This window comes from Lycium barbarum, chromosome 12, assembly GCF_019175385.1.
Source record: "Lycium barbarum isolate Lr01 chromosome 12, ASM1917538v2, whole genome shotgun sequence".
NCBI lineage: Eukaryota > Viridiplantae > Streptophyta > Magnoliopsida > Solanales > Solanaceae > Lycium > Lycium barbarum.
Genome location: NC_083348.1, coordinates 60,841,823 through 60,913,911, shown reverse-complemented (window position 1 = coordinate 60,913,911; position 72,089 = coordinate 60,841,823). Strand labels below are relative to the sequence as shown.

The window sequence follows — 72,089 nt, the reverse complement described above, 5'->3', positions numbered from 1 at the left end:
GGATTTTAGGAAGGGAAACAAATCAACAAGAAAACAGATCGAAAAAAAGAAGGGTATTTTTGGGGAAATCGTTTTAAGGGGGCAGGATTGTTTTAGAAAGGGGGATTTGGTCTTAGAAAAGAGGGGATCATTTTTTTTTAAAGGGAGATTATTCAGTTTTAGGGGGGGAATCGATTTTCAGATTTTTTAGGAATTGATTAAGTGTTTAGGGACAACTGACCATCTTCCGACCATGATTTTTCACTTTTCCGGTGAACTTTAGCCCGATATTACTCCAAATCACTATATTTTCATACAATCGGAATTTCGGGTTTAATCGGAGCACCCTCTGTTCGTCATCTTCGAACGTAGATCCGAGACCCGAGCCTAGTTCATTGCACCCATAAAAGGTCAGTATGTTCTTTTTCTTTCAAATCTGAAGTTTCGAATATGTTCGCATGTTTGTTTCGTTTTGGTTGAATCTTAGTTTATGACTTGTAGTATCGAGCATGTTCAGGATTGATTAGTTTGATTTTGGTTTTAATGATTCTTGTATGTTCGTGTCTTAGTCTAGTTCGGGTTTTTGCAGTCTAGAAGTTGATAGAATCCATTTGTTTATGTCTTAACTTTAGTTTAGTTCAATTTCAGTTTTGTTGGTGTTTAGATGTTCGTACGAGTTCACGAAGGGATGATTATGATGATGGTGTTTGGTCTCTAATTTGGCATAATCATGTTTATTTGGACCTGTTTAGATTAGTTTAGTCATTTGCTGTTTGTCGTTTAAGGCGATTTTGGGTGTTTAAAGTCAGTGTATTCTTCAATCAAATTCATGTTAATCCAATTCATATGGCTTGACAGTTATGTGTGTTAACCGCTTTGTAGTTCACCCAGCTCTGTTACATCCCTACCTCTTTGAATCTGTGTACATTGGTCTTCCCTGCAAAATTTGGATAATCTGAGATCTGTTTGCACTGTAAATCTGTTAAACATGCTTTGCCTGATTAGCTATGACTGCTAGTGTGAAATGTTAGGTCTGAGTAACTGCTTAACTACACATATGCTATCCTAGATCTGAAATGGAGGTTGTTTGTTTGAATCCTTTTTTCTGGCAAATGCTTAGCTACATGTTCAGATCATTTATTTGTAAATGTTATCTCTATTTATGGTTATTCGAGTCCATAGTAGCTGGTGAGGGTCTCTCGTGATTGAATATACATCTAGGCTGCTTAAGGGTAAAATGTATGTTGTATGTGTGTAATGTCTAACCGGACCTATTTAAAGACCACAACTAGGTTAGTTATGTGGATTATTCATTCTCGGAGTAATATATGAACTGTCTACTTATGCTGTTTGAGAAGGATTGGAGTTTGTCACAGAAGGATATCATATTAGTGTGGTTTCTGTCCCATCTCACTTTCCTTAAAACTGTTTGTTTCTATGCTTGTGTTATTAGCAGTATGGTTTTTTTTTTTTTTTTTGTGATTTGGTAATATTATGCATGCTCTCACATGTTTGCTGTGGGTAAGGTCCCTTGTTGAAGTGGTTTAGCAATATCATATATACTCTGTTTGAAGTGCTGTTGTGAATAAGAACTTAAGATGTGCTTTACCTGCCACCTGAACTATGTTAAGAATGATATCTGATCATATTATTTGACTAAGAGCATGTTAGTTCATGGGCTCTAGGCTATGTAAATAAGGACTGCTGAGGTAAAAGGGCTTAATCACTTGTTGGTCTGCTGTAAAAGAATACTTATAAACACCAATAAGGCCCAGGTCAACCTGCATTCTTAACATGAACTTGGCTTTGTGTTATTTTTAGTTTGGGCTGTCACTGGATTTTATTCTTTGTTCAGTTACAGAGTGAGCTTTTTGTGTTCTATATCTATTTTAACTACTTAATAGCTTTCTTCTTCGTAAACTGTAAATCTTTGTTTAACTCCTGTGTTGGGATTGTCTACTTTAAGGTTGAAATTCATTTAAATATGATCTTGTTTGATTGGCTAGGTTTGAGTTCACATTGAGCCTGAAAAATGATCATTGAAATTTGATAAATACTTAAGACCACATAAATGTGTGTAAGAACAATTAAATGGGCAAAGTTTTAACCCTGATTGGTGTATGCATTTTCCTGATGGAATGGCTGCGCACTTGAGTTACCATACTCAATGGGCAACTGCTGCCTTATGAAAAGATACTGCTACTGCATTTTCAGATAAGCTGTCACTGCACTTTGAGGCAAACAGTTGATGCATTAAAATGGGGCATTTTGGTGAGAATAGGTGCAGTTCCTTGGGCTGAATCCTGTCACGTTTTGATTCTACATGATAGCATTAATAAAATGCCTCAGTTTAAGATTTAATTGCCTACTGATGCCTTGATGAAACTCCTTATGTTTGGCTGCCATAATATGACATCAATACTATACTAAGTGAACCACTGGTTTTAAAAGGAAGCAGATGTTTTCATTTGATGAGAATGCAATGTTAAGCCCAGCTGTTACTGTTTGAAACACCTATAAATTGAGTTTTTCTGTGTTTAGCATAATTAGCTGGTTAGAATATTTTCAATGCACCTACAATTGCTTCAATTTTGTTAAAGTAGTGAGGCTGTATACCAATGCATACATGAGGTATACCTCAAATATACATAAAATATATACGCTCTGTTGATTTTGTTTGAGTTTATATCTTATATGTTTAACGTTATCCATTGATCGTATACTAATCCTTTTCTTTTCATTTTATGCATGACATCTTGCACACGAGTCCAAGCGACACGTTATCTTCTTCCGCATTCGGTGTTGGGCTAAAGCCCAATAAATCTTCCTCTCGAGTCAGTCCATCCGCAGCGAAAAATAAAATTCTGGGCCGAGGCCCATAGCAGTGGCAGCGAACAGCAGCAGTCCAAAATGGGTTGAGCCCATTTGAATCATTTTACTCCCCTATTTTATTTTATTTTGTGCATTTAATTTGTGTTGTATGACTAACACTTTTGTTTTGTTAATTTAGATGAACTTTAGCAAATTAGTGGAGTTTAGTTTAATAATGAGTAGTTAATTTAAAAGAGAGCTAACAATTAATTCATAGGTGTTATTATTTATTTATTTATAGTATCTATACTATTTTTTTTAGAACGATTGATTTTAAAATATCATGACCACATATTTTGAGAATCAAGATTGACTCTTACTATCTTAGAAGTTTAAATCGTCACAAATTTTACACTAACGTTAGCTTATTTCTGGGGAAATAAAAGGGCAAATTAAATTAACGGATAACTCTTTCACTTTAGTTCCTTTCCAACACTTGAAATACATATTTATTAGAACAATCTTCGCACAATTTACATTGAGCTAATAGTCTTTTTATAAAACCTTTTGAATCTTATTAATATTAATCTTACCATAACTCTCTTTTAATTTGTTAGTCGGCATAATTCATTTTCTCCAAATACATATAAATATTACACATCTCGTTTCTTTTAGTAGATAAACTCTTTTATACAATTATTACTTTTCTACAAGTATTATTTTGAACAACACTATTACACTTCCGTTTAAAAAAACCTTAACGACATTGATAAGTCGTGTTTTCAAAACAACATTGGAAATACTTTTTCATACAAATTATTATTTTTCTACAAGTTCTATTTTAAATAGCATTCTTACATGTCTATCTATAACTTTAGCCATACTTACAAAGCTACTTTTTTTTTATAATACTATATTTACACTTAGCTTAATTAATTATAAGTCCGGTCGGTTAACCATTGTTAATGGGTCTTAAAGGATGCCTAAAACCTTCCCTTTAGACTAATTGAACCCTTACCTAGAATCTTAAGTTTCGCAGATCTTAAACAGAGCTAACTTTAAACATAACTTTAATAAACTTTAGGTGTCCTAATTCACCATAAATAATTAGGTGGCGACTCCTTAAAACAAACCAACAAAAAACAGGAATCTCCAATATGTCGTACTTCTAATTTAACCCGGGGTTAAAATGGGGTATGACAGCTTGGCGACTCTGCTGGGGATCACTTAGGTTCTAATCATAACGGACTTAGTTCAAACAGGCTTTGTGTGCTTATTTTAATTACTTTATTTATTTGTTAACTGTTTTTACATGCTATTAATTGTGTGTTTGATATAAACTGTTTGTTTGATATAACTGTTTATGTGTTACTTGCTTTGATAAAACTGTCATTCCGTTCATACTTCCTCCACTCCTGAAAAATTCACACAAATTCACACACTTAAAGCGGTTTCGCGATTCGCGGCCGTACACACTACAAAATCACCCTTTAGTTGGATCGATCTTGTGGATTTAGTCGATCGGTGGTGCAGTCGACGGCCACAGACTTTCCACTCCCAAGTTGTCCGCTTGGGGGAACCTTGCGTCATAGGAAACCAACTCTTAGTCAGCCTAAGATAGAGCTAAACCAACACCTTTATTAGGAGCATACATCTCATGACCTTGGAGGTTTAATACCCTTGGTGTATTAAACCCATTATACGACTTTACCCAAACGTCCAAGCGGGTTCACGACCCCGAGTGGCACTAATCATACTTTATGTGCATGTTTGAAGGATAACTGTGCCTAAATATTGACTATTTGCTCTAATTAATTAAACTTTAGGAGGGAGGGAATGACTAACGTTTCTATGACAGGTATGGATTTGCATTGGAGTACAATCAATGACATCGCAAAACGGAGCTGATATTTAGACATAGGAAATTGTATTTACTTTACTTAGATTAGGAAACACTTTATGTTATATTCATTTGACATGTAATAAATATTACACTACCGTTGTACTTTATTTTGGGGAAATAGAATTTGTTTAATTAATCAAAGCAACGGGATGACGTATTATGGCACACTTTACCCTTCAAACAAACGTTAGGCCTACCTCTGGCACGAAGAGGTCACCTGGATATTAGGACGCGTTATTATTGTTTGATATAATCGTTTACATTTGTTTGACAACTTGTTTGACTTTATTTGATGAATTATTTGCTACATGACTTACTTGACTTTACATGATCATGACTTTACCTGGATATGTTCATGAGACTAACATCATTTACACTTTATGTTTCTTTTATTTTATTCCCAACAAAAGTTGATTCGTGTTGACACTCGAGTTGGCTGACCATCCTTACCTCACAAGGTCAAAGACATCATCATTACCGCGACGTAGTTGGGCTATTCAAGGAAAAGAAATTATTATGTCTGATCCAGCCGCATCTATTTCAACTGGTTTGGAAAACATCGTGATCTCTAGTGATCCCCCCGAGACTTCCGAACACGGAACTACTATTCAACGTGATGAACATATCGCCCGCCTGACTCAAGAAATTGAGGATCTACGTGGAGAAATGAATCGGGTTAGGGATTTGACCAATTTATCCATCACACTCCAAAGTCCGCCTCCTGAACCTAGAAATACTGCACCAAACCCGCCTCGTTTCCCATCACTCGAATCTCCAGTTCATGAGCATTTTCCTCTACAAAACAATGCACCTACCAACAACAACTTACCTCCGATCACCCCCGCAAATCCACCAAATCCATCATCCGCCTATACTCCCCCACAAAGTCAACCACCCACTTACACTAACTATACTCCTCCACAAAATCAACCACCCATTTACACTAACTATACTCCTCCATAAAATCAACCACCCACCTACACTACCTATGCTACTCCTAATCCACCACCCGTCAACCCACCAAGTCAATCGCTAGTTCACACTCCCTATGTTCCTTTGCCCACCAACACTAATCCACCACCTACAATTACTCCTCTAAACCCACCAAATCAACTACCTTCAAATATCACTTATAACACACCACCTCCAGTCCAAAACACTCCCACCGTCCAAACTTATCCAACCCAGCATCTACAAGGGGCACATTTTGTCACTCCAAATACACAGTATGTGCCTCCGGTATATGCAGCGGAAACACAAGCCTTTACCAACCCAGTAACGGTCAGGTTCCAACCCGAGGTAGATCAATACGAGGAAATGGAAAAGGATGCAAAAGCAGGGGCAGATAACATATTGCTAAAAGAGATCCACAGTCTCAAAGAAGCGATGAGAAACCTTCAAGTCGCCAGGGGAAGCAAAAGTGTAGAATACGAAGATCTGTGTGTTCAGCCTGACGTCGATTTGCCCGTAGGCTACAAGCCGCCGAAATTTCATACATTCAATGGAACAGGCGACCCCCATACACACTTAAGGGCATATTGCGATAAACTGGTTGGAGTAGGTAGAGACCAGAACATAAGGATGCAGCTCTTCATAAGAAGCTTGTCTGGTGAGGCTCTTACTTGGTATACACAACAGGACGTCCGTAAATGGCGTGGTTGGAGTGACATGGCGCAAGACTTTATGGACAGATTCAGTTTTAACACTGATATCACGCCAGATAAAGTCTACATGACTAAGTTAACCAAGAAGTCCACTGAGACGTTCCGCAAGTATGCGTTACGCAGGAGGTCAGAAGCGGCCAGGGTCAACCTCCGATGAATGATAGAGAAATGACTGCTACCTTCATTGAATGCCAGGCTGGCGTATTTTATGAGAAAATGATAGGTATGATGGGACAGAAATTCACAGAAGTTGTCCGAATGGGAGAAGCCTTAGAAGAAGGAATCAAATCGGGGAAAATTCAGGATCTTATTGCTTTACAAGCAATAAACAAAGCTATTCAATCTGGTTCTATCGGCGGGGTTAAAAAGAAGAAAGAAGATGTCGCTGCAGTCATGAATATCCAAGGGCATAAGCCGAGCCAAACTATTACAAACTTTAACCACCCACAACAACCTTTCTACCCTTACCACTACCCTAAACCCTACCAAGCTCCACCATCTCCTTACCCTGTCTACAACGCCCAAGCAAATTACTACCAACCCCGAGCACCTCCATATCAAAACCCACGTCCACATCAATCCGTTCAAGCTCCAACTTACCAAAATCGACCACACACTACACCTAAAGCCCGTCCAAACCATGACATAAAAAATACCCGTAAGTACACTCAGATCGCTGAACCCTTGGCTCAGTTATTCGAAAGACTGAAAGCTGCAGGTCTGATACGACCGGTTGAAGGGAAAATTCCCGATCCTATTCCAAGATGGTTTGATGGTTCCAAGCGTTGTGCATACCATTCTGGAGTTGCTGGGCACGACACTGAGGATTGCTTTGGTCTTAAAAACAAAATCGAAGCCTTGATCAAGGAAGGAGCGATCCAGCTCGCTGAAGCTAAGCCCAATGTGGTCCACAATCCTTTACCTACTCACGAAGAGGCCAAGATTTGAAAGAATCCAGTGTGTCAATTGGAAAGGTGGGAAGGGGACATGTCATCAACTTTTGTCGCTCCCGTAGGAACAATCCAAAGACAAACACACATGAAGATTACTACTACAACTACTCACAATACCGAGACATCGACCATATGGGGTGCCGAACTATGAGAGACTCTGAAGAATTGGACTTGTATTCCGTCTCTGATTAGCCGCGAGTCTTGGTAATGTGAACATGTAGTGAACTCGTTTTTTTAAATTGAGGCTTGAATCGTACCCAAAACTTTTGTTTGTTTTGCTTCATCTTTTGGAAGCTTAAATTGCAAAAACTATGAATGCATTTCTGATTTTCCTTAATCATCCATTATTGTTATTTTCTACTTTATTTATCAAAACTGCCAACTCTACGATTGTGACATAAAATGAACGATGAATAACATAGTCTCGAGAAAATAATAAAGAATTTAGAGGATAAAACAAGATTCCAGATGAAAGAGATCGAAATAGCCGATAGACAATGACACAAGCATCAAGGCTATCAGTCAAGAAGAAATCAAGGACGACATTAGGTTAGACAACCTAGTTTGCAACCTTTCCTTTAATCGAGTACGAATTACGTTCCGACCTGATTCCCGAGGTGGGATACGTAGGCAGCCCATATAGGGTTCGGTTGTATTATAATAGAAAATCCAAAAAATCCTTATACAAGGAGAACTACATATAGCCTGATTCCCTAGGCGGGATTCGTAGACTATCAACATACAGGTCCATCACACCTAGATAAAAATCCAACAAATCTTTTACCATTTGTATAATAGAACTACACTGACCTGATTCCTTTGGTGGGATACGTAGGCAATCCATATCGGGTTCGGTCCCTTTATTAGAAAATTTCAAACCATTTTTATGAACCTTACGAACTACGTTCTGACCTGATTCCTTGGCGGATACGTAGGCAACCTATACAAGGTTCGGTCACACCACAACATAGGTTTAGTACACATTTCTGAATCAAAACTGGGGCATATTTTGAAAGATTATACAAGAGAAGTTGGACATCGACAATATTAAGGCTACTAGACAGGAAATAGCATAGAAAAATGACTTTTCAATTGTTTCGGAAGTTGGCAGAAATATTTTACAACTTACATACATATGTTTACATATATATTTTTCCTTACATACATATATTTTCATATATATTTTTCCTTACATAGATATATTTACATATATATTTTCCTCACATACATATATTTACATATATATCTTTCCTTACATACATATACTCACGTATATATCTTTCCTTATACATATACTCGCATACATACCTTTCAAATGAAACACTTTCTTTCAATTGTTTCACTATTGTTCATCTACGAGGCTTAAACGGAGATCACGAGATCCAAACAAATAGGACGAATGGACCGCCAACAGTGTCAAGCTTCGGGTTAACACGAATCAACTTCCCCCTCCCAAACTAAGAAGTTTTCTTTGAGTGCAGGAACCAAAAGGCTGCGAGATCAACAGTCAAGTCTATCGATCACGGCGAAAAGCATCCTTTGGCCCATTATAGCCTCGCCTTAAAAGCCAAGCGGCTTTATTTCTACTTTATCTTTAATTTTATTCTATCACAATAACTTTATGACTTTATTAACAAATACACTTGTTTTGCAGGTTGCCGAGATTAAAGGCGAATTAAATCGGGATTACACCAAAGACGTCATAAATTTGGCTTGTCACAGTCTTATCAACATCATTAGCTAACTGGCTACGCTTACTTTACTCCATACTTTATCATCCACTTTACTTATTTCATTTACCTTTATCCTGAACTTTACAGGGTTTGCATTAAATCTCCAAAAACAACTGGAGACATCATCCTGAACTTTACAGGATTTAGATCAAGTTTCCGAAAACAACCGGAAACATTATCCTGAACTTTACAGGGTTTGCATTAAATCTCCGAAAACAACCGGAGATATCATTTACATTTTATCCTGAACTTTACAGGATTGCATCGAGTTTCCGAAAACAACCGGAAACATTATCTTAAACTTTACAGGGTTTGCATTAAATCTCCAAAAACAACCGGAGATATCATTTACATTTTATCCTGAACTTTACAGGATTGCATCAAGTTTTCGAAAACAACCGGAAACATTATCCTGAACTTTACAGGGTTTGCATTAAATCTCCGAAAACAACCGGAGATATCATTTACAATTTATCCTGAACTTTATAGGATTGCATCAAGTTTCCGAAAACAACCGGAAACATTATCCTGAACTATATAGGGTTTGCATCATTAAATCTCCGAAAACAACCGGAGACATCATTTACATTTTATCCTGAACTTTATGGGATTGCATCAAGCCTCCAAGGACAACTGGAGACATCATTTACAAACTGTAATGACTTTATCCGAAACTTTGCAGAGATTATTATTAAGTCTCCGAAGACAACCGGGGGCATCATTCGGCTATACAGCCTCTATGCATAAGCCAGACGGCTACACTATCACTCTACTCTACCAATTACTTTATCATTTACTTTAACAACTTTATCCTGAACTTTGCAGGGATTATCATCAAGTCTCCGAAGACAACCGGGGGCATCATTCGGCTATGCAGCCTCACAAGCATAAGCCAGACGACTGCACTATGACTTTACTCTCTACTTTATCATTCACCTTACCAACTCTAATGACTTTACCCTGAACTTCACAGGAATTATCATTGAAGCCTCCGAAGACAACTGGAGACATCATCCACTTTACGACTTTACCCCGTACTTTACGGGAATCTTCATCAAATCTCCGAAGACAACTGGAGATATCATATCATTGAGTCCCGACAACAACCGGAAACATTACATGACTACACGGCCTCATCTGCATGAGCCAAACGGCTACACTTTTACTTTACTCTTTACTTTATCACTTTACTTCATCATCTACTTTATCTACTTTAACGACTTTACCTTAAATTCCGCAGACATCATTTATCATCGAGTCCCGGAAGACAATTGGAGGCCTTATTACTGTCATTAAAATTTCCAAATACAACTGGAGATATTATTACATCCTCGACATATGCATCACACATTCATTCAAGTCCCTGAAGACAACCAGAGACAACATTGGCCACACGACCTCATTATAAGCCATACGGCTTCATTTTCAATCCCACACTCATATTTACTATCATTTTACACTCCTTATAATTTTACACTTTCAACTTTATTACTAATTTTGACATGAATTTCAGTTTTGGCAGAAAGTACAACCTGCAGAGACGCAACACAACGTGGAACTTTATCTTACGCAGTGAACTGGGGCAAACATGCTGAAGAGGAATATCAAACTCACAAGCAAAGGTCACGGATCTACTCTCGAACTCGACTCCGCCTACGTCCACAAACAGGTGATACGTAGGTTATCCAAAAATTTCTTTCATATACACCGCTAAGACTCTACTTAATCAACTCCTCTCACAATCTTGTAAGTTTGTCTATATCCCAGTGTCTCCATAATTCAACACTGGGGCATTTTTTGAGAATTTACATCGTGTCTAGTAGAGTCCTACTTAAAAGTGTGTTGCGCGCCACATTTATAATTAGGAGGATATAAGCATATGTTCCATTCTCGTCACCTGTCCACAGAGTTACAAATCCATAAATAACGTTCTCTCAACAGGTTCGACCATAATTCCTTCTGTCCTCATAATATTTTTCATCAATTCTCCTAACCCATATTTTCTCAAGTTCGTATTGGTTGGCCGGAATAAAATTGGCTACTACGTCAACTTCTTCGCCCGAAGACTCTTACATCATCTCCGGTCGAAGAGGGGCATTTGTTGACACCCAATTTTGTCCCTCCTTTATTTAATTTTATTCACTCGGGCGTCTAAATTTACTGACGAGCTAAATACTTTATTTTCACTACTTTATTTTTGCTACTTTTATTTTCAACATTACGAGCATTACTTTATCACAAATTTTAAATGGTTCGTCATCGTTTCATTTTCGGGTGGACTCGTTAAATTAATTACAAGACAACATTTTGTTAAATCCTTATTTACATATTAATTATTAATTATCTTCACATAGTATATATTGTACTAGTTATTAAATTAGAAGCCCAAAAATAATTAAATAGAGGATCAACATTTTCAGCTAAATTATTAGCCCATATTCTAATTAATTCAACCAGTCCATTATCCACAATACCAGCACAAGTAATCAGCCCACATTATTCCCCTACCCAAAAATAATTCAGCCCAATTCTAACATCAACTACCCGACCCGGTCCAGCCCACTCATATCACCCGACCCGACCGGCCCATCCTTTTAAACAAAAAATCATCATCTACCCTAATACCTCTCTTCAGCTCCCTCTCTCTTCTTTCTTCATCTCCTCAGCCGCATATCCCTCCCATTTCTCTTTCTTCTTCCTCTCTCCTCCATCATCTCTCCCACGCTCTCTCCACTTCCCTTTGTCCCCCGCTCCTTCACGCTCCTCTCCACTCACTGCTGTCCCCCCACGCCTCACGCTCCTTCCACTTCTCTTTGTCTCCCACTCTCCTTTATAAAAAATAGACAAGAGGAGGAAAGAAGGGGGGATGAGAGAAAAGATCGAAAAAAAGAAGAAGGGATTTTAGGAAGGGAAACAAATCAACAAGAAAACAGATCGAAAAAAAGAAGGGTATTTTTGGGGAAATCGTTTTAAGGGGGCAGAATTGTTTTAGAAAGGGGGATTTGGTCTTAGAACAGAGGGGATCATTTTTTTTTAAAGGGAGATTATTCAGTTTTAGGGGGGGAATCGATTTTCAGATTTTTTAGGAATTGATTAAGTGTTTAGGGACACTGACCATCTTCCGACCATGATTTTTCACTTTTCCGGTGAACTTTAGCGGGATATTACTCCAAATCACTATATTTTCATACAATCGGAATTTCGGGTTTAATCGGAGCACCCTCTGTTCGTCGTCTTCGAATGTAGATCCGAGACCCGAGCCTAGTTCATTGCACCCATAAAAGGTCAGTATGTTCTTTTTCTTTCAAATCTGAAGTTTCGAATATGTTCGCATGATTGTTTCGTTTTGGTTGAATCTTAGTTTATGACTTGTAGTATCGAGCATGTTCAGGATTGATTAGTTTGATTTTGGTTTTAATGATTCTTGTATGTTCGTGTCTTAGTCTAGTTCGGGTTTTTGCAGTCTAGAAGTTGATAGAATCCATTTGTTTATGTCTTAACTTTAGTTTAGTTCAATTTCAGTTTTGTTGGTGTTTAGATGTTCGTACGAGTTCACGAAGGGATGATTATGATGATGGTGTTTGGTCTCTAATTTGGCATAGTCGTGTTTATTTGGACTTGTTTGGATTAGTTTAGTCATTTGCTGTTTGTCGTTTAAGGCGATTTTGGGTGTTTAAAGTCAGTGTATTCTTCAATCAAATTCATGTTAATCCAATTCATATGGCTTGACAGTTATGTGTGTTAACCGCTTTGTAGTTCACCCAGCTCTGTTACATCCCTACCTCTTTGAATCTGTGTACATTGGTCTTCCCTGCAAAATTTGGATAATCTGAGATCTGTCTGCACTGTAAATCTGTTAAACATGCTTTGCCTGATTAGCTATGACTGCTAGTGTGAAATGTTAGGTCTGAGTAACTGCTTAACTACACATATGCTATCCTAGATCTGAAATGGAGGTTGTTTGTTTGAATCCTTTTTTCTGGCAAATGCTTAGCTACATGTTCAGATCATTTATTTGTAAATGTTATCTCTATTTATGGTTATTCGAGTCCATAGTAGCTGGTGAGGGTCTCTCGTGATTGAATATACATCTAGGCTGCTTAAGGGTAAAATGTATGTTGTATGTGTGTAATGTCTAACCGGACCTATTTAAAGACCACAACTAGGTTAGTTATGTGGATTATTCATTCTCGGAGTAATATATGAACTGTCTACTTATGCTGTTTGAGAAGGATTGGAGTTTGTCACAGAAGGATATCATATTAGTGTGGTTTCTGTCCCATCTCACTTTCCTTAAAACTGTTTGTTTCTATGCTTGTGTTATTAGCAGTATGTTTTTTTTTTTTTTTTTTTTTTTTTTGTGATTTGGTAATATTATGCATGCTCTCACATGTCTGCTGTGGGTAAGGTCCCTTGTTGAAGTGGTTTAGCAATATCATATATACTCTGTTTGAAGTGCTGTTGTGAATAAGAACTTAAGATGTGCTTTACCTGCCACCTGGACTATGTTAAGAATGATATCTGATCATATTATTTGACTAAGAGCATGTTAGTTCATGGGCTCTAGGCTATGTAAATAAGGACTGCTGAGGTAAAAGGGCTTAATCACTTGTTGGTCTGCTGTAAAAGAATACTTATAAACACCAATAAGGCCCGGGTCAACCTGCATTCTTAACATGAACTTGGCTTTGTGTTATTTTTAGTTTGGGCTGTCACTGGATTTTATTCTTTGTTCAGTTACAGAGTGAGCTTTTTGTGTTCTATATCTATTTTAACTACTTAATAGCTTTCTTCTTCGTAAACTGTAAATCTTTGTTTAACTCCTGTGTTGGGATTGTCTACTTTAAGGTTGAAATTCATTTAAATATGATCTTGTTTGATTGGCTAGGTTTGAGTTCACATTGAGCCTGAAAAATGATCATTGAAATTTGATAAATACTTAAGACCACATAAATGTGTGTAAGAACAATTAAATGGGCAAAGTTTTAACCCTGATTGGTGTATGCATTTTCCTGATGGAATGGCTGCGCACTTGAGTTACCATACTCAATGGGCAACTGCTGCCTTATGAAAAGATACTGCTACTGCATTTTCAGATAAGCTGTCACTGCACTTTGAGGCAAACAGTTGATGCATTAAAATGGGGCATTTTGGTGAGAATAGGTGCAGTTGCTTGGGCTGAATCCTGTCACGTTTTGATTCTACATGATAGCATTAATAAAATGCCGCAGTTTAAGATTTAATTGCCTAATGATGCCTTGATGAAACTCCTTATGTTTGGCTGCCATAATATGACATCAATACTATACTAAGTGAACCACTGGTTTTAAAAGGAAGCAGATGTTTTCATTTGATGAGAATGCAATGTTAAGCCCAGCTGTTACTGTTTGAAACACCTATAAATTGAGTTTTTCTGTGTTTAGCATAATTAGCTGGTTAGAATATTTTCAATGCACCTACAATTGCTTCAATTTTGTTAAAGTAGTGAGGCTGTATACCAATGCATACACGAGGTATACTTCAAATATACATAAAACATATACGCTCTGTTGATTTTGTTTGAGTTTATATCTTATATGTTTAACGTTATCCATTGATCGTATACTAATACTTTCTTTTCATTTTATGCATGACATCTCGAACACGAGTCCAAGCGACTCGTTATCTTCTTCCGCATTCGGTGTTGGGCTAAAGCCCAATAAATCTTCCTCTCGAGTCAGCCCATCCGCAGCGAAAAATAAAATTCTGGGCCGAGGCCCATAGCAGTGACAGCGAACAGCAGCAGTCCAAAATGGGCTGAGCCCATTTGAATCATTTTACTCCCCTATTTTATTTTATTTTGTGCATTTAATTTGTGTTGTATGACTAACACTTTTGTTTTGTTAATTTAGATGAACTTTAGCAAATTAGTGGAGTTTAGTTTAATAATGAGTAGTTAATTTAAAAGAGAGCTAACAATTAATTCATAGGTGTTATTATTATTTTTTTATTTATTTATAGTATCTATACTATTTATTTTTTTTAGAACGATTGATTTTAAAATATCATGACCACATATTTTGAGAATCAAGATTGACTCTTACTATCTTAGAAGTTTAAATCGTCACAAATTTTACACTAACGTTAGCTTATTTCTGGGGAAATAAAAGGGCAAATTAAATTAACGGATAACTCTTTCACTTTAGTTCCTTTCCAACACTTGAAATACATATTTATTAGAACAATCTTCGCACAATTTACATTGAGCTAATAGTCTTTTTATAAAACCTTTTGAATCTTATTAATATTAACCTTACCATAACTCTCTTTTAATTTGTTAGTCGGCATAATTCATTTTCTCCAAATACATATAAATATTACACATCTCGTTTCTTTTAGTAGATAAACTCTTTTATACAATTATTACTTTTCTACAAGTATTATTTTGAACAACACTATTACACTTCCGTTTAAAAAAACCTTAACGACATTGATAAGTCGTGTTTTCAAAACAACATTGGAAATACTTTTTCATACAAATTATTATTTTTCTACAAGTTCTATTTTAAATAGCATTCTTACATGTCTATCTATAACTTTAGCCATACTTACAAAGCTACTTTTTTTTTATAATACTATATTTACACTTAGCTTAATTAATTATAAGTCCGGTCGGTTAACCATTGTTAATGGGTCTTAAAGGATGCCTAAAACCTTCCCTTTAGACTAATTGAACCCTTACCTAGAATCTTAAGTTTCGCAGATCTTAAACAGAGCTAACTTTAAACATAACTTTAATAAACTTTAGGTGTCCTAATTCACCATAAATAATTAGGTGGCGACTCCTTAAAACAAACCAACAAAAAACAGGAATCTCCAATATGTCGTACTTCTAATTTAACCCGGGGTTAAAATGGGGTATGACAGCTTGGCGACTCTGCTGGGGATCACTTAGGTTCTAATCATAACGGACTTAGTTCAAACAGGCTTTGTGTGCTTATTTTAATTACTTTATTTATTTGTTAACTGTTTTTACATGCTATTAATTGTGTGTTTGATATAAACTGTTTGTTTGATATAACTGTTTATGTGTTACTTGCTTTGATAAAACTGTCATTCCGTTCATACTTCCTCCACTCCTGAAAAATTCACACAAATTCACACACTTAAAGCGGTTTCGCAGTTCGCGGCCGTACACTACAAAATCACCCTTTAGTTGGATCGATCTTGTGGATTTAGTCGATCGGCGGTGCAGTCGACGGCCACGGACTTTCCACTCCCAAGTTGTCCGCTTGGGGGAACCTTGCGTCATAGGAAACCAACTCTTAGTCAGCCTAAGATAGAGCTAAACCAACACCTTTATTAGGAGCATACATCTCATGACCTAGGAGGTTTAATACCCTTGGTGTATTAAACCCATTAGACGACTTTACGCAAACGTCCAAGCGGGTTCACGACCCCGAGTGACACTAATCATACTTTATGTGCATGTTTGAAGGATAACTGTGCCTAAATATTGACTATTTGCTCTAATTAATTAAACTTTAGAAGGGAGGGAATGACTAACGTTTCTATGACATGTATGGATTTGCATTGGAGTACAATGAATGACGAAGATCAATGACATCGCAAAACGGAGCTGATATTTAGACATAGGAAATTGTATTTACTTTACTTAGATTAGGAAACACTTTATGTTATATTCATTTGACATGTAATAAATATTACACTACCGTTGTACTTTATTTTGGGGAAATAGAATTTGTTTAATTAATCAAAACAACGGGATGACGTATTATGACACACTTTACCATAAATAATTAGGTGGCGACTCCTTAAAACAAACCAACAAAAAACAGGAATCTCCAATATGTCGTACTTCTAATTTAACCCGGGGTTAAAATGGGGTGTGACGTTCACCAATATGCAAAACATTTCTATTTCGAGATTTAGCACCTGTAATTTTAGAAAGTAGCAAAATTAAGAATGAAATATGAAACAAGTAGTAACAATAATATAGCTGAGTATCTGCAGAAACCTTTACCTTTAATTGTTTGAGATGGTATATTATGTTGGTCATTAGAAGTACGCGATGTTGAGCCTAAAAGGGAAAAATATTTATTATCTATATATGAATATCTATATATTATTAAAAAGAGGATAGTTTTAGGACAAAAAGTAGTTAATTAGTTAATAATTAGTTATTAGTTATTGTTTGACTTTAAAAATAATTAAATATCTATTTTTTTAAAGTAGTGGTTGTAGTGTTACCCATTTCTTTACAATGAGGAAAAAAACTGAAGACCATGTTTCTGCCAAATCAAGTTTAAGTTTTAAATATTTGTAATTCATTTTCTTTTAAATTCTACTTAGAAAGATGAAAAATGAAGGTGGAAATTGCTATTCTTAAAAATTGCTAAAAATGCTATCCATGTTATACTATTCCTAAAAAATTCCTGCTAAATTACACGTCTGGACCAGCAGTTGTGGTTGCATTATTGCAACAAAAGCAGAGACTTAGAAACCAACTAGACTCCTCCTTACCCAATTCTCTCAACTGCACTTGACACCACATTTAAAAGACCCCCAAAAAAAAAAAAAAACAACCAAAACCAACCCCAAAGCCTACGTTTGTAACTTCTCCATTTTCCTCATTTTATTCTTTCATGATCACACACAACCTTCAACTCACAAATATACACCATTAGAGTCTTTCAAGTTTCACGTGGCAACTACAATGGAATTGAATTAATTTTCAAAAGTTTGAATTTTAAATTTTTGATTGAGAGTGGTTAATTTTTTTTAAAATTCAAATTCACTATAAAGAAGGGTTGCAAAGTGTCCACTTCCACGATCAACTACTAATTAACTGCTACATTTAAAACAAATTTAATTTATAAGAGGGCAACTTCTCTATTCAGATGGAGAAGTGCTTTCATAAAAAAACATTTTTCTTTAAAAGTTATCGAATAGAATGGTTGGCTCTTCATGAGAGCCCTTTCTAAGGAAAAAGTGAGAAACTTCTCTCCCATGGTAAAAGAAGTAGGTAGTTATGGCAGTACTCCTCATGTCACCATTGAAGAATTCCAAGAACTTTTTGGAAGCATCGGACAAGTAATATGTAAATACTTTTGGCTATATGTTTCAGATTATTTTTTTCCCATTAGTAGTACATTAACTTTTTTTTACTTCACAATTCCATGTTGTTCTGTGGTATTAGTACTTGAAGCAAGAAGATAACATGTCTAGATACTTGGTATTTTTATGTTTATCATAGAAATATTGCCCTGACTTTTTATCATCACAATGAAGTTATTGACTTTTGTGACTAGATGTTAGTCCATGCCTTTGAATGATGCTTAATTCCTTTTCCATTAATATGTAGGTGGTGATGATATAAGACCCGTGGCCATGGAGCATAAAGCTATACAGATGAAAAAGGATATAACATAGGGAATGTTGTTTTGTCATATGAAGATGCTTCTGCAGCACTCTGCTAGGGGCTTTTAAAATAGTAAGAACCTGTAGTAGAATAATTTCTTTTATGCACTATATGTCTTAACTGCTAACCATGAATTTGTTCACCAGATTATGACTTCAGAGGTTAATTTTAATATCAGTGTTGCAATGGCTGAGAAGTCTTCACTAAAGGCTCCTCCAGCATATGGTTTTTGGGTAATTCATATAGTGTTATCCTTTCTTCATTCTTCTTTTTGAATTTTTTTCTTTCATATTCACATGACTTCCATTTTTTGCTACTGTCCACTAAAGAGTACTTAAATGTCTTTTATACTTGTGCCTTGGCATGCATGGGAGTAAGCAATTTCAGCACCACTAATCACTCGATTTCCTCTTCTATTGGACATAGTAGTTTTTTTTTCTCCCTTTTTGTAAGTTGAAGTTAATTAATAGTAATAGATTTGGAAACTTATGACAAAAAAATCAAATAGAGATTTGGAAATTCTATTATTTTTTGTTTTAGATTTGACAGGCAAAATTTTTGTATGAAGTACTACCAAAAGTTTAAAAAGCTGAAGACAAATTTAAATTGTATTTATCCGTATTCTCTTTTGTCCTCATTTATTTAAGAGAAGAATTGTTCAGAATATTGTTAATAAAATTAAGTCATATTATCATAACATCGTAACTTTTGAGCCATTAAGCAAATAAAAATGCACGTTAACTCATAAAAATCGAGATTAGTAGAAAACTATCTTTATGCAGCAATGAACACACAACACATAGCCAAATTTTTGTATGAATATTTTGAATTTAATATGATTAATTTTAAATTTTGAATGAAAATATAACTCTTTGAATTAGGTGTGGTCAATTTTTAATTTGAAATTTGAAGATGTAATATAAACCTAATAAGAGTTCTTTGTAACTGAGATTAAAAAAAACGATGAATTAGAAATGAAAGATAAAGTTATTTGATTTTTCTCTAATTTAGCTTAAATTGATGTTGCCTTGCAATTATTCCTAATACATTTTTACTTTTTCAGACTATTTACGGAGCAGAAAAAAATTATTTCTCTGTTTATATAGACTTTAGCGCATTTATTTTTTACTTCTAAGGACTCTAATAATTCTTTTTTTTTTTTAGAACAACAACAGAAAAAGGAATATTCATCCTTTTCAACTTACTGCAACTCTGAATATATCATGTTCACATGTTATGCCTTATCATCATATGTGGAGCAAAGTTAAAAGTAGATAATTCTATGCTCGACAAATATACATCATGTGGTTGGGTGCCCAATTGAAGTAGCAATTTCACCTTCCAAAGTTTCATATACTGTAAAGGATACATGTAATATAATGATTTGAATTGTGTATTGCCTTCCAATGATTGGGAGCTTTTGTCACTCAAAGATTTATTTCTTTAACGGGGTAATTTAAACCAATATGTAATGGAATGTAATAGGGTTTGTGGTGCGATTATCACATGTTCCATAACATGATAACCCAAACATGTCTTTCCCTCTCTAATTAGGTAAAGAGAAATATTCATCCTTTTCAATTTACTGCAGTTCTGAATATATCATGTTCACATGTTTAATTAGGTAAGAGAAAAAGATACAAATTTTTTTTTTAGTAGATAATACTTAACTGAATTTGAATTGAAGAAATATTTTGAACCGGCAAGAGAAAAGTTATACTATGAATAAGATCATGTAACTGAAATAAAAGATGGAAAAACAAAACAAATGCCAAGCAACAAAATAAAATTATAAATACAATAGAATTTCTCAAATAGAAAATATAAATAAATGCTTATTGCATATAATACTACACTAGCAATTACTAAAAATATTAACAGATTTTATGATAAAATAATAAAAAAAACTTCTCCATTTATACATTGAACAAATTTGGAATCACGATAATACATAACATTGTTTGGACCATAAGTAAACCACTTACTGGAAAACCTAAGTCATAATTTACTATGATTAAATTATAAATTAAAAAATATGAAAATAATTAATGTTTAGTGATAAGAATGTATATGAAGTCATGTGTAATTTTTAGCACTACTGGTCTAATTCAATAGCTTGAGATTTTTATGATTTTCTAACATCACAATATGGAGAAGTAAATGAAGATGTTTCTCTTGCTGATGTTATTCATACAGTACCAGCAAACGAGTACAATAGATTTATTAGACATTATTTCTTAGGCATTATTGGTGCTAAATGTTAGCTTGGTCTTTTCAATAATATTGGTTTTGGCGTTGTCTTACATGGGGATTGTTACGCTTACAATTATTCGAATGAAGATAATGATCACAGGAACAATTCATCAAGCAAATCATCATCTTCTTTTATGCAAAGATCTTTAACTACCTCTTTTAATACTTCAACAAAGGATGCATTAGAATCTCAGGGATATTTTCAGGGCGAAATAGAAGTCTGTGAAGTTTAAGTTTCTCCAAAATTTAAAATTTCAGTTTAAGATGATTGTTGTAACAATTTCACATATTAGTTACATACAAACATAGAAGAGATAACGTGAAAATTGTGTACTCCCAATATCTTCTTCGTATAGCTGTTTTGTGACAATAACTATTTTTACATGCATAAATTTTTCCTATCTCTGGTATGTGAACTTCTGAATTTAAATTTCTTTGGACAATGATATAGTTGAGAGAAGCGCTTTGCACAATGCTATAAAGAAGATTTCACTGCAAGATGTCGGATCACAAAGCCGAAGTAAAAAAAAATTCACTGTATGTTCCATTTATAGTTCACGACTTTTTATATGCCCGCACATCTAAAAAGAAATCACATAATTCAAACATTTTGTAAGAAAGTGCATAGTCGAAGCACGATGACAAACAATCTTGTATAAAGGATGCAGTTGAAAGCTGCAAATATAAATGGCAACTCAACAACATATGAGGTTGGAAATAATTTCCATTGTTGTGATAAAGATATAAAAATGAATACATAGAAGAAGATGTGTGCAGCAATATAAGAAAAGCTACTACATTTTTATCTATTTCGAATGAAGCATGTCACAACCTCCTCTGTTTGTACTTATCTAGTGGTTGAATCAAGTTAGTAACAAGCAGATAAAACTTCATCTGGTATAGGTAATAAAAAGAAAAGTTCGTAAGTATTGTAGTAGCTCCCTCTTATCTCTTTCATTTTACTTTCTTTTTCCGTTTTCTCTGCTACTCCATCATTTCCCACATTACTCTACCTTCTCATTTTACTGTCATCCGTTAATTTCATCTTCTCCCAACGATAGCAAAATGCTAAGACTGCTCGGGCAGAATATTACAAGAACAGAAATCTTCCATACAAAAACTGAAAGAATGGATTCCTTATTGACAAAGTATATATTATTGTCTAAACATGTTAATATAAGGTCCGATAGAAAAATCACAAAGCAGGGACTCCAAAACAACAACATCAAGGAAGTCAGCCCAAAATCAGACACCACCAAAGAGAAATAACATATAGAAGCAAAGGAAATAAAGCTAGTTATTTAACATTCGCTGTGGCAAACACCAATGTAAAAGTCTGAGAATTTCAAACCTTTCCTTAGGCAAAGGCCTTAATAAGCAAATCGACAAGCTGATCATTACATGAACGATGAACCAGAATCACTTCATTGGATTGTTTAACTTCTAGACTAAAATGAAACCTGATTTTGATCTAACTTGACTTAATTTTGCATCTCTATTCTTTGCACTTTTAAATATAATACAAAGGTCTATGGTATCTTTCAAGTATCTGAGAGTTTTTATTGTTGCTGGAAAATATTTTTCAGAGGGAGAATGCACATACCGAGACAAAAAAAAAAGTAATATCTAAGAAAAATCACAAAATCGGGACTCCAAAACAACAACATCAAGGAAATCAGCCCAAAATCAGAGACCATAAAAAAGAAATGACATATAGAAGCTAAGGAAACAAAGCAACAGAACTCACAGATGCTAAAATAAACAAGATGGAAAGAGAGAGCAACACAGTATTTTCTTTGAGAAAACAGAAAAGTGAGAGCTGAACTTATGAACTGATCTTTGTGGGTAAATAAAAGGACAGATTACAGCAATATAAATGAGATTGGCTTTATCCACACATATCTTATTTTTGAGCTGATCCCTTAGGGGGAAAGAAACGTTACATCTATGTAGTTGTATTTATCCATTCAGGCACAACAAATTGAGCTGAGTTATATTTTTTGCAGGCTGATCTAATTAGCTTTATCATCTGATTCACTTATGCAAACACCCTCATAGGCTCATCATAACCACACAACAAAGTGAAATAGTTAGCAACATTGAGGATGTTGAATAAATTAAATTTGAGAGTTCAATCCGTTGTACATGACGTACATAAGGCGACAGCAGCCAGAAATAGCAAATACCAACAACACCCTTGAAGCAGCTGGTTAAGGCCAGGCTTTTCAGGCACTTAAAGAAACAGTACGACATCAAAAGCAGAGATGTACAACCAAAGCAATGCAAATAGGAAACGAAATCCCTAAAACGCCCCTAACCTAAGGTGAATAAGGAGCTCAAGTGTCTCTTCTATATAAGTAGTGAAGTAATGTATGCAAGTCTTACTTTTTTAAAAAAATAGATAAATATTTAATCCTAATTTTTGAGTCAATTATGATCAATAACAACAATTAGAAAATCAAACTTTTATATCTATCTGAGAGTAAAGAATATGATAATATTTTTCTCGATGAATGGATTGTACATAAGATGAAGTAAAAATTCAGGACACATGGATAAGGCTTTGATCGAGCTTCATAGTGAATGTTACACATATACACACTTGTAAATAAGAGCATATTCTTTTAATAACTTGAAATTTTTAGATGAAGCGATCACTTAATTCAACATGACACTAGAACAAGTTGAGATCATGAGTTCAAATGTCACCAACCCATTATAAAAAAGATTTCATGTAATTACCTAAAAAGAACATCAGATTCGCACATGAAGAGACAATTTTAAATAATTAATTAAATAAAATATATTAGTTGACTGCTTAAATACTGTTAGCCTTAATTATTCACATGTGTTAATGTTTTAATGATGTCATTATTACTTTGTAGGAACCAAAAAAGGAGAGGATGCAGCAGACACATCCAGATGGAAAGAAGGAGGATATCCTGTGACGAATCCTTAATCACGGAGACAGATAAGGAAAACCTAGATAGCAAATCTCTAAGACGTGAAGGAACAACCGTATAGGAAAATATTAAGAATATCAGTCAGGATCAACCAAATGGAAATCAAGTAAGCAGGCTGCATACAACAAGCAAAGAATTGCCAAGAGATGACTGAAGTCAACCAATCAACCAGTAAAGGTTTCAAGCTTTGAACCATCGAAGGAATTAGTGGATCACTTCAAATCCTTGATTGAGGACAAACTCCCTTAGGCTACCTTAGAGCGAGCCAACAGCATCAATCGAATGGAAAGATTGATTCATTGCCTTCTGTCGAGACTTGAAGCAGCCAACTATAAAAGAAGACCTCACCAGACGAAGAAAACCACAACTTCACTTGAGCAAATTATATGTTTCCTCTTCATCTTGTAAAAAGCATTTTAGTCTGTTAAAGTCTTGTAGTGTTAGAAAAAGAAAAGAGAGGATAAATAGCTATACAGGTCGAGGTTGTCATTAGAGGACAATTGGAAACTTCTCAAATTGGAATCATGGTTCAAGTTGAACCATTTGTGTAATCAAGTTACCATACAACTCTAAGGAAACTCTTGTAACCCAAGGGGACAAGATTAGGCACCACACCGGTCATCCGAACCAGTATAAAAATCTCCGTGTTCATTTATTTCTACATTACATTACTTATCTTTATTTGTCTGCTAACAAAGTTTGCAAGATGTCACGACCCAATTCGGGGTCGCGGGGGCACCTACCTTTCTCACTTCGGTAGGCGAACCCTCTCATTGAATACACATCAAATTAAATAAGGACGGTTCATATAAACCAATAGATATTTAGAAATAACAGCGGAATATCATAATATTTATTTAATAAACTCAAGTATTCGTATGATTACAACAATACATGAATACAGACTCGATCCAATTTCCCATGACCTGGTCTAGACTAGTACAAGAGTAACTAATGACTTTAGATTACCACTACATTCAAAGACTCAACCTCCGTCTCAGAATGAAATGGGAGGAGGCCTTCTAGATAGGCACCGCGTATTTCCACATATGCTTCGATCAATCACCTGAAACAATCTACACCCCAAAAAGGGTGTAGCAAGTACAATATCAGTACAATCCACGCGTACTGAGTAAGTATCATAGGCTGACAATGGTTAGTAACACATATCAGTAAAAGAATTCATAAATAAACATGATAACAACCCAAATCAAGTCATGCGTCTATCTCAAGCTCACAACTAACTCGCAACTCATATATCATTAAGTCGTTTGTTTCAGTCTTGTAGTTAACTCGTCGTTAAGACACCCGTTATCCCACATCACATAGAGACCAAACATATAACTAATCTTACGGACGGTCTATGGGATACCTCAAAGAGTTCAATCAATAAATCCAGATCCAAGTACACATCATTGCCTAAGTAAAGCATCTAATCCCAAATGTACCAAGTCTGAATAAATCAGTCCGAATCCAATCATCACAAGTAAACACCAAATTACCTCAAACAAGCCATAATACAATGCAATGCAAGATGTATGAATGAAATGCCATGTCATACAAATTAGGTGTACACATGTACTCCGGACGGAAATATCGACGCCTCGGTAGCACAACCCAGTGTGACTCGCATAGACAAAGTGCCACCCGTCCCGGATCTATGCCCAATAGACAGACAGGACCCTGGCTAATTGCTCACAGGGGGAGTCTCACCGGCACCACTCTGGGGACCTACGGAGTTCATGCACTAACAACGATTTCGGGATATCATCGGAATCGGCCATGCAACAACGATGCCGAAATAGATCATCGGACATCAGCCACCTCACAATCACTCAAGTAAAGAGTTTTATCAAAATATCAGTTTCGCTCAATCAACAATACCGGATCATCACCGGGTATCGGCCATGCGTGCAATATGTGTATCAACATCAACAATCAAGCTCAATATCACAAGTACCAACAAAAGGGTACTACGCCAACAATGTATCAATTAGTTTTCACACAAATAACGATTCCGGAATTGATCATCGGACATCGGCCATCTCACATTCACTCAAGTAAAGAGTTTTATCAAAATATCAGTTTCGCTCAATCAACGATACCGAATCACCACCGGGTATCGGCCATGCATCATGAATGGATGAGAATGTGTGTATCAATATCAACAATCAAGCTCAATATCTCAAGTACCAACAATGGGGTACGCCAACAATATATCACAATACCAACAATGGGTATTCCAACAATATATATAAATCAAGATGAATATCAGGGTCTAATCTTTATCAACAACTCATAGCATCAAGCCAACACAATAGAACTGTCAAACACAACACAACGGGGTGGCTAGTCCCAACACACAACAGGTCAATACATCGATATACATTATTACCACTTCCTTAAATCAGCCTATTAGCTTAGAACACGAATCTCAGCCTACACTCAAAATCCTTCGTCACAATTCATTTAGAATTCAGTCACAATCATTGGAACATTTTATCCTCCCATTTATTCATTAGATTCAGTATTAATGGCATAACATAAGTAACCACATATTATGGGAAATTTTTGTCATGAGGCACAAAATTAAGTTTCGTCCGCTACTCCCAAGTCACACAAATCCACCGAAGTTCTAGAAAAACCACATCAAACAACCTAAGAAATCTATAGGCCACAAGCCCGAACAAACAAGTCACACAACAATACCATCCTAGGATTCCATCCCAAATCTTTGATTTCCTACATATGCATTCTCCGTTCCTTCTAATACAAAAATATGGGAAACTAACCGGAGTGTACCGAAGGGAAGCCGTAACCTACCTGGCAGCCGGACATATGCCACGAACCCACACGTTTCCTTGTCTTTTGAAGCATCTCCAAATAATCAAACTCTATCACATATGAATTCCATGTAAGAAACCATGAATAATGATACCCATATTGGCTACTTTCTATTCGGGTCAAATTCCAACCTTTAATTTAGGAAAAACGGATCTTAAGGGCAAAATGGGAATTTTATGACTAAAATACCAAATTCAATACTAAAAGGTCAAAACCCATTACTTTTATATAGGAATACTCAATTAATTCTCAAAATCATCATTAATATGAAAACCCCCGAATTTGGGTCTAAGAACCCTAACTTTAATTCATGAAATTCAACTCTAGCATGGAAGATTGTTGGTTAACAAGCCTAGATATATCATTATCTACATAAATAGCAACATTAACATCATTTATTCACAATCTAGGAAGCCAATTCATTTTTAGAACTCTTTCATGAAAACCCCATAAACCCTCCTTTGATTCTAGTCATTACACGGTTGAAATCATGTTTAAAAGATCATAATGGATAGATACAAGGTTAGAACACTTACCCTAGGAAGAAAATGACACTCTAGACCTTCAAATCGCCTCCAAGAGTGCTTACAACAAGTTTAGAAGTTATGGGAAATGTTTATGGGTTTTACCAAATATAAATGTATTCTGGAGCAGCGATACCGCTACAGCGGCCATCGCGCCGCCCCAGCGGTGCCCAAGCCGCTACGGCGGTCTAGCCAAAAAATGCACTTCACCGCTCCAGCAGCTCAGACACCGGAAACCAGTTTTCTGGTTTCGCCAATTCCATCCTGATACTCGTTTATCATACGAAACCCAACTTACACAAACAAAACATGCAGATATACATAAAAACGCACTACAAACTCACCCGCGGTCTCGGACTTCCCAAATAGGGTCTCGTTGACCAATTCAACTCCTGGTCAAAGGTTCTCACTTAAGGTCAAGATTTTCTCACAAGTCAAAATAAACACTAACGAGGCTCGAAAATGGTGAATAAGGGAAAAATCACGCTAACGACCAAACGAATCGTTACACAAGACTTGCAGGGAAGTCGGTTGTCTAACTTATTAGTCGACTTACATAATTCAAAAAGGGTTACAATCCCTACCCCTTTGCGTTTCAATTGGTATCAGAGCAGGTCTCACATAAAGTCGCCTAACAGCACGTGAGAAAAGATCAAATGTCCGGATATCATATTCCTGGTGCAATACTACAAGAGGGCATTCTCCAACAAAACCACCATATTTCAATGGTCAACACTGCAACCACTGGAAGGGCAGATGTTGACACCCAATTTTGTCCCTCCTTTATTTAATTTTATTCACTCGGGCGTCTAAATTTATTGACGAGCTAAATACTTTATTTTCACTACTATTATTTTCGCTACTTTTATTTCTGACATTACAAGTATCACTTTACTACAAATTTTAGATGATTCGTCATCATTTTATTTTTTCGGGTTTGGACTTGTTAAATTAATTACAAGACAACACTTTGCTAAATGTTTATTATTTATTGTCTTTACATAATATATATTATACCAGTTATTAAATTAGAATCCCAAAAATAATTAAATAGCGGAGGAAGGATCAACAATTTTCAGCCAAATTAATGGCCCAAAATACCAATACAATATTATTTTCATACCCAAATAAACAAACCCACATTTTATACCCAGCCCAAATTTTCAACCCACATTTTAGCCCAATTTATGGCCCATAACGTCCAGCCCATATTTCATTTGACCCGGCCCAGTATCTTTTTAACCTAAATTTGCCCCCTTTCTTTTCTTTTCCTCTTCCTCTTCCTCTTTCTCTCTTTCACCCTAATCCCTCTTTCTTCATCGCCGCTCTTCCACTGTTCCCTCCTTCTCCTCCCTCCGCTTCTTTCTCTCCTTCTCATGGCACCGCCGCACACCCCTAACCATTCCCGCTCTCGTTTTCTCCGCCTTCTCTCGTCTCTCTCTTCCTCCTTGTTCCCGCTTCTTTGTCATCTTCTCCATCTCTCTTCCACCCCACACCCACGTTCTCTCCACTCACCTCTCTCCCACGTTTTCTTTCTGATCGCCTCACGTTCCCTCCACATTACCTCACACCCTCTCCACTTCTTCTCTCTCACACGTTCTTCACCTGCTCCTCACCATACCTCTGTCCCCCCACACCTCACGCTCTTTCCACTTCTCTTTGTCTCCCACTCCTATCTCTCATACGCTCCTCTCTCTCTTTTCTTAAAACCAAATGAAACCCTATAAATCTGGGGGGATCTTTTCAGTTTTAGAAAGAGAAAAGAATCCTAACATCGAGGGGATCCGGGTGGAATCATTTTAGGACACGAGTATTTTTGTTACAAACACCATTGATAGCAATCTTTACTTTCTACTTCCTAGCATTTTCATTCAATTCACCAAAAGTGAATACAAAACTTTAGTTCACAAAAATCCGCAATACTTTCGTTCGAACTCGTTTGGCTCAAGGTTCGGGTCTATTCATAACGAGAGAGTAGATTCGAGGCCGTCGACACCCACTTCACTGCGACCACAAGAGGTAAATTTCCTATCTGTTTATTGTTTTATTGGATTTCTAGTTATGCTTTGCTAAGTTCAGTATCAGTTTAAGCTTAATGTGTTTAATTATATTTATCAAGTTGATTTGATTGGGTTTGAACTGAGTAATTAGTTAAGTGGTAATTTTGTTTAGTCGACGATGTTTGTTAAGTTATTTGCTGGCTATGTTAGTTAAATGATGTTTATGTGTTGATGTTCTGATTTATGGTAGTCAAGGGTTGTGTTCATTGGGTCTGAATATTGTTGTTATACTGCCAGCTTTAAACCTCTTGTGTATGACTTGATCTCGGTTGTTTATCTCATATGACTTTGTATGTTGACACCATGAGTAACATATAAACTGACGTGTATCCCCTGAAACATTGTCTGTGTTTGTCTAATGCATAATTTTGGTAATCTGTCTAGGTATCTTGATCCCTTTGGGTTTAGTTCTGGGTTTCTCAAATATGTGTGTGGTCTGATACATATTCATACTTAGAACAATTGGTGATTACTTTTCTCTATGTTTGTCCATGTCTACATAGTGGTTAGTTAAATCTGTTGTTTGGTTGCCCATGGATGTGTTGTGAATGTTCTATCAACATATCAATCACAGTTTACAACACAAGCATGTTTTAGATTAGTGTTAAGATCACATATGTTCTAAAGGGTTGTGAGATGAAAGTAGCTTGGATCAACATGATGTCCTATAAGAGACCTATTGTATGGCTACTAGATTGATAAAGTCCAACCAATCGCATAGATGTGAAAGTATTGTAAACCTTCATATAGGGATCAGATTTGAATATTTGCCTATTTGTCTTTTCAAACAAATGAATGACAGAACTTGACTTGGGGGCATGTCTTTTGCTTGTGTGGTATTATGAACTGTATCTCGGACTGCTATTCTGTTTGCCTTTCTACTATTCTGTTTGATCCAGCCCTTTCAACAATTGATGGTTGGTTCAGACTACGTATGCTTGTCATTTGCAAACATCTTAACAAAAAAAACTAAATTTTGCACTCATTCGTTGATATACTTAAGATCTAATTTGCTGCAGAGTCATTATAGTACCATAGGTCATTCTTTTGGTGTTGTCTTCTTAAATCTTGCTATGACCTATCATTCATTCACCTCCTGACCATTCTGATGAGTTGTGGCTGAATCAGTCACAATTATACTTGCCTTGTTTGGCCCTTATCTCTAAGAATATTTTCCTATACCCTTAGTTGTTCCCTCTATGTCTCTAGTGCATGGAAACACTCCACCTAGCTCTATATCAATATTCTGAATTGATTTGCCTTTGTTGGTCCTCAGCAACCTGCTCTCTGTCCTTTTTTTTTTTTTTAATTTGAGTCATTATTGTTGAATGAATCAATCCGATATTAGCCTGGCATTTATGGTCTTATAAACTGCTGAAACCTTCTTTAAATTCATCTTTCGAGATTTAAAAGACTGAGTATCATCCTGTCCACTTTTCCTCGAATCATTTTCCTGATGTATGTTTTCCTATACAGCTACATATGTTAATTGTGATAAGTACCATTGGCTGAAAACACTGCCCTTTTAGTTTAACTTGACTGCTGCAAATTTGCAGCAAATGTTTGCTATATTTGGCTGGATTGATTCTCTATTTTGGTGCCTATTTTGAGGAGATATTACTGTTGTTGCTTACTCTACTGTTTTACTATGACATTGGGCTGCTGTGTTCTATCTGTGATTCAATGCTTGTTTTCTTTTTATACGTTCATGATAAATGAGAAACTGATTGTAAAAATAGAACTAAAAGGTGTTGATATTTTAATTCTGGCCTTGTAAGCCACTGGTAGTGATGATATTTTTCTATAGATCTTAGTGTTATGCCTTGTCAATATGAAGAACATGAACTGAAAATCGACCTGAGTACTATGATATCCCTCTTGAACTTAATAGGTGTCCTGTATGTCTCAAATCTGCCATGTTTAGACTCGGGTGTGTATTATGTTTGACATTTGAAGAACATGTTACGTCCAAGTCATTCTTGATAATCAGTTTTCCCCTTTAGCACACTGAGATTCATTATTTATTTTTCATAAAAAAATGCTTAGTTTGGACTTCCAGCATGTTTGTTTTGCCTTTCCAGTGTTTTGTTATCTAGCTTTTTGCTAATTTTCCCGAATGAATACTAATTCTTTTCGTTCGTTTTAATGCATGACTATCGAGTACGAGTCCAAGGGACTCGTCATCTTCCGCATCCGGTGTTGGGCTAAAGGCCCAACGTAACATTCCTCGAGTCAGCCCCCCATATAGTAGCAGCCAATTCGCAGCCAAACAACGGAATAAAAATCTGGGCCGAAGCCCAATAGGCGTGACAACAGCAGCAACAAATAAAAATTGTTACTGGGCCGAAGCCCAGCTGCAAACGGATCACAGCAATCCAAATGGGCCAAGCCCATTTATATTATATCTATCCCTCTATTTTCCATTTCTGTGTGCATTTATCATGTATTGTATGACTAACATTTATGCTCGTTAATTAAGATAAACTTTAGTAATATTAAGGGTTTTAGTTTAGTTATGGGTAGTTAATTCCGCAAAATTACATTTACTTCTATTTATGTTCTAAACTACTTATATAGTATCTATAAACATTTATTTGAGTAATTGATTTTCAAAATAGCATGATTACATCTTTTGGCTAAGGGAATCATAATTTACTATTTTAGAAGTTTAAAACGTCACAAATCTTACACTAATGCTAGCTTATTCTAAGAAATAAAAAGCAAATTAGTTTCAACGGATAGCCTTTTCACTTTAGTTCCTTTCCAAACATTTGAAATACATGTTCGTTTAAAACAACCTTTGCACAATATACATTAAACTATTGGTCTTTCTACGAAACTTTTTTTTTAAATCCATTTAACATTAATTTCACAATAACTCTTTTAATTTGTGAGTTGACAAACTCATTTTTCTCCAAATACATATAAACATTACACATCTCGTTTTCTTTTAGTTTATTTGTAATTAAACTCTTTTTATGCAACTATTACTTTTCCACAAGTATTATTTTAAACAATACATTTATACTCTCGTTTAAAATTTTAACAACATTTATAAGTCCTATTTCAAAATAGGATTAAAAGTACTCTTTTATACAAATTATTATTATTTTTACAAGTTCTATTTTAAATAGCATGCTTACGTATTTATCTATAACTTTAGCCATACTTACAAAATTACTTTCCTTTTTCTATAATACTATATTTACATTTAGCCTAATTAATTTTAAGTCCGGTCGGTTAACCATTGTTAATGGGTCTTAAAGGATGCCTAATACCTTCCCTTTAGACTAATTGAACCCTTACCTAGAATCTTAAGTTTCGCAGATCTTAAACAGAGTTAACTTTAAACATAACTTTAATGAACTTAGGTGTCCTAATTCACCATAAATAATTAGGTGGCGACTCCTTAAAAACAACAAAAACAGAAATCTCCAATATGTCGTACTTCTAACTTTAACTCCCCGGGGGTGTGACAGCAGATTCAAAATCTTTGTCCTTTCAACTGACTACCAACTGTGGCCCGTAATCAAAAAGGGACCAAAGTTAGTTCCAAATGTTGACGCAAAGGACTTAAAAAACAAGATTGATACATAATATTTCAAAGTCACCAAAGAGCAACAAGAGGTAATTGAAACTAATGCTAAAACTATTAGTTTGCTTTATTGTGTAGTTAGCAGTGAAGAGTACATGATAACGTCAAAATTCACTCCTCAAAAAGAAAGTGCACACGGTCGTTGCAATATAATTTACCCAACTATGAGTCGGGGTCGAATCCACAGAGAACAATATAAAGGCGATTTAAACAAGTAAGGAATTATCACTTTCTACGCTAAGCCAACACTTGATAATATTTTGATTTTGAGAAAATTATAACTAATGCGAAAATATAAACTAATCTAGAAAGCAAGTAAATGGATCAATGGCCACAAGGATGGATACAACGGAAATTATGCTTAAGTAACGATCCAATGTATTTCACGATTTTACAACTAAGAGTGAGTTTATGCTAATTAGATAATGATCTCTAAAATCTCATCAAAAGTCTCTCCACCAAATCAATGAATTTCACTCTGAGCTTTCTCAAGCTTTAGAGTGTGATATTAAGCACAATTAATATAATCTCAAGTAACTTTCCTATCTCTAGCTCAAGTTATTAGATGGGTTTTAAAGCCCCAAATTCTTGTTAATTAATCTTTTCCAACCTCAATCTTTCTCTCTCGAGCTCGAATCGAAGTAAATGAGCGGATCTTAGGGTTAGTTAATCCCTTAAGAAACATTAAAGAACAAGATTAATTAAAACAACATTAACTCACTTCATTAGCAATAAAAATCATTGAATACATAAGCAAAACAACAGTTTCATCCAACACTTTAATCATAGAATATTCATAAACAAGATTCAAGTGAAGAAAATAAATACTACACACTTAGATATTCATTACAAAGCAAGGAATCAAAGAAATGGAGAAAAGTTGGAGAAAAGTTTAAGAAAGTTCTCAACCCAATTCTTCAACTCTTCAACCCCAAAGTGTGGAGCAAAACCCTAGCCTCCAAGACTTGTGTTTTTGTTTCAAAGATATGTGTTCAAGTGAGCTTGGTTGAGTTTTGTATGAGTTGGGAAAAAAAACGTGAAATTCCATTTCTGCCCAGTTTTTCTGCCTAGGCACAGTACAGCACAATCGTGCTCAAGCAGCGCAATTGCACAGGTTCAGCGCAATTGTGCTCAAGGTTTACAGCTTCCAATTCCTTCAGCGTTATGGCGCCCAGATAGCGCAATTGCGCTAATTCAGCCATTTTTTCCTAGAAAATTGTTATTTTTCACTTGGATTGATCTCAATTCTCTTTATAACTCAATGTACCTGAAATAATAAAAATACACATCATAAATAGTCTTATATTATCAATGAAGGAGACAAAAACCAAGATAAAGAGACTAGAATAAGTAGTGAAATCACCACTTATCAACACCCTCAACTTAAAGTCTTTGCTTTTTAGCAAATCAAAACCAAAAACTCAATGAAGACCTATCTGTTATATCCTGCATTTTCGAACGTCGAATTATTTGTAAGCTGAGGTGGGGCCCACACGTCAAGATTTTTTTGGGACATGTGACAAATTATATGAATCACATATGTGAAGTTAAACACAACTCAAGAAGGACCCTTGGGCCAAATCAAAGTGGAAGGAATTAATTAACTCTACGCGATCGCCCCAACTCCCCAAACCAAATTTTGCCCAAACCAGGTATAAAATCCCAAATTTCAGTCCGGGTAGCGTATAATTATTGGTGCAGAATCAAATAACAGTGTGTGGTGGCCTAAATTTAGCGTGAAAAAGTGGAGATTAAGCAATATTAAGAGGGGAAAGGTATGGATCTCTTACTATTTGTGCTAATACTAGTTTATTTACGAAGAATACGCGATTAAATAATTGTATACTGAGTTAATTAGTTATGAAAGTTGGAAAACAGCGTGTGGGCTGTTTTATGAGATATTTTGGAGTTGAAAACATTATAATTGATGTTGGTATTGTTGTTGTTGTTGTTGGCTGCTGAATTAAAAATTCGGGCTAGGCATATAAGCAGAGGAGATGCTGCCCAAATTTCTGTAGACAAATAGTGAATTAAAGAATGCTAAAAGTCTTACTATTGACAATTGGTAAATGTGACCATTTGTAGATTTTGAGCGAAACGGGAATTGAATTTGGACAAGCGTAAGACGCAGCTAAGGTATGTAAAGTCTTTCCCTTCATTCTTAGGCATGTTCTGAACATAATAGGCTCGGCCGCGAGCCTTAAATACGACTCCGTTCCTCGGAATTCGATATGGAAATCTGCTCCAATTCCTTCAGTAAGATTGAAACCATGTCCTTATAAAATATCTTTAAAGTGTGCTTTTGTACGAAACCTTCCTAAACGGAGTCGGAATACTTTTGAATGATTATGGATGACCTCATAAGGTCTTTTATCAGTAATTTATGTATCTTGCCTCGAGTTGGTCCGAGGTGGGCCCACGGAGCCCCGATACCCCGTGAATGATCTAAATTGCCTCATTTCCGTCCGTTTTTCACAGGCAACATCTGAACTATCATTTTGAACATAATATGACTGTTTTTATATAAATCTCACAATATGGTTTTGATATCTGAAAATCTAGTTCTGGTTATGATCTGTCGTGCCTCCCCAAGTGACGTGTAGGCGCGTAGTTTGAAAACTATCAGAATACTTTGATTCGATCTGCCAGTTGGCCTATTTCTGTTCCGTTGAATCTGTACGACGATCTGTACGTATGTGGTTTTTCATTAATTAGTTCGTGCATGTGCTATGATTCCTTTCACCGGATCCCGGGCCGGTATGTATATCATGCGGATGGGCCGCCGAGCCCCATATATAAATTCTGAAGTATGATGTGTCCGGTTTCGGGGTACTGTGGTATATTTCCGTCCCCGGTTACCGAGGATATATTATGAAGTATGATGTGTCCGGGCTCGGGGTGCTGTGTTATCTGTCCGCCCCCGGGTACCGTGGTTATGTTATGATGTGTGACGGAGATCGGAGAAGAATTTCTGATATCTGACGTATTGTGGTGCCAATGGCAGGAGTGGCGACCACGTTCCTGTACCCTATGTGTGATTCTGTCTGTCTGTATGATTTATGATTCTGTCTGTCCGTCTGGATTATCTGACCGACGGGTTACGCTTCTGTCTGTTCGTCTGGATTATCTGACCGACGGGTTACGCTTCTGTCTGTCCGTCTGGATTATCTGACCGACGGGTTACGCCTCTGTCTGTCCGTCCGGATTATCTGTCCGACTGGCTATGACTCTGTCTGTCCGTCCGGATTGTCTGTACGACTGGTTATGATTCTGTATGTCCGTATGGATTCCGATTCTGTATGTCCGTATGGATTCCGATTCTGTATATCCGTAGGGATTCTGATTCTGTCTGTCTGGACCATAATTCTGTCCGTCTGTCGGGACTATGACCCTGTCTGTCCGGCTTATGAGCCTGTCTAGTATATTTCTGCGCTTCCGGTCCAGATCATGATTTTGTTTCATATATTTCTGCTTTACATACTCGGTACATTTTTGTACTGACCCCCGGTTCTTCGGGGGCTGCGTTACATGCCCGCAGGTACAGACGTACTCGGTGACACGCCGCCAGTCTAGGGCACAGGTTCTGCTATCTTGAAGAGCTTCTTTTGATTCGGAGCATGTACTTCGGTATATACATCTTCTGGTATCTGTATGTTCTGTATGTATGGAAATTCTGGGTACGGCGGGGCCCTGTCCCGTCATATGATTTTGTATGTATGTTAGAGGCCTGTAGATAGATGTGTGGGTTACGGGTTACATCTGTTCAGGTAGGTACGTACGATTGTATGACGTTATTCGTATGTTAGCCTTATCGGCTTATCTGTAAATTTCTGTATGTTCAAGTATATATATATGTTTGCGCGCGTGCCGTATCTGTATCGGCCTACTTCTGTAACATCTGTTTGAAAAGAAAAAAAAAATATGTATGATACGAAATTCGGTTAAGTAGGTATGTACGGGTACCCAGCTAGGGTACTAGTCGCGGCCCACGGGGTTGGGTCGTGACACTATCAATTCAAGCTCAAGTAGCATCACTATCATTTCAAATCATATTTATCAATTAAGCACAAAACTCATGACTTTGGTTGGTACAAATAATTAGGCTACAAGCATGTGAATCTTTAACCAAATAACTCCCTCATTTCCAAATACAATTTCAAGAATGCAATGGAGTTTTAAAACAATCAAGTAACAACACTCAAGCCTCAATAAGTGACTCACAACCACTAGCTTACTAGATATGCTCACTTGACTCAACTCGGAATTTGTCAACATCACCAATCTTTCATAATCCATATGCCTTTACAAGAAAGAAAGTCTCATCACTATATTCACAACAACAACAAAAACAACACAAGGGACATTTACACAAAGTCACTCACACTCAACAAAGAAATTCTAGTGCTAACAAATATCACACCATAAGCTTGCCCTTATTTTCATTCATCACTAACTCAAGAACAAGTTGGAGATCAAATAGGGACTTTTTAAGCTTGTAATGTAAGCTTAGGAAAGAGTAGGATAAGTATTTGGGATACAAGTGACTACGCCCTCCTTGAACACTACACAATACCTTTTGTCCACTTTCCTCTTCATTTCAAAACATCACTCCTTCCTTTGCATACTAGTCTCCCCAATTATTCCAACTTCGTTTTGTGCAACCATTTTTTTGATTTCTAATATTTTTGTTCTTTTCCGATTCCTTTTTCACATAGATACATTTTTTTTTTGCACAAAAATTTTGCAACCTTTTTGTATTTTTCAAATTTTCTTCATTTATTTTGACTTTTTCACAACACCAATCTTCACCACATCTCAAGCAACACTAACACCCCCAACGCAGGCTTTTGGTCTCAAATTCATAATTTTAATGTTCAAGGAGGGAAAGGTTCAAAAGAGATAATTTTCATCAAAAAGGGTAAAGGCTTATAATGTGGCAATCAAAGAAAGGGTCATAGGCTCAAATAGGGTTACTAGTGATATTATTTATGCAAGGTAGGCTAGAAAGGCTAAAGAGGCTTTTTCAAAATCACAAAGATAGCCCAAGGTCATCTCTCCAACCAACATAGCCAAAATTAGCATTGAAAGACTAACCGGGCAAGTTCTAGATGATAAAAGTAAGCACAAGAATTATTCAATAAACACTCATCACACATGGCATATGAACTAGTCAAGATGGATCAGTTTCACTTCCTAAGCAAGAACAACTAGAGCAATATCTCATAATTCAAAGTAAACCCAACTAGTAGGTAAAGAGTCACCAAATGAGCCAAAAAGTTGTCACAAAGATCATTCTTTCGCATGCACCTTGCTTTTTTTTTTTTTTTAACTTTCCCAAATTTTTTGGAGGGGTATTCGCATTTCAACATTTCACATGCAAAAGACTACCTCTATTAGTTCCAAACAAGCCAAGAGTTTTCACATTTTTCCTCAAATGAGCACCTACACCTAAACTACAACACTAATTAAAGAAGCTAAGAAAGAAAATAAAATAATAAAAGTGACTAATCCACAACTACACCAATTATCACTAAAAAAGCTCGACAAGGGCACATGATCATCATAAATGGTAAAACAAGCCCAACAAGGGCACACAGTATCCATACATAAGATAAAAGTCTGGCAAGGGCACAAACACGCATAAACAAGATATAATGTGTTATCACATGCCACCCCCAACTACAATCATTGCAGTGTCCTCACTGCATATAATATCAAAACAAAAGCATAAATAGTCTGAGGGGCTCCCTGAAATCGTGAAACTGTCGGGGTACTAAAGTGGGCTCGCCCGGCCCTCCCTATCTCCACCAACTGGGGCATCAACAACATCATCCTCATATCCACCATTCTTTTCTTTTCGTTTCTTTTTAAACCTGTGTTATTGCAAAAAAAAAAAAAAAAAATTGTTCAGTGCATTTGCGTTATTGCCTGAAAATTTGTCCAGCGCTATTGGCACTCAAATTGCGCGATTGCGCTAATTACCTGGACCTGGTACCTTTTTTCAGTAGTAAGCTACTGGTTTGGGGCTGCTTGTTCACCCCCGACCGTCTCAAATCTACTTCAAAAATTTTGAAACTTTGTGGATTAGTCAAAAATAATATACTAAGCTATTCTAAAAAAGAAAATTTCAAAAACGACTTAAAACTTTGAAAACGATGGGTTGCCTCCCACCAAGTGCTTAATTTAACGTCGCGCCACGACAGTTGTCAACCTTACCACTTCTCCTTCCACTTGGAGGATATGAATTGTCGCCCAAACTTTGAATCAAGATTACAATGATGCTCGTGGGGCGGTGTAGGGAAGGAAAGAGGCCAACTTTCGGGTATCGCATTTTGCATTTCTCGGCCTTTAAGCGAGACATGTCATTTTGTCTTCTTGGCATGACAAACTCCAAAATAAAAACGCTTTCTTCTTCATTTTCAAAATTCTCCATAGGCTTGGTTAGTTCAACTTTCATATCACCAACCAAGCACAATGTTGAAAAATGGTTGGAATGTGGTCCAATGCGCTTCAATTTGAATTCGCTCCATTTTTGACATCCTCATCCAGAAATGAACTAGAGTCTTCCAAAACCATTTCATAAACTATTTTATGCAACTCTAGTATAATTTCTTTAATCTCGGCATCTTGCATTGTTTTTGGGTTGGTTGGTTAGCAATTCACCATTAGCTCTTGAAAATCAAGCATGACCTCTTCGTCAATTGAAACCATCTCAAAATTACATTCCATGGCCCTTTGATATTGAGCATCACATGCCTCAATCTTTGATTGGGCCTCCAATTTCCGGATAGCAATTTCAAGTAGCTCCACTTATTGACTTTGCTCAACATGCATTTTTAGAAATTCTTCCATCATCTGTGAAATGCCTTCACGGTGATCCCTATAGACTTAAAGTTGTTGAGCTTGATTCATTAGCCAATCTTGGCTCAATATTTCCACTTTGTCAAGTTTTTCTTCATTGTGAGAGTCATCCAAAGCTCATAAAAATTCTCCCATGGTGAAATCCATGTTTTGGATAGTTTCATCATCTCCATATTGAACTTCTTCCCACCATTTTGCCACTACTTGTCCAGATTTTTTATTCCTTCCCATTATGCTATTTATTATTTCCTCAATTTCTTCTTTTGAGAATTGGAGATTTCTTCTTCAAGATTTTGCACTTCTTTTTCAAGTTGAACCACTTCTTCAATTCCACAACTCTCATCATGGTCACAAGAATTCTCAGGCTCATCTTTTAAATTTGGAATCTCTTCTTGAACCAATTCATTTTGAGGAGTCGACACTTCCTTGACAATTGAGGAATTGGCATCCTCAAATGAATCATTCATTCTTTCATAGCTTCTCCATTTTCTAAAATGGATTGTTGGATGAGTTTTCGCTCTTCCTCCATTTTAGCTTCCCGATATAAGTATGTTTGGAGCATTGTCATGATGCCTTCAAATCCGGCACTTTGTCCTTCACTTTCCATGTCATTGTCCCTATCAAACTCAAAAGCACAGCTAGCATTTTCGTTAGAACAACTTGGGGGAAGGGGAGCAAAATAATTGGGACAATCACCCCAATGTCCACCTTGACCACCACATATATCGAAGTATACCCATCATAGAATGCTTAATAAAAGTTACTTGAGATATTAGGGTAAGCTAATCCCTTAAGAAACATTAAAGAACAAGATTAATTAAAACAACATTAACTCACTTCATTAGTAATAAAAATCATTGAATACATAAGCAAAACAAGAGTTTCATCCAACACTTTAATCATAGAATATTCATAAACAAGATTTAAGTGAAGAAAATGAATACTACACACTTAGATATTCATTACAAAGTAAGGAATCAAAGAAATAGAGAAAAGTTTAAGCAAGTTCTCAACCCAATTCTTCAAATCTTCAACCCCAAAGTGTGGAGCAAAACCCTAGCCTCCAAGGCTTGTGTTTTTGTGCCAAAGATATATTTTCAAGTGAGCTTGGTGGAGTTTTGTATGAGTTGGGAACAAAAAGTGTGAAATTCCATTTCTACCCAGTTTTCCGCCTAGGCACAGTACAGCGCAATCGCGCTCAAGCAGAGCAATTGCGCTCAAGGAACCCCAACAACTCAGAGCAATCGCGCAGGTTCAGCGCAATTGCGCTCAAGGTTTACAACTTCCAATTCCTTCAGCGCTATTGCGCCCAGATAGCTCAATTGCGCTAATTCAGCCATTTTTTCCAGAAAATTGTTATTTTTCACTTAGTTTGATCCCAATTCTCTTTATAACTCAATGTACCTGAAATAATAGCAATACACATCATAAATAGTCTCATATTATCAATAAAGGATACAAAAACCAAGATAAAGAGACTAGAATAAGTGGTGAAATCACCGCTTATCAGTACGGAAAGATCTCAACTTGTGAGACAACTAAAGAAACGTGGGACAAACTGGAGGTCACCTATGAAGTCATGTCAGAAGTCAGGAGATCAAGAATTGATGCTCTTCAAATTGAATATGAATTGTTCATGATGAAGGAAGATGAAGATATTGAATTAATGTTCACTCGATTCAGGAAGCTCGTAAGAAGTTTTCCCAAAGCATGGAAAACAAAAGCCATTGTTCTAGAAAGTGGAAAACTGGATGACATGACCAATTTTGAACTCAGGGGAAATCTAATGGCCTTTGAAACTAATCATATTGTTTTTTTTTGGTAAATAAATGATTTTATTTAAACCAAAGTGATAGTTACAAAACCAAACAGGCTTGATCTCCTGTTTCTCAAAATCAAAAGGAACTGGACTCAACTTTGCAAAAGGATCCTAACTACATCACTACTATCATAAACCAAAGTAAAAAACCAGTTGACAAACATGAGCAAATACATCAAACGAATACTAAAGGATATAAAACCAGTAGCCTAGGACCATATTACTATATCATCACAATAGCAGCAGATGTAAGCATTAAGGGAAGGAGAAAGCCTCTTGGAGCAGTTTTATAGAGGTAATATCAGCTTTACAGAACATCAAAAGATCATCAGCAAAACAAATATGCATCACTCCTAACTTCTTGCATCTATGGTCGAATTTGAATTGAGGATTAGTGGTCAGTACATTTAGTTCCCTGTGTAAGTACTCCATAGCTATCACAAGGGTTACCCTGTCTAACTCCCCTCTTCCCCTGGAAAGGTTTGGTGAGACCCCCATTTAAAACTAGGGAATAGGATACAGAAGAGACACATTCCATATCCCATTGAATGAATCTGTAAGGAAACCCAAGGTCAGCCAACATACTCCTCAAAAACACCACTCAATTGAGTCATAGGCCTTCCTTAGGTCCACTTTCATTACACATCTAGGGGATAGACCCTTCCTTGTATACCATTTCAGGATTTCATGACTAAATAGAATGTTGTCAATAATACTCCTGCCCTCAATAAAAACAATCTGAGAAGGGCTAACAATAGTACTAATGACACCTTTAATTCTATTAGTTAAGACCTTTGTAATAATCTTGTAGATGATGGTGCAACATGCTATTGGTCTAAAGTCTTTAACCACTGTTAGAGCAATTATCTTTGGCACTAGTGTAACAGCAATGCAGCTAAATAATTTAAGGAGCTTACCAGAGTAGAAAAATTCCTTTACAGCATTGAGTACATCTTGCTTGACTATTTCCCAATGTTGAGAGAAGAACTTAATGGGAAAACCATCTACCCCAGGGGCTTTATCATAAGGCATTCCTTTTATAGCATTAATAATCTCCTGATCAGTAACTGTTTGGATAAGGTTTTGCTTCTAGTCATAAGATAGACGGGGGCCCTTTTTAATCACCTCAGCATCAGGGCAAGGCAGCTCAGTATCTGCAGACCCCATGAGTTTAGTGAAGAAGTTGATAAACTCATTTTCAAATAGTAAAGGATCAGTGATCTTCATTCCAGCCTCATCATATACAGAGTTTATATTGTTCCTGCTTGCTCTAATCTTACACTGGGCATGAAAGAATTTGGAGTTTGCATCCACACAAGAGATCCAGCAAGCTCTTGATTTCTGTCTGAGGGCCAGTTCTTCAACCTTGATCTACTTATTAATTTCCATAATCGCCTGCTTTTCCTTCTCTATAAGTATTTGGTCCATAGGGTGAATTGACAATTGGGCCTGTGTAATGTCCAGGTGCTGCCTGGCTTGGAGTAATTTGTGAGCATATGAAGCCATGTAATAATTTAGATCTCTAAGTTGTTCTTTGAGATGTTTAAGCTTCTGGTTCAACTAGAACATTCTTGTGCCATAAAGTTGCTTAGCCCAAACAGTTTTTAAAATCCCCTCAAATTTCGGATGTTGCATCACAGTTTTGAATAACTTTAATGGTTTAGGATGGATATTCACTTGAGTTTTATATTGAATAAGCACCGGGGTATGATCAGAGACCCCTGGGTTAAGGAAATCTGCCTCAACATGTCCATACTTTTGAAGCCAATGTAAGTTCCCAAAAGCCCAATCAATTATTGAATATACTCTATCATCCTGTTGTTGCTTATTACAAAAAGTAAATTGACACCCCTTTGATTTTAAGGAAGTTAGTTGAAGAGCATCCACCCAATCCCTAAAGTCCTGTGTTTCAGCTGGTGTTACTATGGAGCCAATTCTGTCCTCTAAGGACAAAACAAAATTAAAATCACCTGTCAATAGCCAGGCCCCTTAAACAGTAGGTATCAGCTTCTCAACTCATCCCATAAGCACATTGTCCAATGGGCATCATTCTTAGCGTAGACTATTGTTAGATCAGTAGCAAAACATGTGGTTAGGTTCTCAACATGACAGTGGATGAACTACTCATGTACCATAAGGACCTGTAGTTGTATATGACTTTTCCATAGCAACCATACTCTAACATTTAGGGCCATGGGGTAGTTTCATCTGAAATTCCAACCCTGTGCTACTTTATTCAAAATACCTAAGGACTTATGTTCCTTTACTCGTGTTTCTAAACATCCAAGGATTTCTACTTTATTCTTTTGCAGAAAGAGTTTCAACTCCTTCTGTTTTAGGGGCTGGAAACTAATCATATTAAAAGATACTCAAATGAAGAAAAGAAAAAGACTGTTCCATTCAAGGCTACCACAGAGAAAAGTAACAAAGATGATGATAGCAATGAAGCTCTGGCCATGATCAACGGAGGAGTCAAAAACATCCTGAGAAAAAAAGGCAGAACCCTCAAAATGGATGCAAAAACAGCGATGAGCAAAAGAATAACGATAGATGCTATCAATATGGAAAACCAGAACACATTAAGGAAGAATATCCAGAACTTAAGAAGAAGAATTACATAAGGAAACACACTACCAGATCCTATGGAGCTTTAAGTGATAAAGATGAGTCAGAAGCAGAACCAGAGAATGTAGCCAACATGTGTTTTATGGCTATTGGAGACAACAGTGAGGTAAGAACTCCCACCTATCCAAAATGTGTTGAAATTCAAGCATCTATTGATTTGGTCTCTGATGACCTTAAAAATATGATTGATGAATACAATAAGTTGGCTAAAGAAAAGAAGAACTGGCAGATCTTCTAGAAGCAAGTCAAATTGAAGTAGACTTGCTTGAAGAGGAATTGGGTGAAATCAGAATGCAATTAAATAGCATTAAGAAATCACCTAGTCACAGTTCTGTCAAATCAAATAGATCTTATTTGAGGAATAATAATAACTTAAATTTTGGAAGGAACCAGTCGACTATTGACCTGTTCTCAACTGAATTTTACTCTGCATCAAATGATTTTCCTAAAACAATTTCATGTTACTCTTGTAGTAAATTAGGTCACAAATCCTTCGATTGCAACTACAAGAATATCAGACCAGGAAAATGGGTCTGGAGGCCTAAAAATACTAATCCAGGGCAAGACACTATGAATCTGCAAGGACCCAAGAACACTTGGGTATCTAAAGGAAACTGATTTCTCTGTCTTGCGGGAACAACCCAAGAAGACCTTTAAAAAGTATATGTGGGTCATTGATAGTGGGTGTTCCAGACACATGACAGGTAAACGGAATAATTTTAAAACTGTGAAAAAGATAGATGGAGGACAAATCAGATTCGGTGATAATGCTAAAAGAGATGTTGTTGGCATTGGATGCATCACTTCCTCATGTGACTTAGTGGAAGTATACCTAGTAAATTGAATCAAATCAAATCTTCTGAGTATCAGTCAACTTTACGATGTTGGATTCAAAGTACTATTCGATGATATAAAGTGCACACTGAGTCATGCATCAAGAAATACCATCATCTTCAGTGAAAGAGTAGAAAATATTTATGTTCTCAGTAATATTGATTTGCATCCATGGCTTTGGCATAGAAAAATAGGTCATGCTAGCATGCATATTCTTAAAAAAACCTCTAAGCATGATTTGGTCCTAAGACTCCCCAAACTAAATTTTTCAAAAGATCATATTTGTGATGCATGCTAGTTAGGAAAGCAAACTCGAACTCTTTCAAACCTAAGGATATTGTTAGCACCACCAAACTCCTTCAACTACTGCATATGGACTTGTTTGGACCTACTAGAACTGCTAGCATAGATGGCAAGAAATATGCATTGTAGATGATTATTCTAGATTTACTTGGGTTTTTTTTCTAACTCACAAAGATGAAGCTTTCACTCAATTTGAGATCTTTTGTAGAAGAGTACAACGAGAGAAAGGATACTTTATCTCAACCATTCACAGTGATCATGGAAAAGAATTTGAAAATAGGTCATTTGAAGAATTATGTGCTCAACAAGGCTACACACAAACCTTCTCTTCACCTCGATCTCCTCAAAAAATGGAGTCATTGAAAGAAAGAATCGATCACTTCAAGACACTACCCGAACAATGCTGCTTGAACGAGGATTGCCCAATCGCTTCTAGGCCGAAGCTGTGGGTATTGCCCGATCGCTTCTACGCCGAAGCTGTGAGTATTACCTGTCTCATACTAAATCAATGCCTATTAAGGCCAATTCAGAAGAAGACTCCTTACGAACTTTGGAAAGGTAAACAACCAAACATAAGCGACTTTTTTCCCTTTGGATGCAAGTGCTTCATCCATAACAATAGAAGTAGTCTACTGAAGTATCACAAACAGATATCACACAAAGTAAGGAGATCGAATAACAATCAACTCAAGAAATGATTGAAGACAAAACTGCTTCCGAGCCACAACAAATAAATAGTCCACGAGAATGGAGAAGTGAAGCCAGTTTTCCAAACGAATTCATTCTTGGGGATCCAAAAGCAAAGATGCAAACCAGATCCTCTCACAGGCAGATGACAGCATTCGCTTTGATATCACAACTGGAACCCAAGAATGTTGATGAAGCATTAAATGATGACTCCTGGATCAAAGCTATACAAGAAGAATTCAATCAGTTTGAAAGAAATTAGGTATGGAAATTGGTTCCCAAACCCAAAAATGCCTTTGTAATAGGGACAAAATGGGTCTTTCGGAACAAACTTAATGAATTTGGGAAAGTTGTTAGACACAAGGCTCGACTTGTAGCTCAAGGCTGCTCCCAGCAAGAAGGTATTAACTACGATGAGACATTTGCTCCAGTAGCAAGGTTAGAATCTATTCGCATTTTATTAGCACGTGCATTCTATAAACGATTTAAACTATTTCAGATGGATGTAAAAAGTACTTTCTTAAATGGTTTTATTAAAGAAGAAACAGCCTTCGGGTTTTGAAAATTCCTCATGCCCTGATCACCTTTTCAAATTAACAAAGGCTTTGTACGGACTCAAACAGGCTACCAAAGCCTGGTATGAGTGACTCAGTTCCTTTATATTAGAAAATAATTTTAGACGAGGAAAATTTACACCACTCTGTTCATTCAGAAATCATCAAATTGCATTTTAATTGCTCAAATACATGTTGATGATATCATTATTGGAAGCTTTGACCCTCTTTTGCGTAAGAATTTTGCTGATTTCATGAAAGGAGAGTTTGAAATGAGTATGATGGGAGAGCTAACATTCTTTTTAGGACTGCAAATAAGACAGTCGACTAATGGCATGTTTGTGAGCCAAACAAAGTACACAAAAGAGCTCATAAAAAAGTTTGGATTGGAAAAGGCTGAAGCTTTCGGAACACCTATGAGTCCCTCAAAGTGTCTCGGGACAGATGCTCCGGGAAAGGATGTCGATGAGAAAACCTATCGTGCAATGATAGGATCACTACTTTACCTCACTGCCAATCGACCAGATATCATGTTCAGTGTATGCAAGTGTGCTAGGTTCCAGTAGGCTCCTAAGGAATCACACCTTACTGCAGTAAAACGAATGATTCGATATCTTATTGGCACTTAAGATCTTGGAATATGGTATCCATACTCTAATAATTTTGCCTTATTTGGATATTCAGATACTGATTTTGCAAGAGATAAAACAGACTGAAAAAGCACCAGTGGTACTTATCAAATTTTAGGAGAATCTCTCATCTCTTGGCATAGCAAAAAGAAAACGTATGTTGCCCTATCAACTACTGAGAATACTTAGCCTTGGGTAGTTGTGAAACTCAACTACTATGGATGATGCATCAATTAATTGATTTTGAATTATCTTATGACTCTGTGCCTATTTTATGTGATAACACTGGTGCAATTAACTTGTCTAAATATATTGTGCATCACTCTAGGGAAAAACATATAGATATTAAGCATCATTTTATTCATGATCATGTTGAAAATGGTAATTTTGCATTAGAATTTGTGGATTCTGAAAAATAACTTGCTGATATTTTTACAAAATCCTTACTTGAAGAAATATTTTGTTCTCTTAGGAATAGTCTTGGAATCACTACTTTTCAAGATAGTTAAAGTTTTTTTTTCTGTGAATTTGTTTTATTTACTTACCTTTTTAGTTTACCTTTATTTAAGTCTAGTTTATTTTATTTACTTATCACGTCTTTCAAAGTACAATATTAAAATGATATTAATGTACTCTCCACTTCCACTCCCTATCATCATTATGTTGTTTCCCCATAAAACCCTGACCCTTAACATCAGTCACTTCAACTCCTCTCCCAACGCAACTATCCATCTTCCCACCCCTTCCATATAACACCTCTTTTCCTCAATTGAACCCCTCACTATCTCTCTTCAACCAAACTCACCTCTAAAAAAAAACCCTTAAGATCACTCTTCTCCGCCATGGTTAGGGTCAAAGGTGAAAGCTCCGGGTGCAGGCGAACTAGTAAGAGACTACAAAGTCTAACAGGGACTGAAGACCCAGTGACTCTCTCAGAATCCTCAGATGACGAGATCATCGGAACCTACTCTGAAAAGAAGAGAAGTGTACCTCATCCCTCAAAAGAAATTGTACTCAAGAAATCAAAAACAGAGGCTTGTGATGCGTTTGGAACCGAAGACATGCAACTATTTTTGGGGTATACTTAAAGGGCCAGGTACAATCTATTCAAGAAATACCGCATTGCTACAGGTAGAATTATAAGCCTTGAACAACTCAAAGATCACCATTGCAATGTAAGTTCCTTTCTCAAAGCCCAAAAATTGCCCCTTGTATTTGCACTCTGTGAACCAGACGTCTTTGAAGAACCTGTCCGAATGTTCTACGCTAATCTTAGGGTTTCTAAAGACAATGGTGAGCTTGAAACTCTTGTGGTGGGTACAAGAATTGTGGTCAACGATTTTTTGTTTGAAAAGGTCTTTGGTGTGAAATTTTCTAGAAAAGTTGAGTTTATGAAGAATGTGTGGCCTGAAAACTTCAAAGTCTCTCTTGAGGAAGCAAGAGCTTTTGTGTCTGAACCTAACTCTGACTTGTCTGATTTAGGACTTACATTGCTGCTACAACCCTGTTGTCTCTGGTCGGGTCTTTGAGTTCAATCACCAAAGAGATGTTTATGTGTTATATTGCCTGCTCAAGAAATACAAAATCAACTTGGCAAACTGGTTTAAGGAGTACATGCTTGAAAGCGCTCTGGACACATCATCCTTGGCGAGTTTTCCTTACGAATGATCATCTCCCGCATATTGAAAGACCTGATCATTGATCTATTGATTTTTGACCAATAAAGGTCACCACAACATATGATCAGCGTGCCTTTGCCAGTATGAACTTTGCGTTTATGGATGATGAGTAGACAAAGAACGAAGCAACTAAGGTGAAGATTGAGCCCAAAAGCGCCCCAGACTAGCCTTCTACCCCAGATATTCGCCATGAAGTTGCAGAGCTGAAGCAAAATCTTGCCGCAGTGGAAGGTAACCTGCAGAAGATTCAAAAGACTTTGGATAAGGTGTCGAGCTCCTCAAAGAAAGTGGGTACCAATGTTAAAAAACTGCGGGTCAACATGGAGGGACTACGTCAAAACTGTCAACCGGCTGATATTAAGAGCCGACTCTCTGAACAGGGGAAGCACAACTTCAAACACTGAACTTGTTGTGGCTGTTCAAAACTCCTAATCTACTCTCTCCCAAAACATCAAGACCTCTTACAACTTCTTTTCTGATAAGGTTATCAACACTCTCAAATACCTCTGGAAAAGGGGGAGCTAATTTTGTGTTTACCTGATTGTTTGGACATCTGTTTTTAAGACTTTTGCTTTTGGTTGTGCTGTTTTGTTAAGACTATGAGGATTGTTTGTGTCCTCACAAACTATGTGGTCGTGCTTAGTTATTAGGATGTTTCTGTGCTTGTGTGCCCTGATAATTCTATGCTATCTATTTGCATATGTGTGTTTTCCTTTCTGATGATGTCAAAGGGGGAGAAAGCACAACCACCGTCTCAGGGGGAGCATAAATACAATAGCTCAGAGGGAGCATGATACTCTTCAGGGAAGTAAAATGCCATACTCCTTTTTGGTTGTCATCATCAAAAAGGGGAGATTGTTAGCCTTGATTATTCACATGTGTTAATGTTTTAATGATGTCATTAGTACTTTGTAGGAACCAAAAAAGGAAGAGGATGGCAGATACATCCATATGGAAAGAAGGAAGATATCCTGTGAAGAATCCTTAATCACAGAGACAGATAAGGAAAACCTAGCTAGCAAATCTCCAAGACGTGAAGGAACAACCGTATAGGAAAATATTAAGAATATCAATCAGGAACAACCAAATAGAAATCAAGTAAGCAGGCTGCAGACAGCTAGCATAAGAACTGCCAAGAGATGATGGAAGTCAACCAATCAATTAGTGAAGATCTCAAGATTTGAACCATCGAAGGAAAGAAGATATCGAGTAAGATACAAGATTAATCAGTGGATCAATTCAAATCCCTGATTAAGGAAAAACTCCCTTGGGTTATCTTAGAGCGTGCCAATCAGGATCAATCGAATAGAAATATTGATTCATTGCCTTCTATCGAGACTTGAAGCAGCCAACTATAAAAGAAGACCTCACGAGACGAAGAAAACCACAACTTCACTTGAGCAAAATATCTGTTTACTCTTCATCTTGTAAAAAGCACTATATTCTGGTAAAGTCTTGTAGTGTTAGAAAGAAAAAAAAAAAAAAAAAAAAAAAGAGGATAGATATAGAAAAAGAAAAGATAGGATAGATAGTTATACAGGTAGAGGTTGCCACTAGAGGACAATTGGAAACTGTCCAAATTGGAATGACGGTTCAAGTTGAACCATCTCTATAATCAAGTTACCATACGGCTCTAAGGAAACCCTTGTAACCCAAGGGGACTGGATTAGGCACCACACCGGTAATCCGAACCAATATAAAAATATTTGTGTTCATTAATTTCTGCATTACATTACTTATCTTTGTTTGTCTACTAACGAAGTTTCGAAGACTTGTAGGGAAGTCGATTGTCTAACTTAGTAGTCGACTTACATAATTCAAAAAGGGTTACAATTCACACACCCCCGCCCCCCCTCCCTCCCTCCCTCCCTCCTTGTGTTTCAAATACATTGCCTGAAGCTCGGACTAAGAATGTTGACTGACAAGATGGTCAGTCTTTGATACCTAATGAGAAGAATGGGGCTCCCGAAATGCTCTTGGATCTCACTATATTTCTCACCAATATTCTCCATTTTATTTCATCCTTCTTGTTCTGTCTCCTCCTCCTCAGCTTAAAACTTCTGTTCAAATGTCAAACTTTTACTAAATTAATGTACACATAAATACACTGGCATATATAATAATAATAATGCTTAAAATGAGGAAGTTATCAATCTCCGCTATGTGCTTAGTATGACAAAAGTAATCTTTTAGAAAAATATTTTTTATGAGAGTTATTTTCATGACGTTTGTTACCTAGGAAATGGTTTTCTTCAAGAAAAGAGCAAATTAGCTTTCCTTAATTATATTAAGAACAAAACTTTGTTTCCTTATAACTATTTTTTTTTTAACTTCATATTATTTGCTTCAGCAAACTCCACTTTTGTGGGATCATACTGGATATGTTGTTGTTGTATATTATTTGCTTCAACTAAAACTTATACATTAATATTAATCTTTAGTAATCAACTTGTTTTGTCAGAACACACTTTAATTTAATTTGTTAATATTACTATTAATACTTAATATAATTGTTTTAAAAGAATATCTTTCACTTGCCAACCAAACACAACAAAAAAAAAATCTCAGAAAAATTATTATAGCTAGTACTCCATATATAGCAGGCAAAAGACAAGTCCAACAAACCTGCATAAAGGAACTCTACAAACATCCGAATTAGCACAAAGGCGAGAATGTAGTTCCAACACTTGCCACATTCTCTTGCAGTGTTTGCAGCCCCCACCAACTCTCATTTCACATCCTGCAAAGTGACGAATGAGCAATTCTAGCCCTTTGCATGCTGAATATTTGCATGGTGCTTGATCCTTTTTCAAGATTTTATCATATGGACCAATGGTTTGACAACCATCTTTGCATATGTGAACCAAAGCTTCCATTGCCTCGTATAGTTGCATGTACACTTTTCTCTCATTGATTTTTCTTACCCTTTCCTTATCCCTCTGCAAGCAAATTATGAATGATTAAAACTATAAAACACTGACTATATTAAAAAAATTGGTTTTTATTAGATCATCACCTAAAACATAACTACAACTAACTATGTATTAAAAATGAAATTAATAACCTAAAAAAAAAGTGATTTTTACACTGTATAGCCGTCCACCAAAATAATAGGCGGTAATGTATCTTTTTTGTATATTAATGTATATATAAACATGATATACATATTTTATGCACAACTAGTGTATATTTTTCATATAAATGACTAACGGCTGCAATTATTTTTAGTGAGCGACCATATATATAACTTTCTTCAAAACACATGTTACTTGCTAAAACGTTGAAGCTATTTACTTTGACAGTGCAAACAAATTTTACACTATGATGCAATTTGACATGCTATAGTAGGTAATTATTCTTTTTTCTAGTCTACCATATCTGACTTGACGAGGAGAATTATATGTTATTATAAGTCGACTTAATATGATGATCTAAGAAATTGATATAATGTGAGTGCACAAAACTTAACAATTTCTTGCTAGAACATGTTAAAAAAACATTAATAGTATGAATATTTTTATATGCTATTAGTGTAAACAAGTTAAATCTAATTAGAAAAGATGAGAGAAAAAAATATATCAAAAGGATTTTCAGTTTTAACATCATTTACGATTCTACTTACAATATCCTCATCAATTACAGATTTCAAAATCTGTTTTTCAAGCACTGGGTGACTCTTTTTCATAGCATCCCATCCATCTGTGCTAGAAATAGCCTTGAAATGTTTGAGCATAAAGCGGTGACAGAAGAGGCTAAGCCGAGGGGCATCACATAAAAGTGCAAGCTGAAATATGTCAACCACATTATCCCTAGTTATCAATCCTTTGTCCAGTAGCTGACACTCACATTTTCGCTTTAGATGGGGGATTGCATATGCATGTGAGAGCACCAATACAGTCAATGCATGCTCCTGCATTTTATCTTCTTCAAAGCTGCAAAGTGAAGAATTAATTAAAATCAATAGCTAGTCCTTGTGATTCATGTTGCAAATGTACTGCTCCCTTCATCTTATTTTATGTGATGGTGTTAATTTAACTTCGTATGAAGTTTAAGAAAAAAGAAAAATATTTGAAATTTGTGATAAAATATGTCATAAACATTTGTGTGATTATAAATCATCTCGGTCGTTTGGTTTGTAGACTAGATTATCCCAGGATTATAGTCTTGGAATTATAATCCTTTGGCTAATTTATCCAACCTGGGAGATGGGATAAAATAATCTCAAGTTCTATGGGATATTCCAAATACCAATCTTATCCCGCGTACCAAACGACCCCTAAGGATAAAATTAAGTTAATTTTAAAGTATAATTATTTATAAATGTGAAAAGATGTCTTTCTTTTTTAAACAGAGTAAACAAAAATGTCACGTAAAATGGGACGGAGCGAGTACCATTGTAGGAAGAATTTAAGTTATACATATTGACAGCCTAAAATTTTTTTGCACTATCAGTGAATGATAGCACGTTAGTTACTACTTTTTTTACCAAATTTCCAATTACTTAATGTTTATTATAGGAATTTACATGTAGTTACAGTTATAAATAACTTGATTGTGTAAATATATTTTATATCGTTGGTGCATAAAATTTGAACTCTAAGATAAATAATAACAGTAATATGTTTGATATTATCATCTGTTGTGGGTTTCGTCTCATTTTATAAAATTGAATTTCTAAATCTTCAAGAGAATGTAACTAGATCAACTTGATTGAACATATATTTTTTTAATGGGCCTGATTCATGAATTTTCAATCATCAATATACACTGGAGCTACAGGAAGGCTCTGTTAAGATATAATTAATTTTAATTAATAATTTTGTGAATCCCATTGGAAGAATAGTTTAAGGATCTGGAAGCCAGAAGTACAAGGAAGGAGCAGACAAAGGATACTGAAGGAGAATAAATTTTACCAGGAAGAATACAAGAATCTAACGAAAATTTGAACACCTTCAGGTGGAACCCCACGTATAGAGATTGATCTCCTATGACCGCTACTACTATGAGCTCTTGACTGTTTCAAGTTCAACATACTTTTGAATACTGAAGAAGCCATACCCTGAAATTAAAAAAAAAAAATCAATGCATAGTCCTTCTTGAGATTAAGTTGCATACAGAGAGACCATATAAAATTTAGTTAACCAACTACAAATAAGGATCTATCCTAACAATGAATTGGAATTGCACAGTGTAAACTTAAATTTAACACTTTTATTAGAACAACTGCTATTGAATCTCAAATTGTGTGTATGTAAGAATTTACCAGAATACTAGCATGTGCATAGATGATGCCACCATTATCTGTATAGATTGAGACATCGGCTCTGTAACCTTCATCAAAGAGGCTATCCCATGTATTCTTCGTAGCGGTAGAAAAGGAGCAATGTGGTGATTTCCTGCTCTTATATAAGTAAGTTGTCAAAGCTACTGGCAATGGAGGTGGATTTGGCAATGTTCTCTCCGGATGAAACCCCTCATTCATCCTATCCATCTGCTGAACTTTTACTTCTGCTACATTATGAGAAGACACTATTATCGTTAATGGTGAGTCGTTTAACGATAAGTGTTTAGGAAAAGAAGATTGCATAATGATGACTTTATGGTCATGCTACTTCTGTATGTGACCTGGCCTGATAAGATTAGAGCGCTCAAAGTAAGCCAAGTATAGTACACCATCATAAGATTTTAGTTTTATTACGTTAGCATTCGATATTGGAGTAATGATTAATAAAGACAGTAGGATGGATTTTTTTTTCGTAGTTAGATGTGAAATTCTTGAGTGAAAGACGAACAACAATGAAAGCGGTTGGCAAAGATGTTTTCCTTAATCAAGAAAAATAATGAAGTATAAATTGCAGTGGTATTACCTTGTTGTGTACCAAGCTAAACAACAAAGATGAATTGAACTGGTTTCCAGTTTCTTGGTTCACTCCCCCTCTATGATTTACACTTGAGCTACACCAGGATTTTTCTAGTGGTAGGTTATGTACAAGACATTAAATGTGCATTGCAGCTGTCAAATGCCAGCTTCTTGTTCTAACTATTAGAACCAGAATTTGAAGAGAGCCCCAATTATTGTTGTGTTGATTATTTCAAAGGCAAAGGGAAAAGATCCAATTTGATTTGTAGAACCAGTTGAGACTAAAAGTTAGATGAAGAGTTCAATGATTTGTATCTGTGTCAGACAATGTTTAGCTTACTCTGTCAAGTATGATAAACGTGCGGTGTTTAAAGGCATCAGGGGTCAATTTTTCCTTTGTACTTTTCTGTAATTTGATTTTTTTCTCATAAAAATCCAATATGGTTGTTGCACGCATTTCATGCCCTCTCAGCTCTCACTATTACATACCTACCAAGACATTGCTCATTCCCAATTAAGAATCACAATTAGGCTTGATAATCAGCCGGTTAGATCAATAACTGCCTCTACTAGTCTACTTTTCAATTCTCGTCTTTTAATCTCACTTTTTTATAGTTAAACTATTTAAGAAATCATAATTCCAATGAATCAGTCAATATCATTTCTTAATCGTACTTATTACAAATCATAATTCCAATGAATCAGTTAATATCATTTCTTAATCGTACTTGAAGGTCATACATGCTATAGAAGGTCATACTTACTAAAATCTTATCCCAAACTATGAGTGAAATTAACACTTTACTAGAATTGTTCCAAATAATGTGTTGGTGGGGTGCACAACCTGCATTATTCTAAGTTGTATATCAAAATCTTGTTTTACGATGCTGGTTATATACAATAGAGCAACTGAAAAACTCGTATGATATACATTTCTTAAAATACATGGCCAAGCTGGTTCCCCCCCCCCCCCCCCCCCGCCAACCCACCCCCCAATTTAAGTGTTTTAAACCTGTTACCATCGACACCCCTAATTAAATTGGTGCACCCTTGTTTGGTTGGCGCTGATAAGAAAAGTTACAATCTAATAAAATTACCAATTCAAGTGTTATAGTTTCTTATAGTAACCCAAACTTCATCAACCTATTAAGAAATTTTCCCAGAAGATTAGATGCTTAGATTAAGCATAAATTGCTCAACAGCTTAATCAGAAGTCTTTTAAGCAGCTATAATCAATGCTTGTATTTGCAAAAAGAGAAAAACAAAGAATATCCTCATGATCAGCAGTTCAAAAGGGTAGTCACAGAACTAATAGTTTGAAGGAGCAGCACCGTTTCTGTGCACTGAAATTGATGTAAACTACAAGAAGTTGCTTTACAAGAGCATGATATCCTAAGCCCCAGATTTACCTCCTTTTGTCTCTTCAATACAAAGAAAAACCAGGGAAATAGAAGAAAAGTCGGTTTCTTACAACTGTGTTAGTGGTGCTACAATGCACCCAAGGTTTGTCACTTCTTTTCCTCCTAGTTGGGGCAAGAGTCTTTTTCGCTACCACTTAGAGTGAATTACTATAAACAGCTCGTCCTTCAAGTGACTGTACAAAAAGATCTGGCAACACTAATTCATGAACTTCATAGCTTTATCTTCTTTAAGCCTACAGCAATTGGCATGCCCAAGAACCCGAAAAATACACTTAGGAACCATTGGCCAAATGAGAGGGGAGTGGTGTTGGCAAATGTCCCCAGATATTCAATGATTATGATTTGGAAGAAAAGAGTTACTCCGATAACCATCACAAATACATAGTTATCCAGTATGCCTTCCCAAACCTCAACTTTTTCCATCTCCCGGGAGTTTACTTCATTGAAAAGCTGCATTTAGAGTCAAACAGATGTGTAAGGTAAAGAACAGAAGCTTGTCCTTGAATAGTATTTGATACTAGAAACCAAACAATTTCACTAAACTTTAGAAATGTTCTTTATAATTTTACCTGGCAGAAGACGAATGAGTTGAAAATAACTGTGTTGAGGGTAAGGTTAGCATCCGGACCATCAAGACGGAATATTGTTTTCCCATAAACCTGAAGGAACCATATAATTAAGAACTGATATAAGGATTGGCCCAAGATATTCCTCCACATGACGTTGCTGATAAAATTTCCTTTCCTCCCTACTGGGGCTCTTTTCATTAGTTCATCATTAGGGGGCTCTGTTGCTAGAGCAAGTGCTCCTAAGGTATCCATGATCATGTTGACCCACAGAAGTTGAACAGCAGTAAGGGGAGCGCTTCCTGAAGCATAGTTCGAGAAAAATGTATAGGAATGAGCGAATAATAGCATTTTGATTGGCTATTCAGCAAATATGACTGAACTCAAAAACAGTAAAAGAAAGGCAGAACAAGAAGAAAAGGCTCCTGACCTGTCACACAAGCTGAAGCGAAGTTAACTACCAATGCAACAATATTAACTGTCAGCTGAAACTGAACAAATTTCTGAATGTTTATGTAGACTGAGCGTCCCCATTTGGCCACTGTAACAATTGTGGAGAAATTGTCATCCAGTATGATGACATCAGCACTCTCTTTCGCAACCTGAAACCAATATTCAGGGGAAGGTCAATGATGTCAGCGTCTCAATCTAATCGTGTGATCTCGCAAAATTTGCAATATAGTGTCAGTGGTCTTAGAAGCTCAACAACTAAGTGGGACGTAATCCTTTTCCTTTTACTCCTAAGTCAGAGACGCATATTCCCATCTTACTCTTCATGAAATTCTTTTGTCAGGTAATAGTCCTCTAATTCCCTCACTAGAAAAACAAAATATTCTGGGGCGGTTGTTGCAAGCATTGGAATGGCTACCTATTTAACAAACATGATCCAAACAGTCAAATGCAAAAGCATGTAGTGACTTAATGCTCCTGTTTCCTATACCTATGGTACTTATAGTTCACCAATCGATTGTGCATTTAACCACCTTATGCAACAAGATTTGGTACTTCATAAAGCACCGAGGCAAGTAAAAGATTGTGGTTGAAATGAACTAAAAGAATGAAATTATTGTATTCACCTCAGTTCCAGCAATGCCCATTGCAAGTCCAATATCTGCTTCATGAAGTGCAGGAGCATCATTGGTCCCATCACCAGTGACTGCAACAACTTCATTGAATGTTGTCCGCAATTGCTTTACTAATGTGTGCTTGTCCAGAGGCGAAGACCTAGCCATCACCTGAAGAAGTAAAAATAATGTAGTCTTAAATTAGAAATCATAACACGGGTGGAACTTTTGCAGAAGACTAATCTGGATATAATGACTTCATTCTCTACTGAACCAAAATGACTACAGTACCTGAATTTTGGGAATCACTTTCAGCATTTCCTCTTGACTCATTTCCCGAAAAACTGGCCCTTCGATGGCGATACCATCGTCTGTCAGTATACCACATTCCCTAGCTATGGCTTTGGCAGTATTGATGTTATCTCCGGTAACCATCCGAACAGTAATGCCTGCTGAACGACAAAGTGAAACAGACTCCCTGACTCCAGGACGAACGGGATCCTTTATACCTACAATACCTATGCAAATGTAGCCAGAGAGTGGAATAGCATCATCGGGAGAAAATCCGCTTTCAAGATCCATATAGGCAAGACACAAGGTACGAAGAGCTTCAGAAGCAAACTGATCAATGGTGGCATTAAGATTATTTCTTAATGTCTCATCCAAGGAAACAACGTCACCATTTGAATTGATAACTTTGTCACAGGCAGCCAAAATGATTTCTGAAGCACCTTTGGTATGAGCCCTTAAACCTCCTTCAGGAAGCTCAAGCACCACGGCCATCAGCTTCTTAGTAGAGTTGAACGGTTCAACTTTCACGAGTTTTCCTGCTTGTCTTTCTGCTTGAAAATCTCCTCCAAGTGCTAAGCCAAACTCCAATATAGCAGTTTCAGTTGGGGTTCCCAACATCTCACGCTTCTTGCCCTTGCTAACTACAACTTCTCCACTTGTGTTGTTAAAAATCGACTGCAGCAAAGTTTTGAGCATAGAATTTGGCATTTCAGAACAAAGTGAAGATGCATCACCTGGTTTGCTCACATCTTTGACATTCATACAGAAGCATGTTTTCACTACAGTCATGCGGTTGGTTGTTAGAGTGCCAGTTTTATCACTACAGATGGTTGTAGCTGATCCCATTGTCTCACAAGCTGCTAGATGACGGACAAGTGCCTTATCATGCATCATCTTTTTCATGGCAAAGGCAAGACTTAAGGTCACAGCCAGAGGAAGTCCCTCGGGAACTGCTACAACCACAATGGTAACTGCAATGGCAAAGTATTCCAAGACTTCCCTAGCTTCTTCCCCAGACCAGCTCCAGTGGGACCCCTCTTGGAGTTTTCGGCTAAACATCGTCTGCAAGAGTACTGCAAAAGTCACAACAGCAAAGAAAAGGCCTATCTTTCCAATGATTGTCGCCACTCCATTCAGTTTAACCTGTAACGGAGTTTCATCATCTCCACCTTCACTGAGAGTTGCTATCAGTTTTCCCCACTGAGTCCTCATCCCAACTGTTGTAACCAACATCTTGCAAGAACCATCTTGGACCTTGGTTCCAGAAAGAAGAAAAGGATTTTGAGCATGGACCATTACTGGCTCACTTTCTCCAGTCAAGCTGGATTCATCAATTAAAACAGAAAATCCTGAAAGAAAGAGTCCATCTGCAGGGACTTGATCTCCTATCGCGAGATGAACTATATCACCAGGAACTAGATCATATATGGACATCTTTTGTCTACATCCGTTCCTAGTAACCTGGATAGATATTTTCTTCTTCTCTTTGTCAAGGTCTCTGAACTGCAAGGATTGACGATAATCACTTGTTGCTGTAACAAAGACCACCAGCAAAATACTAGCTACAATACCAAGACCATCATGAGCCCCTACAGGCCATCCCTCCATTGCAATGCCAACAATCAGAGAAACAAAAGCACACGCACCAAGGATCATGAGAGTCATGTCTTGAAGGGCTTCCCAAACAAACAACCAATAGCTCCGAGCTTCACTTTCTTGGAATTTGTTAACTCCAAAAAGTTCCTGTCTGCGAGTTAGGCCAGTTTCATTATCAGTAGATAGCCCATTGGTACTTGACGTGGCCAGCTTATTTGCAATCCCATCCACTCCTCCATGAAATTTCACTTTTTTCAGATCATGGCTTTCAACTATGGATCCTAGCTCATCGGCATCAATATGAAAACCAGCATCTTCAACTTCCTTCGGGACAGTGTAATCACTTGGTTGCATGCCTGCCATTTCCAAGAATTAATCTAAAGAACATCTTAAGAGGTAACTAGACAGGAAAAAAACCAACATAATCCACCTTGTATAAACTGAAAGGCAGCCTTGGAAACCAGAACTGCTACCCTCAGTTTCTCCTGTCACGCATAAAAAAGAAGCTTAGCGACATTAAACTGGTTTTACCATATGAAATTGGAGAAGCAAATCTAAATGCATCCCAAGTCAATCCATTCACAGTGTTGTTGCAAATTCAAATGCATCCCCAATTCAATCACATGAAATTGGGCCACAGAATTATCCTTCCTTAAAACGATATTACCAAGTGGAGCTGCTTCAAAGAAGAAGCGACAATTGAAAGTATGATTCCATCAAAAACCAATAGCTATCTACATTGTCAATAGTAGATATCCTCCTTTTTAAAAGATCTTTACTATAGAAAAGAATGTTACCAATATGCTGAATGTAAAAGGTGAGGGTGTATCATTTTTCCAATAGTTTCTCGAAACTTTTATTTCATAGGAAAAAGGTATATAAACTGTCTCTAATTTCACTCTAAAAAAATTCCACGTCCACAAATAAGGACCATTGAAACAGGAAAAGAAGTTAAGACATAAATATTAACACTGGAATACATGTATCTTCAAAAATATCAGTCATTAGATTACGTCTCAATTAAAAACGTGTACTACTTGAGATCGGTTATATGAACTATATGTATCAACATGGGCAAATTCAACATAATCAGACTGTTTTAGTTATCAATCTCTCATAACCATTGCTTTGGATATGGAACTACCTATGCTTCCAGAAACATATATAGGCTAAGTTTACCCTCGAGTATACATATTACCACTTCAATCAAGATAAACATTTAATATCTTATTCCCAAAAAAAAAATTGAAGCACCTAAGGATGTGGTCAATGAAGTGGTGAAACTGAGGGGAGGTTAGGTACAAATTTCAGCATAGACAAAAATAATAAGTTAGTCGATTTCTTTCCATCTAGCTATGCCTGACTAACACAGTACTAGTGACGGAGCCAAAATTTTCACTAATGCGTTTCAAAATATAAAAAAGTAAACACAGGAAGGAACCAGGGGATTCAACGTCTACTATATATAGGAACAGCGATTCAACGTCTACTATATATACATAAAAAATAATTTTAACCTTGTATATATAGTGTAATTTTTCATCGAAGGGGTTCAGGTGAACTCTTTCCACCCCTACACAGTACTTATATCGGTGGGAGACTCAGAGCTAACAGCAGGTGCGGAGCTGGGTAGGCACATAGTTCATCCGAACCCCCTCGACGAAAAATTACAGAGTACATACAAGGTTAAATTTTTTATTTTTTTTTACGTATATACAGTAGATATTGAACGCTTAGCTTCTTACTTTTTTCATGTCCTGACTCCACCACAGGCTAACACTAGTTTATTTTTTCCATTTGCCTATACCGAATGAAATCAAATAACCCAAATGTACTCAAGCTGACCCGAACATCGCAATTATATAAAAAACCAGAAGAAAAGAAAAAAGAAAGAGAGAAGGAATAGGTAGTGTACATGATTAGTACGACGCATAGCAGCAGCCTCATAACGCTTGGAAAGATTAGCAGTGAAACGAAAACGACGTTTTGGGTTCTTCACAACACCACATAGACTCCTCCATCGTTTCAGCACCTCTTCTGACGAGTGCTTTGCCTTCACTTCTCCAAAATTCTCATTCAAATAGCTCTCCATCCTTCTCCTATATTTTCTCTATTCACAACACAATCAAATACATATATCTATATAGACAGTCAAACGTACTATATAACACGGTGAAAAAAAGAAAAGGAAAAAAGGAGAGGAAAGTTAAAAAGAAGGATGAAGCTTCCAACACATTGTCCTAGAAACTGAAACGAAAGGGAGGAGTATAGTGCCCGAACAAACATACAAATTTTGGGGTAAATTGGTGCTTTATGGGACACAAATGAAAATTCAGAGAGAAAGCGAGGAACAAGGATCCGAATTTTGGGTTAAGTAGATGGCCAATGGACATGAAAGAAGCTGTGTTAATCAGTACATTTTTTATTTTTTTGGTTCCAATTTTTGTTCCTCGTTTTATGCTAAAGTTTATCAAAATGGACGGGGTCAATGCCTCTAGTTGAATTGTGGGATCAATTGTCTAAATAATTAAAGCTACATTATAAATGTTGTGATATTTCTGTTTGCTTTGTATTTCCTATTTTGACGTGTTTTTGTACTTTCTATGTTAACTTTTACGTGTCCAATATTATAAAAATATATTTTCAGTTTAACTTATTAATTTTAACATATCAAGATAAAATATATTTTTTAATTTTATTCATAGTATTAATTATTTATTTTAAATTATTTTTAAAATTTAATAAAATATATACCATCTAATATAAATATCATGATAAATTATGCATTTTATTTATTATTTTTAAAAGAGTGTGCAAAATCCAAATAGACAAGTACAAATATTTGTTCACGGGTGACTGAGATATTTGAACATAACATCTCTGGATAATCTGACACTAAATTTAATTGCGTTACCACAAAAATAAATATTACTACTATCTCTTTATGAATCCGCGAGTTTTCTAATACAAAAAAAAAAAAGTTAGACCAAACTAGTACAGAAAAAAAAATACATAAATAGAATTCACGCACGAAATAAGGACCAAACAGCAAAATTAACAGTTTGACCTTTCTGAATGATGCCAACCATCTCCCTGGCCATGTCAGTAAAAAAAGAGAATAAAAAGCAATAATTTTTAGAAATCTTGTGAATTGTGGGGGCCAGGGAAGAGACTTGACAAAGCTTTTAACTCACATTTGTATTATTTTGCTGCATGTAGAAAGATTTTGCTTTAAAATATCCCTTCACATTAACGAGTCCGGAACTAAAATGTCCTAAAAAAAATTTTGAACTAAAATACCCCAACAAAAAAAAAAATTACCAAAGTACCTTTAGCGCAATATTTTACTGCGCTATAGCACTTGACGGAGACGGAACCGTTAAGTGCTATATAAAATATTGAAGTTCCCGAATCTCAAAGCATGATTAATATACGGCTAAACTACGTCAAAAAGATAAACTACATAAAGAGGAGTGAAAAATGTGATGTTATTGGAAATGACGGACTCCTATAACGCAGTAAAATAATGTGTTATAGGTGAGAGAAACTTTTGGATAGCGCAGTAAAATACTGCGTTACAGCACTTAACGGTTCCGTCTCCGTCAAGTGCTATAGCGCAATAAAATACTGCGCTAAAGGTACTTTGATAACTTTTTTTTTATTGGGATATTTTAGTTCAAAATTTTTCTTTTGAGAGCATTTTGGTTCCGAACTCGTTAATGTGAAGGGATATTTTTAAGCAAAATCTTTCTACATGCACCAAAATAATAAAAATGTGAGTTAAAAGCTTTGTCAAGTCTCTTCCCTGGCCCCCACAATTCACAAGATTTCTAAAAATTATTGCTTTCTATTCTCTTTTTTTACTGACATGGCCAGGGAAATGGTTGGCCTCAAACTGTTATTTTTGAAGTTTGGTCCTTTCACGCATGAATTTTATTTATCTATTTTTTTTTTTTGTACTAATTTAGTTTAAATTTTTTTTTTTTTTTTTGCTAGAAAAGTTGCGGATTCATCTCTTTATCCCATATTTTCATTATTTTGAGATAAGTAATTATGGGTCCATGTTGCTAATTATTGAACATTGAGGGAGTATCGTACGCGTTTTGTCAGACACGGCTAGTACGCGGAAGCAGAACTTGAGATTGAGACCCCTTTTTCTTCTTTAACTAAAATAGGAGGACTATACTTTTCTGGTCTTTTTCTTTTACCAGTGGTCCATCACCTAACTTGAATTTCGTCGTGGGCTCCATGTTTCACAGTTTCACTTTATTTTAGGGCCTGTTTGGAAAGCCACCCAGTTAATTGAAATTGAATGTAGTTGGGTGTAATTACACAGTTTGGCATGTTTGTTTGATCAAGTAATTACACAGTTAGGTGGGAATTGGGTGTAATTGACAGGGTGTAATTACACTCTCCAATTCTCAAGGGGGGGCTGAGAATTGGGTGTAATTACACCCTGTAATTACAGGGTTACTTTTTAATTTGTTTATTTTTTTACTTTAATTTATTTTTATTTTTAATTTATTTTATTTCTATTATTTTAATTTTTAATATTTTTTATTTCTATTATTTTTATTTCTTTTTTATTTTTACTTTTTTATTATTTTTATTTTTTAAAATATATTTTTCTTTTTATATTATTTATTTTTTATTTTCTTTCTTTTCATTCCCAACTTTTACTTCTTGTGATTCCATGTAATTGCTCGTATTTTTTTTATTTTTTTTATTTTTTATTTTATTCATTTAGCATAACCGTGTTATTATTCTAATATTTGAAACTACACCTCTTAATATTGAAAAGAATGAGTTATTAACAAACTTGACATATGACGGGTGACGTTATTAAAATAGAATTTCATTGCGAATGGGGTTATAGACTTATATTTTTTCTTTCTTTTGAATTATTTACTTAAGTTACGTTGGAACTTACTTATATAATGTTGGAATTTGACATAAGAGTATTATGTTGAACTTTTTCTTTTGGATTTTGAATTTAGGTTATATTTTCAATTTTAAGTTATTTGCTTTCACATTGCACGTTGTTTATTTCACTTACATTTGATAGATTTTTTGTGTCAAACATTTGAATAATGTTATGGCATTATATTTATTAATATTATTTTTTTGTCAAACATCCAATCCATGACGTTCTCACAAAAAAAAAAAAGTCTTCTTTTAAGTTTTATAATTAATTAAAATTAAATATTAATTTGAAAAATATATATATCAATTATTTTTGTTACAATATTAGTTACAAATATATGATTATTAATTAATATATTTTCAAGAAACAATGTGTTATTAAATAACTAATTTAATATCGTTTATAAAGGCAATGTTTTTTAAATATTAATTTTAATTTTTTTATAATTAAATTTTATTTTTAAATTAAACTGACTGTGTAATTACACTTGTGCAACCAAACAGCACTCTTGTAATTACACTGTAATTACGTTATGACAAACAGCACTCTTGTTATGACAAACAGCACTCGTTGTAATTACACTACTGTGTAATTACTAGGCTGTGTAATTACTACCCTAGTAATTACACCAATTCCAATTACCAGGTGGCTTTCCAAACAGGCCCTTAATGTACATGTCTGCGCACCACTTCTCGCTATCTCATGAGAGTGGATTAATACTTTTATAACCCAAAAATAAATTTTTAGAACTAAAATAATTCATTAAAAAAAATTAAAATAGGTTTTACGCACAGAATCTGTACGTAAAAGAATCAAAGTATAGTTTTACACTTAAGTCCTTTTATGCACAGATTTTGTGCGTAAAAGATTAAATATACGCGCTCCTTCTTCCCCATTACTGGTCCCTCACGATCAAAAGGAAAAAAAAATCAGCCATTAAAGGTCGTTTTCTTGTTGATTTCCGAGGTCCCACGCGATCAAAAACATCATTTTCTTGTTGACTTCCAACCCAAAAGTCAATATTTTTGGTATATTGAAGTCTAGGAACAAATTTCTTCGCAATAAAGCGGCGTATAATTCAATTCAAAAACTCAAAATCAAAGCTTCAATCTAGGTATTTTACTACGATTTTTCTATTACATTATTAACCTAAGCATTACTATTATGTATTATTTGCGGATATGGACAAAAAAAAACTTTTGCGCACTTTTCTTGTGCGCAAAATGGGTTGTTTCTGCACGTTTTTTATTTTTTTTTAATTTTTTATTATTTATTTTTTGTTAATTTGTTAATTATTTATTTAGTATTTGCTAATTGTTAGATTAGTTATTTCAATTGTTAGACTAGCTAATTATTTATTTAGTTTTTGTTAAGCCAATTGTTTATTTGTTAATAATTTGTTAATTATTTGATTAGTTAGTAAAAAAATTATTTATTAATTATATGCTAATAATTTGTTAATTATTTGATTAGTTAGTTAATTGTTTATTTATTAATTATATGCTAATAATTTATTAATTTTTTGATTAGTTAGTTAATTGTTTATTTATTAATTATATGCTAATTGTTTGCTAGCTAATTGTTAATTTTTTGATTTGTTAATTATTAATATTTATATCTTTAATTTTTAATTTATTTATTTGCTAATTAGAAATTGAAAATCCTTAGTTTAGGATTCAATCCTTTGTATAATTTCTCGGTAAAAGATTACATAACTAATACTACGTATTAGAGATTAATTAAAAAAATAATGATTAATTTAAAATGCGTAAAAAATATACCACTTTAATCCTCACTTCATGTATTAATGATTAATTTAAAATGCCTAAAATAGATAGGACACCTCCATGGAGTCGGGGCCCTTCGACAACAGAGGGGTACTTTATCTACAGTATGAGCATAGGTCCCAGTATGTATGGGATGCACCGGTATCCTCTAGTAGAGTGGTCCCTACCCGTTCGAGAGAGATAGATGGGACACCTCCATGGAGTCGGGGCCCTTCGACAACAGAAGGGTATTTTATCTACAGCATGAGCATAGGTCCCAGTTTGTATGGGATATTCTAGAGGCTATTCCCCCACATCCTCGTGTCATAGATATACTACGTCGGGGCGGTATCTACCGGTGCATCGAGGTTGGTCGGCTTGTGCACGATAAGGCTCTAGTGACGTCCATGATTAAGCGTTTGCGAGGCTACCATCACCCTGTAGGATGTCGAGGTGATTTATGGTCAACGTATTGATGGACAGGCATTATATAGAGTGGAGCCTCCGCAACTGTCGTATCTCTAGGAGTTGACTAGGATCACTGGTTTCATGCCTCATCAGAGGGATATGCGTGGACGAAGTCAGTTGTTGCGGTCCTCCCTCCATGCTCACTTGCGCCTTGTACATCTGCAGCATCCGATTGGCGAGGCGACGCCTCAGGTTGATGTTGACCGACGTGCTCGCTTATATCTTCTCATCATATTCGGGGGCATCATGTTCCCGAACACGTCGGGTGCGAATATGAGTATGAGGTATCTGCTCTTTATTGAAGATCTAGACCAGCTGGGATGTTACAGTTGGGGCGCCGCTGTCCTGGCTTACATATACAGAAGATTTGATCGAGCGTCATGGGCGAGAGGCTTGAGGTCGCTGCATTTAGCCCTCTTCTTCACGTAATATATTTAAGTTTGTGTAATAAAATACTAAATATATTTTTTCAAAACGACGACTGATAAATAATTTTTTTAATGACTATGACAGATATGGGTGTGGACTAGGTTGAGACCTTTTCATCCCATAGCTGCTCACCCTCCCGATGACTATGTTGCTGAGGATATGTGATACGCGCGGAGATGGTCGCAAGGCCATACCAGAGGTGTGGAGACGCACCATGTCATTCTCCCATTTAGGGATCAGTTAGACCGCATGACGGCGCCCGAGGTAAGTTTTTTAAATTTAACATTAGTTTGTTATTTTTATTAGTCTTTTATTGTTAACTAGTTGAATTCTTTTTATAGACTTTCATATGGACGTCGTATGATCAGATTTTGGGTCAGCTGCCAACGTTTTGTAGGGCTGGTGAGCACATGTGGATGGCACGGTGTCCATTGATCCATATGGACACCGTTGAGCATCACGCGCTTGACGGCATGTTACGGCAGTTTGGGCATGTACAAAACATACCCCCGGCTACACGTTGGGAGCACACCCACTATACCAGGGACGAGCGTTCGATCGATAATGCGGCATGGCAGGTGCGTATGCACCAGGAAGTCGATGCATGGAACGCGAGGATGATGACTCTAGCGGCGGTCAGACATGACACTCTGGTCCATGAATACATGACGTGGCACATGCATATCACTCGCTTCTTGATTGTCAACCCCTCGATGCCTCGTCCTGATGGCCGAGGATATGCATCACTCTCAGGAGCGTATGAGGCGCTGGTAAGTTTTATTAGTCTTAAACTTAATCCATCGTCTTATTATATATTACTTTACGAATTTATTCAATTCTTAAAATTTGCAAATATATACAGCTACGGATGACTCTGATGATACGCCATGAGAGCATTCCCCGTATGGAGTCCACCGACCCCGGGATAGCGGCTTATGCAGCACGGATAGTTCAGCTTACCGACACTAGTATGACACGGGCACAGGAGTGGCATCGTGTCGATGAATATGTTCCAGAGCCTGCTCCAGAGCCTGTACCAGAGGGTGTTTCAGAGGGTAGTAGGGCTGATAAAGGTGGTCGGGCTGATAGAGGTGGTCGGACTGGCAGAGGTGGTCGGGCTGGCAGAGGTCTTGTAGATGAGCCTGAAGATATAGCCCGTCAGGCTCCGTCAGCTACAGATATCTCGTCAATTTCTTCTTCCAGACCGTCGACTTCACAGAGACCTGGATATACGCCAAATATGTTCCCATACCAAATGGTTTAAGACCAAATGATGAACATTAGAAATGGCCTGCAAGAGATTTGCGCTAGATGAACTTGACATGTTTCGAGATTTGGTGAGAGATTTTGTGCTAGATGAACTTGACATGTTTCAAGATTTGTTGTTGAACAAACATTCCCACCTCCAAATTTATGCTTTATCTCATAGATCGCACCATCTCTTTTTAATCTGTTTTAAAACAAATGCCAGATTTTGATAAGTAAAAAAGCTTTTCTTTTGTGGAATGAACCATTTTCAAGATTTAGATAACAAGATTCAAACAAACAAAACTTACTTCGGGGCACTTTACAACCCCTAAAATGACGATCCAAACGTTTACATATACTTGATGTATTGAGCCTACATTATTATTCGTAGAAAAAGATATCAGGTTTTATATAAAGTATTGATATTCCGGCGTTTTGAAACATGACTAAACATGACTAATCTTTGGTCAAAGTATGAAAAAAACATGAAATTTCAAAACTTTAAAATTGTACAAAAAAAAAATATAACCCCTTTTAGTGCGCAATAGTACTTTACTGCAAATTTGCAGTTTGGTCCTATTGCGCAAAAATTTAGTGCGCAAAGGTTACTTTGGTAACTTTTTTTTATTGAGTTATTTTGGTCCCTATAGCCACTTTTTGGGTCATTTAAGTTGCGGACTCATGTTAATATAAAGGTGGTTTCAAAATAAACATTTATCGATATAGGATACTTATATTGATAAAATGATTTGAACAGCTTATTGTAAATTGTAAAAACGGGGATTTTACCCCCCTTTATCTAATGCTGAATCGACGACCTATTCTAAGTAAGAAGAGTTTTTTGGATTTGAAAAAAAAAAAAAAAACTTTGCTGACAATTACATATTTTTTATTTTGTCAGAAGAGTCTTCCGAATATTTTGGTCTTACATTCGTTTTTGATATCTTTTTGGAATATGAACAAAGAAGAGAAGATAGGCTTATTACATTCATAAAAAAAGATACGAGAATTTACCTTAAATAATTATGTGAACTTAATAAATTTAAAACTTTCTATTCCATATCCGTTGCAACTAATATTTGGATGTTTTTACTTGATCTGTACGACACGAAAGTTTTCTTCAAGTGGAACTCCAAATTGAGGTGTCATTCGAAATGCTTCCAATATCTCTTGATACAAAAATTAAATAAGTACTAAAGTTACTTAGAACCTGTTTGGATGGGCTTAAAATAAGCAGCTTATAAGCTGGAAACAGCTTATAAGCCAAAAAAAAATAAGTTGGGGTAGGCTAACTTATTTTTTTTAGCTTATAAGTTGTTTTCAGCTTATAAGCTGCTTTAGATAAACTAAACCAAACAGGCCCAATTATTTTTTTGGGCTTATTTTATGCACAAAATGACTTTAAGCTGGCCAGCCAAACACTCAAAAAAGCTGAAAACAGCTTATAAGCAACTTATAAGTCAATCCAAACGGGCTCTTAGTAGATACAAAATTTATTTAGATATTTGGCATTAATAAGGAAGTGTACATGATATGACTTAAAATATGATTTTCACTAGAAATTGAATCAACTTTTTATGGCTATCTTTTTAAATAACTTTTGAGAGTAGAACTCGGGAAAAGGCATCTTTATCTTTGGATGCTTTTATCACGAGATAAGCTAATCTAAGCCTGTCAACCGGTTGATCCGGAACCGGAACCGGTTCCGATTAGCAAACCGACTGGTTATTGGTTTCTGAACCGTTCCAGTTGATGGTTACCGGTTAATCGGTAACGGTTAGTCGGTCGGCTTGGCTCTAACCGGCCCTGAACCGGTACCCTTCTACCAAACCAGTAATCGATTAGTCCAAAAACGATTTTATTTTTAAATTTTTGCTTAATTACGCATTTTACACATAAATTTTACACACAAATTAACACTATAGTTTATTAGTTTTTGTGTGTGTGTGTGTGTGTGTGTATATATAGTTTTATATATATCCAGGTTATAAGTATTAAGAAACTCAAGATTGTATATTTTTAACTTAAGTATATTTATATATATATATATATATATATATATATATATATATATATATATATATATATATGTGTGTGTGTGTGTGTGTGTGTGTGTGTGTGTGTGTGTGTGTTTAAGTTATATGTATTACTTAAATTTATATATTTACTAACAAGTAACAACTTATGAGTATTATAAAATTCAAGATTGATTCTTTTCTAAGGATATAACTTTCTATTTTACAACTTAAGTATATGTATATTATAAGTATGTTCTAAGTATATGTTACACCTCGGAAAATCTTCCGTTGATGCTCAAGTGACTAGACTAGTGAAGAGTACGAGTATACGATATTTCCATGAGTAAGAAATGACGTTTGATGACCCTAAGTGAGATTTTAAAGGCATCCGATGTTAGCCGAGAAAGTTGCCAAGAGAAGGCAAGGTATACGATAGGTATCGGAAAGGAATTGCGAGTAACGAGTTAACGAGGACTTAATGATGTCTTGAAGAAGAGTGATAACGTCTCTTAGATTGGTATTGAGGTGTTGAACAAGTGCTAAGGAGGTTCCATAAGGATTGGAGATCAAACGAGTCGACGAAACGAACTTCGGAACCACTGGGGATTATACGGCCAAACATACTGGCCATATAAATTATACGGTCCGTATGTTTGGGACCGTATAATCAGCCCAAAATGGCCCAACTTTCTGGACCAAATATACGGCCAAACATACGGCCCGTACAAATTATACGGACTGTATGTTGGTCCGTATATACGGTCGGGACAGATTTGGATCGTTAAATAGAGGGACCAAATCTTATTTCATTTCACTTCTATATGACACCCCTTCTCTCTAAAACATCTCTCTACATTTATTCCACAAGGATTCAAGGATTTTTAGTGATCAACAACATAAACCAAGTGAATCAAGTGTAAGAAAACCCACTAAAGATCATTCAAGTCAAGAAATCCTAATGGAGATGAACTAGGGTTTTTGCTCAAGTGGAGTATTATCAACTAAGGATTGCTCCTACAACATCTAAGGTAAGATTCATGGTATTTCTATGTTGCTTAAGGTATTTGAGAGTTGAAATACTTGGATTGTAGAAGGGTATAGAAAAATAGGTCATGAATGTGGAATAGTGTCATTTTGAGTAGTAACTTGAATTGAGTTATGATTCTCGATGTGTGGTGATGTAAATATGTTATAAATGATGTTGAGAACATGAAATGAGTAATGTATGTGAATGAACGTAGTCGTGTGTATTATGACCATGGATATGGGTGATTGAAAGTAAATTGAGAAATGTGGATAATGTGGATGAATGATGACTATTGTTATGATATTGTGAATGTATTATTGACGTTTGGGAGTTGATATGCGCTGTGGAGGAATGTCGTATAAGTAAAGGAGATGCTATCCGATTTTCTTTAGTTTCAGTCATGTATGCTAGGTATCGATTTCTAATGATAGTATGACTTTAATGAAGGTAGAAATGCGAGCGTTGGAGGAGAACGTACAAGTGATAAATAGTCGAACGGAAAGGTATGTAAGGCTAACCCTTCTTTCATAAGGCATGGTTCTTTGGCCAAACGTCTAAATCTTCTATAAGACCATGATTTCTTCTAATGATTTGATCTTCCGAGCTAGTAAGCTCACGATGCTTGATACGCTACGATTGTACCAAATTCCTCGTATGACGAGTAAGTCTATAAAGATAGATCTGGTGAATGACGATAATAGTATTAATGGTATAGAT

At 36.0% G+C, this 72,089-nt stretch overlaps 2 protein-coding genes and 1 long non-coding RNA gene across 9 annotated transcripts; 1 reads left to right on the top strand and 2 right to left on the bottom strand.

Moving 5' to 3' along the window:
- Window positions 1-16,947: 16,947 nt before the first annotated feature.
- Window positions 16,948-21,258, top strand: LOC132625089 (uncharacterized). Its single transcript, XR_009576638.1, has 4 exons — window positions 16,948-18,143; window positions 18,408-18,536; window positions 18,611-18,697; window positions 19,629-21,258. It is a non-coding gene; the product is annotated as an uncharacterized LOC132625089 (long non-coding RNA).
- A 12,385-nt stretch (window positions 21,259-33,643) lies between these two features.
- LOC132622447 (BTB/POZ and TAZ domain-containing protein 4-like) lies at window positions 33,644-55,178 on the bottom strand. Of its 6 annotated transcripts, none has more exons than XM_060337053.1 (6): window positions 54,562-55,175; window positions 53,958-54,202; window positions 53,608-53,753; window positions 52,317-52,626; window positions 51,320-51,633; window positions 33,644-33,970 (listed from the first exon to the last, which is right to left on the bottom strand). In XM_060337053.1, exons 2-6 carry the CDS (start codon window positions 54,183-54,185, stop codon window positions 33,955-33,957), a joined length of 1,014 nt encoding a protein of 337 aa, XP_060193036.1. In that variant the 5' UTR covers window positions 54,186-54,202; window positions 54,562-55,175; the 3' UTR covers window positions 33,644-33,954. The 6 variants fall into 6 exon arrangements, with proteins under 6 accessions (XP_060193036.1, XP_060193035.1, XP_060193034.1 ...); XM_060337052.1 differs by lacking the exon at window positions 33,644-33,970 and adding an exon at window positions 40,406-40,968 and having other exon boundaries at window positions 54,562-55,174; XM_060337051.1 differs by lacking the exon at window positions 33,644-33,970 and adding an exon at window positions 41,376-46,056.
- Window positions 55,179-55,863: 685 nt separating this feature from the next.
- On the bottom strand, window positions 55,864-62,007 carry LOC132622637 (calcium-transporting ATPase 2, plasma membrane-type-like). 2 transcript variants are annotated; one of them, XM_060337279.1, is made up of 7 exons: window positions 61,408-62,007; window positions 59,923-59,977; window positions 57,897-59,848; window positions 57,618-57,776; window positions 56,972-57,143; window positions 56,545-56,843; window positions 55,864-56,425 (listed from the first exon to the last, which is right to left on the bottom strand). In XM_060337279.1, exons 1-7 carry the CDS (start codon window positions 61,582-61,584, stop codon window positions 56,186-56,188), a joined length of 3,054 nt encoding a protein of 1,017 aa, XP_060193262.1. In that variant the 5' UTR covers window positions 61,585-62,007; the 3' UTR covers window positions 55,864-56,185. The 2 variants fall into 2 exon arrangements, with proteins under 2 accessions (XP_060193262.1, XP_060193263.1); XM_060337280.1 differs by lacking the exon at window positions 59,923-59,977 and having other exon boundaries at window positions 61,408-61,548.
- Window positions 62,008-72,089: the final 10,082 nt, after the last annotated feature.

What these genes read in the sequence shown, in the direction of transcription:
- LOC132622447 (XM_060337049.1), bottom strand. Translation starts at nt 54,185, where the DNA reads ATGGATAGGATGAATGAGGGGTTTCATCCGGAGAGAACATTGCCAAAT. An exon ending in AGATTCTTGTATTCTTCCTG is followed by an intron (nt 52,627 to 53,607) that starts GTAAAATTTATT and finishes TTCACTTTGCAG; the next exon opens with CTTTGAAGAAGATAAAATGC. An exon ending in CTGTAATTGATGAGGATATT is followed by an intron (nt 51,634 to 52,316) that starts GTAAGTAGAATC and finishes ATTTGCTTGCAG; the next exon opens with AGGGATAAGGAAAGGGTAAG.
- LOC132622637 (XM_060337279.1), bottom strand. Translation starts at nt 61,584, where the DNA reads ATGGAGAGCTATTTGAATGAGAATTTTGGAGAAGTGAAGGCAAAGCAC. An exon ending in TGGGCATTGCTGGAACTGAG is followed by an intron (nt 57,144 to 57,617) that starts GTGAATACAATA and finishes TATTGGTTTCAG; the next exon opens with GTTGCGAAAGAGAGTGCTGA. An exon ending in CGCTTCAGCTTGTGTGACAG is followed by an intron (nt 56,844 to 56,971) that starts GTCAGGAGCCTT and finishes ACTATGCTTCAG; the next exon opens with GAAGCGCTCCCCTTACTGCT.